The 72,089-nt window shown below is 36.6% G+C and overlaps 1 protein-coding gene across 2 annotated transcripts; it reads right to left on the reverse strand.

Moving 5' to 3' along the window:
* Window positions 1-6,067: 6,067 nt before the first annotated feature.
* ADGRA3 (adhesion G protein-coupled receptor A3) lies at window positions 6,068-60,491 on the reverse strand. Of its 2 annotated transcripts, none has more exons than XM_041458173.1 (19): window positions 60,468-60,491; window positions 45,206-45,277; window positions 37,985-38,056; window positions 35,922-35,993; window positions 34,962-35,033; window positions 33,440-33,600; window positions 32,337-32,550; window positions 31,251-31,415; window positions 24,341-24,542; window positions 21,781-21,930; window positions 19,232-19,393; window positions 18,769-18,972; window positions 17,469-17,682; window positions 17,112-17,320; window positions 12,351-12,475; window positions 11,729-11,852; window positions 10,038-10,183; window positions 7,835-7,930; window positions 6,068-7,647 (listed from the first exon to the last, which is right to left on the reverse strand). In XM_041458173.1, the coding sequence occupies exons 6-19, from the start codon at window positions 33,552-33,554 to the stop codon at window positions 6,405-6,407; spliced, it is 3,369 nt and encodes a 1,122-aa protein (XP_041314107.1). In that variant the 5' UTR covers window positions 33,555-33,600; window positions 34,962-35,033; window positions 35,922-35,993; window positions 37,985-38,056; window positions 45,206-45,277; window positions 60,468-60,491; the 3' UTR covers window positions 6,068-6,404. The 2 variants fall into 2 exon arrangements, with proteins under 2 accessions (XP_041314107.1, XP_041314098.1); XM_041458164.1 differs by lacking the exon at window positions 60,468-60,491 and adding an exon at window positions 59,745-59,963.
* Window positions 60,492-72,089: the final 11,598 nt, after the last annotated feature.

The following is a 72,089-nucleotide window of genomic DNA, read 5'->3' on the forward strand; positions in this document are numbered from 1 at the left end:
GTGTTTTGGGAACACAGATCACCCCTTGGATGTCTTTGGCCATTTAGTGCTGTGGTATTTCTGGCACTTAACCTTATTCTGAGTAATTTTTTCATGACACTCCTGGGTCTGCCTGCATGTTTGCAGAGAAAAGCTTCAAAAAGAGATTGGTAGGGGCTGAATTAGAACAGTCAGATGTCAGCAATTAAACTCCAGCATTATCACCATGTCTAGACACCAGGGACTCCTAGGGCACCTCAGAGCAGCTTCATCTCTTGATCTTTTCCACACTGAAGGTATTTTTACCTATTAAACAGTATTAAGATTCTGATCTGGTTACCCAAGCTTTCCTTTGTACATGAGGATACTTAGGACTTCTTTATAAGACTAAGGAAGAAGACTTAAACTGGCTTTTGTTCCTGTTCTTGAATCCAGGAACACTGACAATAAGGGGGTAAATGTAACAGACAAGAGGAACCACACCAGTTGAGCTGGTATCTTTAATGAATTAAACTTGCCAAGCAGCTAACTTACATTAAAAAAAAAAAAAAAAAAAAAAAAAAAAAAAAAAGGGAGGGAGGAAAAAAAAAAAGAGAAAATCTCTAAGTATAGATCAGTTTTATCAAAAAGGTGGTTGTTGAAGGTGACAGGAAAGCTGAGCCATGAACTGGAGGGAGCAGCTGACAGTACTCTACATGTACTGTATCATTGTGCAGCTGCCTGCATTTTACATGGAAAGATGCACTTCTTGGAAACCAGTAACATACAACTGTTCTAACTCTGAATGAGGCTTTTTTCCAAAGCTGTTTGTGTTGTCCACAAGGTTCAGATAAAACTGCTGCTATGGGATAACCAGGATGACATTACTTTAGAGGATAAGACAATGTAAGTCATCATCAGGGATGTGTCCATTGACTGATGACAGTTCCCACATCCAGGTCATCTTTCAGCTGAGAGGTACTGGCCAACTGTGTGTCACTCCAAAATGGCAGCATTTTAGGGCAATCTTCTGGATTGTTCATTACACATATGTGGAAGGAGCAAACTACTGGTGATCGCACTCATTTTTGTTTATCAAATCTTGAGACTGTACTGGTCTGAGAAGACATTTTTACATCTCCAAATGTATTTAATAAAGGTGTCCTTTTAACTATCCTCTTCTACTTATCAGTAGTGTCCCTGTGAACACTATGTGCCTTGCAGTTACCAAGCCATAACTAAACTCAAGTATAGTTTTACTTGAAATTTGTAATAGTAGTACAGCTCCAGCCCATGAGAGCTGAAAATTAAACTGTGGCATGATCCAGCTAAGTGCTATGAGTCAACAGAATTGACAAGTTCATGTATCACAGCTTCTCTAAGAGCCTGTCAAAGTTGTGTGTCTGGCACCTTTAGAGATGAGCCTTTTAATCATTAGATGCACACTACATCCAAGTATTTATTTTAAATGTCTTGCTTAGCAGCTCCAAAAGTTAGCAAGGATGTCTCCTTCCCTAGGAAGCAAACTGTCGTTTCTGCATGTTTCTATTTCACCAGTTGAATCCAATACAAACACCATCAGCCAATAGATGAAACAGAGTCCCTGCATACTGCAGATTTTTGATGTTCAGATTTGCCTTATAGGAACAACTTACTCATTTGTGAACTAAAGGGAAATTGCTGCAAAAAATTCAGAAAGCTGCTCCACAATGTCACAATGTAGAAGGTTGTTTGGGAGGGCAGAAGACAATCTGTGTTAATTTGTAGCTGGCAACAGATTGGGAAAAAGGCTGCAGGAGGAATATTCGATGCTGAAACAGAATGATCATAGACAGCAAATAGAACTTGTAAGTGGATGAAGTGAAAATGTCAGGTGTGTATTGTAAGAAAGGGTTCATCCTATCAAGAATTACATAGTGATTCATACGTTAGGCCCTTTAGGCTTTCCAAGTGAGCTGAAGTCCTCCTCCTCTAGGTGAAAGCTGAAATTTACACTTAAAAGATAAAACGTTTATATGAAAGGTAAAAAAATATTGTCTTTAGTAATTTTATGAACAGTATGTCTCTGAAACAATCTCTAAAATCTAAAAATTAATCTATACTAACATTTAGCATTCTCTTTCATTTACACAACTATTGGATTTGAGGATTCAGTGATGTCCCACTTGAAGAGGTATACCAACTCTTACTACACGCAGCAATTAAGTATCAATTGCAAAAGATTTCAAGAATCTTCATCTAATAGAAACTAAATATTTCTCCTTGGTTTTATCTCACTAATATCTAGTCTTTCCTCATTACAAAGCTTAAAGAATATAAGAATTATATGCACTATTCTACTGAGTAAATGCTGACTTCAGAGAAAATGCCATGTTCAGCTAAGCACTTAATTTGTATACTCATATCGTATACTTTGGGATTACAGGTGTTTAAAGGTTGTTTGGCTTTTTCACGATAAAGTCACATCAGACATGACTCAGAGCCAGCTGATTACAAGCTTTAAGAATGTCAGCAAGCCCATTTCTGCACTGACCTTTTAGTTTCTGTTTTTCAGCTCTCTAGAGCCATCCTCCACAATTCCGTATTTTGTCTACAGTGCATGGGGGAGCCACAATCTCAGCCAGCAGAGAAGCTGCTGTGAGCTCTGTGAGGGCTCTTCAGAAGTGGCCAGGTGAGTGGAGCAGGCAGATGGCTGCTTTCCTCACCTCTAGCCAGGACTGCCATTTTCTGCCTGCTTACACGGAGGCAAGTTTCAGCTGGGATGTTAATGGGCTTATCACACTTACAATCTTACTAATTTAAGTTTTCAAAACTTGACTCTTCTCTGTAAAATCAATTGTGCACCTGCATTCATTCACCAAGCAATTTCCTCCTCCATCTCCCCATATGTCCTTATTCAACCGATCTGTGGAAGAAAAGGTATATAAGCCTCACTTAAACTAAAACCAAACTCCTATAACACAACAGGTTCCCCTTTTTTGAAAGCAGGGATTCAAATTCAGTGTGTTCATTTAAATTAGATGCTTTTTTCATGTTTTATGAAGGAGAATAATACAGATGTCTATGCTACTAGTCTAAGACCTGGATACTATGACCCAGTAAAACCAATGCAAACTGATCCTTCACTTTGCTCAGGGATGTGAAAAGGCAGCAATACATCAACAGCTTCAGCAAATGCTAACACAGAAGTGGTCAAAATGTAACTAAGTAAAAATGAAAGAACTTAATAAAAAGTCATTGTTTCTTCCAACATCTGAAATATTTCCCAACCTACACAAACATTAAATTATTAGCATTGAAGGTGTTCTGATAATGGGTGAGACCCAATTAACAAGAGATGCCTCTGCCCAAATTAAGGTGCAAATGAGACCGTATTTGAAAGTCAAAAATGCAGTTAACAATCAACATGAGGCAGCAAGATGGAAGATTCTATGTAGACTTTATAGCACCTTCCAGATCTGAAGGGGCTTACAGGGAAGTCAGAGAGGACTTCTTTATCAGGAATTGTAGTGACAAGACAAGGAGTAAGGGGGACAAATTGGAAGAGGGGAAATTCAGGTTACGTATTAGGAAGACATTGTTTAAGGGTGGTGCGATACTGAAACAGGATGCCCAGGAAGTTGTGGATGCTCCATCCCTGGCAGTGTTCAAGGCCAGGTTGGGCAGGGCCTAGAGTAACCTGGTCTAGACGGAGGTGTCCCTGCCCATGGCAGGGGCAGTTGAACCTAGATTACTTTTAAGGTCCCTTTCAACCCTTAACATTCTATGATAAAACCATCAAAACATTTTTAGCCATAAACAGGGTGTGCTTATACCCTTTTCCACTATACCCATGATGCTTTTCAAAGTCTGCTTCTAGTATGACTGCACAAATACATTCACTTTCATCATGGAGGCAACCAGCCCTAACTACCATTTCTAGTCTCTCCATTTTTTTGGTAGATAACACAAACTGCCCCCACTTATATTATCTGCTTTCCTTTATATATCTGATTAATGATTGTAGCTATTCTCTCATTGATTCACTTCCCATTGAGAAGGCCAAAATAAGCTTTTTGTGGTTTTGTGTTGGGTTTTTTCTTTTGCATTGGAGCAATTTAGGTGGTTTTTCATGTGAAGATTAATTACAATTCTGAAAATAAGCTTGCTTTACATTATTAGGAAAGTATGAAAAAGCCTGAAGATTTTCTGTTTCTAATTTTCCTAATAAGATACTATATTGAATATTCCCCCTTTTACAGAGCCTAATAACCTGCTTTCCACATTTAATTTACAGAAATTCTTTCAATTTAAGATTCTTCATGAAAAATGCAGCAGATGAGAGTATCATTGTGTTTGTCAAGACTGTATCAGAGAACAATGTCTTAATTTATCATCTGAGCCAAAGCACTTGTTAGACAAAAAGCAAATGTAGCTATGTATATAGCAGTGAGTGAACTAAGCATGTTTGTTAGTTTATCAGAGTGATGATTAAAGTAATATTTTACATTAATGACCCTGTCTGTACCAAGGCTAGTCAGTTTATTAGCTACTACGAGAAAAGCTTTCTTCTCTCATTAAAACAGGGCCAACTATCAAGCTATGCAGAAGTATTACACATAGAATGAATTTTAAAGGTGGGTTTCAAGAAATACTAAACTGATCTTTGGATCCAAGCAAACCTATGAAAAGGGGGCAAGGGCTAAAAGCAATGGGAAAGCAGTTTCTAAGGGATAACTGATCCTACCCTAAGTACCTATCATACCTTGTTCAGATAATAAATAATCTATGGACTGTTTGAATATCTTTCATGTATAACAATACATGAATTACATTTTCCCAGCACTATAATTTTAAAGATAAAAAGTAGGCTTAAATTATTTGCATGAGTACATGCATTTGTTACTATAAAAATACAGTATCGACACCTGATTAAATATACTGTAAGAGCATCTCAGTTTGAGCTACAGACTGTGAATTGCTCCTAGCACATGCCCTTACTGTCTGTAGTTCAGTTTTCTTGACTTCTTTTCTTGTACAAACCTCTGCAGTAGGACAGTGTTGTTAGAGTTTGGGTTCTATTTTTACTTCTTGTGGGTAGTTCCATTCCAGCATTTGGAATGGAATAGGATCAAGTTGCTCTTTTCGACTTCTAGGTCCAAAACTCCATTTCTGCCACCAAAAGGTACCCTCCTGTATCAAATAACAACCCATAAACAGCAATTACAATGCAGTCAGTTGTCTAAGATGTATAGATACCTTATAAAATATATTTAAAACAGATATTATGTACTTTTATATTTAGTTAAAATTATTTTCTTTGGTAAATAAGCTCTGGTTTTTTTGAGAGTCTATCCTTATGGTAGCTGTAAAGTTGGATACAAGCTAAAAGCCACCTCTCCTTAAACCAGGAAAATCAAATAGCAATGAAAACTGAGTCATACACCTGTCAAAATGTTCCTGAAAGAATTCGTAAATGGTAACTACCCACAAGAAGTAAAAATAGAACCCAAACTCTAACAACACTGTCCTACTGCAAAGGTTTGTACAAGAAGTTTGTACAAACTAATTCAAGATTAGTTCAAACTGTCAGACCACTAGAGGCTGCAGTAAATCTGGCAAGCAGTAATTAAAACATATCTGAATGAGTTTTTGAATTACTTAACACAGTATTTGAGTAGGGACAATGTTAAATCTGTATCATAATTCAGATACACTTAACTAAAACACCCAAAAGTGGCAAGTCTGAAGAAGGCAACCAATTAACCAAGCATATACAATCCAATTCCATTTTCTGCTTAAAGGCTGATTTGTTGTATCAGTACTCAGTTATACAGAAGCATTTTTTGCTATTTAATGCACATAGCTAAGTGGGTATAAGTGCTGGAAACAGGTACAAGCACAAGCACCACTCCGCAACTACAACTTCAAATTGGTCACAGCAGCAGAATGATACAAAATATTATCTTTTTTACACTGAGGTGTCAACAATCCAAGTGTAGAAAACTGTAACTTCAGTATTTTCTTGGTAATGGAAGCTCATAAGTTTCAGATAATGAAACAGTAAAATCAATACGACATTCAGTGCAGTAGTATTTTAAAAACCCCACAAAAAAGTGCAACTTTGGGCTGCTGGGGAAAATACTATTTATTATACATTTAAATACAAATTTGAAATGTGTTGTGGACACATCTGCAGGGTTACAGGTAAAAAAAATGTACAAAGTTGTGTTCTGCATCTCTCAAGACTGACACTTCAAAAAATTTCACAAAATACCAAGCAAAAGTTCATCTTTGTAACAACAGCAAAGGTAATAATGCATGATTTTTTTTTGCTTGGCATATTATCTTTGTTCCCTCCCTGCATTAAGTACCTACAGTTTGTAAACAGTCTTTAAAAGTGTTAATAGCTTTAAGGAATGTGTAATCACAGTTTATATGGATTCATCCCACAAAGAATTATAATGCTACACAGTAGTTTCGTGTTTCCATAACCCAGTTCTAATATTACCAGTACTGTCTGCAGTGAGCAAAGGTCCATCCTGTCCACTGCTTTTAAGTGGCCCATTCTGGATGGCTAAATTTAAGCCATAAGATTTTTGTTGGTTTTCAAGTTCGGCTGCTATTGGTTTCCTTAGAATATCTTTTTTGTTGTTGGTAGCTATTGTTTTCTCTGTATTTCTGCTACTTTTTGGAAGTGTACTGCAAGCATCACTGCTTTCTTGCTGGGACTGGTTATACTGACGTTCCCTGTATGCCAGATAGGCCCTTCGGCTCCTGGAGTGCCCTTCGCTGTTGCTCTGGCGACTTTTGGGTAAGCCATTTTGCACACTTCCTTCCACACTCGTGGGAACGTCGTAGGCATATTCCCTTAGCACTGCAAGCCTGCTGGCACGATGGCCCTTGCTCCTGTTCTTATGGTGCCGGCTTGGGTGTCCATTCGTCCGAAACTGTACCTCTAATGGAGCTACGTGCATTTTGATGTCATTATCTACTGAATGTTCAGTCAGACTGTTATCAAGTTGAGGACCTGTGTTCAATGGCAGAGAAGTAGAGTGACACTGAGCTGCTGCAGCTTGTAGGTTAGTTAGTTTACAACCTTGAGATGAATTTTTTAGGCTTGAGGCACTTTTATTTGTGCATGAGGATTCTGCGCTACTGTTGGTGCATTTTGGGGCCTCTCCGTTGGTTCCACTGGAACTGGAGGGTGGCACATTTACTTGCACTGAATATGTACTCCTTCCTGGGCAGCAAGTTGTTATCCAAGCACGCCTGACATCATCCCTGTTAATGCAATGGTGTACCATAAGAAAGGCACTGAGACATAAACATGTTGCCCCAAAAAAACAGCTGAAGATCAGGTCCATAGGATAATACAGGGAGATGGACAGAGCTCCAAAGATCCACAGCGTAACATACAAAACCAATGTAAGGCCCACTCCCAGAAGCTGTGCTGGAAAACTGTGCTCATTCTCCAAAGCAGATGTGGACACCAGGGACACTGACAAGGAATCCTGATGGGCCAGTTCCCCGTGCTCGTTGGTGGCCAGACGCTGCTGCTCCTCAACGGGTTCCTTCAGCTCGTATTTGCGTTCAGGGTGACGCTTTAGTTGTATGAATATGCTGAGGAAATACATACAGTTTATGAAAATTATAAAACTAGCAGGTCCATAAAATGCTCCTAAGCTAGGTTCCCAAGCCATCCAGCAACTGCAAAAGAAACAAATGAAAGAATAAATTAACATCTCGCACAAGTCAATTATGCTTTTTCAGTTCATCGACATGATCTTGTCTGTGCTATGTTTTCAGGAAGAATCAGAATTAATTGCAACAAGTACTCAGAGAAAAGCAAGCCAAAGAAGTCTTAGGACAAAGCTCTCACTTATAGGGTACTTACTAAGGTGCATTAGGTCTGCTGCCATAATTTCGGATGTTTGCTGCAGCTGTTATTCCACAAACTATGACAGGGATCCCTCCACCAATAAGGTAGAACCTAAAAAATAAAACCAATTTATTAGCAGCTGCTTAAGTGCAAGGGATTTTTTTAAGTCACCATGAGGGAAATTAGAGCTTTCCAGGATTGGGAAGCATGCAAGCTGTTTATGAAACTAAATAGGGTGAATCAGGCTTCGGCTTTGGCAGTATCAATTGTTTTCTATGTCTTCCTCACTGCAGTTTTTCTCCTCTTGTTGTAAGCTCCCTCTCTCTCAAAGCTGCTCACTCCCACCTCCCACTCACAGACACTGAACAAAAGTATACAGTGTTAGAAGGAAGAAGGAAAAGCACTCAGTCAGAAGTTGCAAACTGCTGAAAAAGAATAAGGAAACTTAGAATGAAAATACTAAGTGGTATGTCCTGTGTTCCAGAGATGAACTTGCCTAATATTATATACACTGCCAGTTGAAATTTTTTTGGGGGCAGGGGTTCAGTAGATAGCAGGTTGTTTTTGGGTTTTTTAAATTTTTAATGGATTCTCTAATTTTATAGTATATACTTCCTGCTTCCCTGTGGTGGTATGGATGAAAACTGTACGCTTTCAAGAAGAAAAACTGCCTATGTTGTTGGAATATCTCACTTTTCATTCTGATTTCTACAAATTCACATTGCATTCATTAGTGGCAGATCAATAATTAATGATCAGCAGTCAAATTAACAAGCACTCAGTCCTGCAGCTTATATTAATCCAGTCCAAATTCAGATCAGAACACAAAAGTAAAAACTCCTACTGTGACATGCGGGTGAGCGTTTGTTTTTTATCAACAGGAGACACCTATTATGGTGGTCCTGGACTTTTCTACTGCATTTCTGATAATTCACCAGAAATTACTCTTGTCTCGCTTGAGACACAAAACAACAGTCTAAAACAAATTATGACTTTCTTGGAAATCAAGATACACTGAATTTATTATTTACTTGATGAATCCTACAAGATCAGATTCTGACACTGGTTTATTCTGTATCTTGATGCAGCAATCAGGAGCTGACCAGACAAAAAAAAAATCTCTGTACAAGTACTACGTTATGGGTAGTTTTATTTTGAACCCAAGTTTAAAAGACAACTGAAAAAAATAATCCTTCTGTGGCCTTTCAATAAAAAAACATCACACATCTATCTGACTGAGGAAATTCCTGATCTGCAGGAATTTGGACACTGAGAAAGTCTGAAAAATATAAAATCTGTTTGCTCCGTTCTTCTCTTGGATACTTGCCTCCAGAACTACTGCCACTGTCAGAGATGAGGTGTTCAGATCTGAAATGGCATGTTCATGTCTGTGCAGAGTTGAGCCTGTGAGGCTGGTAATTTTGCTGCAATGTTTTACAAAGCAGGAACTTCGTAATAAATAATAAGGGATTAAAAATACTTGTATGTAGTACTAAAAATGTTACTTGAAAATAATCAGAAGAGCACTTCTGTTTTTCTGCAGTGTCTGTACTTTCAAAATCAAGTTCTTTAAATATTTGCCTGTAACTAATCAAAGTTAATCAACTTCTGCCACCTTGTGGAGAATTTCACAGTAGCAGTTTTTAATTAATATCCAGAAGCTGAGGAGGCAACATGAACAAGGTGCATCAGTATTTTCTAGTAAGAATATTGCACATATGTGAATTTAAGAGAGAATTAGTTTGTCTTATTTCTGGGATTTCAAAAATGAAAATTCTAGGAAGAACATCACACAAAGAACACTATTTTCATTTGATAATAAGTGACACTCCCATTTTTCAAATAATTTGTAAATAATCTTTGGAGAATATATTTAACTGTATTTACTTAAATTGTACTGTTAAATTCTGTTACAGTTCTACACATTCTTTCTTCTGACAATTTAATAGGTTGTGTTGGTACCTAAAGTCCTAACTAAACCTTCAGTGGTGATGCTGAAACACTACTGATTTTTAATTTACCAGCGCTGCAGCTGTAATACACTAAGACCAACAGTCTTCCAGCTCATCCTTCTTAACATAACACTGAGGAACAACAAAATCTAAAGGAACTTTACAGACCAGGAGAGAACACAAGGGGAGTGACTTTTTGCATCTTCAGGTCAGAATATAAATGTCTATAACTTGGGAAATATGAGCCACAGAAACAAACAACTCACCGCAGCATTGGCCTGGGTGGAGGAGGTGGCTCATCAGGATCTTGACACCTTTTTGCTTTTTTGGTTACCTGCTTGTAAATATTACGAGATGTCACTCCCAGCCACAGAACTGTTGCAAGAGTGGAATAATGGAGAATTATCCCAACCTTAAAACAAAAATAGACAACAAAAAAAAAGAATTAACCTCCAAATATTTCCTTTCTACTAAGCTAATAGAGTAATCATTAAACTTGCAACTCACCATAAAACTGAAATTTTCAAAAGGTCAATTCAAGAGAAAAAACGCTCTTATTTTATATGACCACTCTAAGCATCAAGTCATTATAGTTTAAAACAAAAAAATATGTAATGCAAACCCATGCATGGAAACCACAATAGCAGGGGAAAAACAATTTCAGAAGCATATATATCAATCATACACTTTAAGAAACTGTATTTTACAAAATACTTAATTTAAAATGTCCTGTGTTTCAGATATTATTCAGATTGAAACAAGTAAGGGAACAGCAAACTTGTGATACTGTGATAAATGTGGAGCAGATGGCAAAATACAGACAGCCAACACTCATCAGCAATTTTAACATAATGCAAAGATAAAGAAAGTGCATTAGATGGTTAACCTGTCCAAACATTAATGCAGTCTGCCTCACAATGGAATCTCCTTATGCTCTACTGCCTTATTCACAAGCCAACACTGCTATGACAGCATGTGCACAAAGAAGAGGCAACACTTTAGATCCAATTAAACTGACTACAAGTGGGTTTTTTGCCTTTTTCAGTCACCAGTAAAAACACACAACTCTCAAACAGCCTATCTGTATCACAAGGTTTCTTCTCCAGGATTTCTGTCTCCAGGAAGATAAGAAAAAAGGTGTGTGTATGTGTGCACACACACAGGAGAAAGATCAGGAATATATTTTACTGCAACACTTTGAACCATCAATCTAATAACTCCAGTAAATTAAAACAAAAAGCATTATGGAATACTATAGTGAGGGACATGAACATTTTTGTAATCACTGAATGTAAAAAAAAAAATTTAAAAATTTCACTAACATCACTAGCATTTTTTGAAAGCAGCAACTGTTGTTATACTGAAACACTGCAACTGAATTGAGATGGCCAAATTTTAGAAGGGCGAATCATTAAAAAGAAGGAGTCTCAATAAAGCGTGGACGCTTGAAACACTTTTCTCCCCTCCCCTTCATCATGAAATGATAAAATAATTTCATAGTAAGTCAGTCTCAAAACCAGAAATAACCAATAAAACTTACTTTCTGTGGTAGCATCTTGGGAAAAAAAACAAACTGTTGCACATTTTACAAGGGCATGTAGTGATAGGAGGAATGACTTTAAAATGAAAGACTGTTGATTTAAATCAGATGTAAGAAAGTTAGTTTTTTACAATGAGGCTAGCAAAACACAGGCACAGGTTGCCCAGAGAGGTATTAGATGCCCCATCTCTGGAAATATTGCAGGTCAGGCTGTTTGGGGCTCTGAGCAATCTTCTAGTTGAAGATTTCTGTCTTTACTACAGGGGGGTTGGACTAGATGATTTAAAAGCAAAACACCAATTTTTTGTCTAGATTTTATATTTTGATGAATGCCTATACAGCATTAGAGTTCTGTAAGCGGCAAGGGGAGCGTATTCATATACAGGAGCACAAAACCAGTAATCAAGTTTTACTTACCGCTTGGCAAATACTGGCATTCCTGGTCTGAGTTATGCCTCCAATAAACACCACACATGTCAGAAAAATATGAAAGCTCAAGTTAACTAACATATGCCAGCTTTTAACACTGATCCTGATCACACTGTTAAAAGAAACAAATTAGATAATATAAAACACAGCTACGTTACTGTTTTCAGAAACTAGCAAGATATTCTTGTGATCAACAACATATCATTTCTGTTAATGATTGTTTGACTACCACATACTTTATAATCAAATATGATCTTAAATTAAAACATCCACCTATTACCAGCTTTATACATCTATTTGGGGCCTGAGTTAAAAATTTTAGGATTCAAGCTTTCACATCAACAGAAATGCAAAGGGCCGAACAGTTTGTTAAATTCTACCATTATTATTGAATGGCCTCTTCTTTCATCATGAAGCAAAATGAAGAATTAAAGGAGAGACATGGTTATGACAGCTAAATGATCACGCTCAAGAAAGATGAAATAGCTACTTGCATAACTGTTAGTTTTCATCAACAAATTTTATAGGCACAAAACACTTTCCTATATCATGCTCTTAGTCCTAAGCATGATCAAACTAATTTTCTTAGTCTGGAAATTTTGATTCCTACCTGTGATGGTATATGTAACTGACCATGATAATCAACAGGCACATCAGCAAAACCATGGCAGTGGCATAAATTACTGGATGCAGAAGGTCAGCTGGCTGTGTATATAATTCAGCTCCAGTCAAGTCCTGACAACAATAACAAAAGTAACATTAGTTCACTGTATCTATTTTTTGAGGGTGAGGCAATCACAAAGGGAACACAAGAAGTAACAGACACCTTATAGATGAAATGTCTTCCTTCCTTTCCCACTGGTCCCAAAACAACTCTCCAATTACTTATTTGTTATTTCTGGGTTTCTTCTGCAATTATCTGCTATTCTGGCTGACCTTTATAAATGCAGTCACAATTCTTATAGAATAGTTCAACTTCATATATTCTTGAAGATACAGAGAGGTCAGCAGCTTATAGAAACATACCATTTTCTTAATCTTAAAATATTTCTATATACAGATGTGGAGTAACTGTGTGTTTCAGTTGTGATTATCTTTAACAGCCCAAAGAACATCAAAGACAGGATAATGTTAAAGGATCTGCATCTGGAATGGAATAATCCCATGCACATAAAAACAGAGGCTGGGCACTGGACCGATTAGAAAACAACCTGAGTTAGTGATAGACAAAAGCTGACCACAAATCAGCAATGTCACCTGTAGCCCAAGGCCATGCTTTGCTGTGTGAGTAATGACACAACAAGTGGGAGAGCTGATCCTTCCCTTCTGCTAGCACTGAGAGACCGCCCTGCAGAACTGGCAGTTTGAGGCTCCCCAGCACAAGAAAGACACTGACATACAGGATGGAGCAAGTCTAACAGATCACCAGGATGATTAGCAGGCTGAAGCATACAGTGTCTGAGGCTGAAGAAAACGTCTTTTATCTTTAAGAAGAAAAGGAAGAGGGGAGAAATCTAATTATTATATTAAACTACCTACTGGGATGGTAGAAAGAAGACGAAGTCAAACTCTCTCAAACTTCCTGGAGCTGAACCATCCACTAATGAAAGGAAACTGACAGTATCAGAAACACCAAAAATTCTGATTAGATACAGGAGAAAAATTCTAAAGTGGTCACATACTGCCCAGAGAGACTGTGTCCCTGGAGATACTCAAAGCTTGACTGAATATGATCTGGAGCAGTAAGATTTGACTTTAAAGGCAGTCAAACTTTGAGCAGGTTAACTGGAACAAATGGCACTAGATGTTCCTACCAGACTGTTATTCTATGATTACTGTTTGACCAGAATAGATAGTTGATAACTCTAAGAGAATTCAACAGCTCTATAGCATCAACTAAATTTTCTGAATCCACCCAGATTTTCATTTACTCAGAAGAAGAAATAATTCTGTTTGGAAGCAGTTAAAATTTACTAGACTTCCAGGTACGGGGAGAGGACACAGACATGACATGACAACTCAAAAGAAACTGTAGTCCCCAGCACAAAATACAGTAAATTTACTTAACTTATGATTAGTGAAAAAAAATCTATTAAAAGTAATTTTTTGGAAAGGACAGGATACAGAAAAATCTCTCCCTTATAATTCTGAGTGAGTTACTTTTAAACTTCTGGAGTTGGCAAAGTTCAAAAGTGTCCTGAGGAAAAGGAGAAAAAACTTAGCATTAAGAAAGAACAGTAAAAGATTAGGAAGAAATTTCAGTCTGTTTTGAGAAAAAGCAGTGATACTTTTCAGCTTAAGATCAGTAATCTGATTTCATGGACAGGAAAAAAGTTTTTGAATTGAGGCTTACAATTAAGTTAGAGTCAACAGTCTCTTCACCATACCTTCAATTGTTCTTTCATCAGAATATAAATTTGTTATTCCTAACTAACTCAACAACCTCATTTCACATTAATTTAATCAGGTTGTCAGTTTGATTCTTATCTATTTGGTTTTCTTTGGCACCTGGCAAAGGATCATAAGAATTTATGCCTCAGGCAGCCAGTGTCATCCAATTTCAACACTACCCATGGCCTGGTTGTTATGCAGCTGGGGATCCCTGAGAACTCACTGCTGTTACAAGCATGAGCAAATGTTTTGTCATACCTGGCCCATGACTACCAGGCAACAGAAACTATAGGATAATTCTGCTTGCTGCTTCCAGACTGGTATCAGGTAACAAGATCTCATGTATCTATCAGTGTGAATTTCAAGAATGAGAGCTACAAAATCGCAAGATTTACAATAATCTCCTAAAACGTGAGGAAACTCAGTATATGCCTTGCCTTGATAGCTGAGGCCTTGACCCAATAACCAATTGAATAAATCAATGGAATTATTTATCCCTTGCACTGACATTTTTCATTAGACCTAGTAAAAAGAGTAAGGAAAGCTAATAATGTTATTTCTGAGCTAAACTGATCCTAAATTATTATTAAGTAAAAAAGAATGACAGCACAGTAACAGCAGAGATGGAATTAAGAATACTGGGGAGTTTATAGTTAATTAGCAGAACTCTTTGTTTCTTCTCAACCACTATAGATAGGTTTTTTTCCTCTGTTCAGTCTGTAATAATGAGTTTTCAGCTGAGCCTTCTGCTTATCTTTTTTATTATTAAACAGTGGTGAAGATAATCTCCAAATAAATACAAAGTTTTACAACCTCATCTTCCTAAATCACTAGATCAGAAAACCAGGCAATCAGTGATGTGTTTCCTTATCAGAGGACTTCATGTTATGTTCTGAAAGGTATGAAGAGGGTCAGTACACTACAAATTCCTTTCTTCTACACATATATGGACTAAAGTAAAGTAGATTAAAATAGAGTGAAATAGCTCTGGTTAAGTCATTCACCATCCAGCCAGGATGATGAACCACCATGTTCAGGTCCCTCCTGCCTCTGCTGTTTTACATATTTTATGTTCATGACAACTGCTGGATTAAAGAGCAAACTTATAAAACTGAACCCAAAAGAACTTCCTCTGAGCCTGAGACCAGAACCCAGACTTGCATAACATGATGGGAATCTAGAAATGACATAGGCTATTATGGTTTTTTTGGTTAATATATGAAAGGCATTATGAAAAGCATTTTTAGCAGCATGTAGACATCCAGAGTTTCTGCAGTGTATTATCCGTGTGCAAATCTGTCAGCTGAGTGTTATTCTGGGCCCCTCCACCTACCCCCTCCTCTCCAGTCTCTACAGCCTAACATTTTGGTAAGTGGCTTAATATTTAAAGAATACCTGTTTTCAGTGAGTATACAACAAGAGCTAGCTACTCACAGAAAAGGAAGAAATCTGCCCTTTCTCTAACTTGATTTCTGATTGTCAACAGTTCCCTCTATAACTCACAAGATGATATTCATACAATCTTATCATGTGTTAATTCAGAACTAGTCTTTATAGAAGCAGATTGAGCGTGCTTTTCATTTTTCTTCCTCCAGGTGACAGAAATGTGACCAATTTAAAGCACAATCTCTCTTTACATGCATATTATACATACAAATGAATTTTATTTCTGTTTTAACAAATGCTGCTAAATTTTAGGAAAGGATTATATATTTTTAAAATATCAAAGGAACATTACTTGTAAAAGTTGACTTGATTGCACAAGTTTAAAGTCATTTAAAGCAGTACCTTCAAAGGTAAATTGAAAAGTTGCTTTCTTTGAGCTCTTTTAAAAAGCTTGGCATGTAAATCAATTTTATATAAGTTTAGTCTGGTAATTTCCATTTAATTCTCTTCAGAGAAAGATGTTTTAATATCTGAGTTGCTAAAGAAAAATATCAACTTCTAATCCACTAATCACCATAAAAGAGTGCTCTTTCTTCCATGTATGATTATATAAAAATATATATTTAATTCCACATGGAACATATTAACTGCCACAAACCCCATACGAAATTTACATTTAACAGTATTTCCTAAATCTTGTAATATTTTGCTCAGCTTACTACCAGTCCATTTTATTTATGTATCACATTTTATAATTGAGCATCTGTAGAGATTACTGATGAGCAGGGTAGCAGTCACTATCTATAAAAAGGGAAGTTTCCCTGGCCAGACTCTAAAATTAAGAATTCTGAGAACAGACAAAGAAGAAATTCAGCTTCCCAAGTGAGGAGCACTAAAAGGAAGTGTCTCTTCTATCACCATGTTTCAGAACTGGTTAACCATTTTATTGATACCAATATGCTTAGACTAGATTTTGGATACTGTTTTTTTTGTTTAGCAGTATTTCAAAAATATTTGTCATAGTTACTAAATGTTTTGATATTTTTTCCATTTCCATTGATGTCTTCTGATAACATACCTACATACTAGTGAATTAACAGTTAATCTGGAGTGAAATAACTGTCTTGGGTTATGGATCACAGAAAAAATACCTGGGAAACACTTCTGGTCAACTGACAAAGTCAACAAATCTAATCTAACACAGAGTAGATAGTTTAAAATAAAGAGCAGTAACAGTTGAAGATAACCTGTCATTTGCAGACTAAAGTTCATGAATTTGATTAAGTAACTCATTAAAAGTCTTCCTATAATATAGGACTTTGCATATGAAAATTCTTTTTTTCCTAGTATATCCAGTTGTTCATTAATTATTTATTACCCTATTAATTACACTTGGATAGATTTCCAGTTAAACCTCCAGTTAAACCTCAACGTTTACATCAATGAAAGCAAAAACTAAAGATGTATTTATTTTGTCTAGTTTTATGTGAAATGGGAATGCTCGTTTTCCTTAACACAAGGAAAAAACCAAACAGAATTGTATCTTGAAACATTTTTAAGTCCCAGAAAGAAACTAAATTCCTAAGTGTCATACCATTAAAACAGCATAGTTGCTGAGGGAGTAGCACTGCATGGTTGTAATATTTTCATCAGACAGAAGGATGCGACAGCCATCAGATTTCCATCCCCCTTGTCCGTTCAGGAGATCGAAGTCCCACTGAGCTGCAACAGCATCTGCTCCATGCGCAATGCGCCGCAGTGTCACGTTGATAGGAACGTGGTGACTGGCTACAGTTAATCCATCTGTTACAAAGAAAATGTATTTGCACATAAATTTCTCAGCATGTAACTAACACATTAGATGCTAAAACTCTCTACTGGATACATACTAATCAAAATAAGGGAGTCAAAACTGTTTACTAAAAATCATAAAAAAATAATAAAAACAAACCTATCTTGGTAAGAATAACTGGAGTTACAACTGTACGACGTTTCCCATCGTCAGCCAGATTTGTTGAATTTCCTGTTGCTGGGAAAAGCTTTCCATTGCGAAATGCAATAAGCTGAAGCTTGTAGACAGATTCATCTGCTGGTCTGATTTCTCTTTTTTGTTTTTGGCTGAAAAGGGAAGCTGGCAACTGGATAGAGGCCTCTACAATTGTGTTCTAGAAACAAACAGATTTTTAAAATTCAAAAGAGAAAATTATGTTCTTTACAGAGATTAAATGAGCAACTCCTCTATATATACAGAGTCAGAGATGAATGCATTTAGCAGACTATGTATCGTGACCAACCTGTTTGACAGTGTTTCCAAGTAATCCAGGATAAAATAGCCTAATCAAGTTATTAAAGTCTTAAAACATTTTTTTAAAGAAAAAAAAAGATTCTGCAGTTACCTTGTTACAGAGAGTAAAGTTAAAGCTGGTACCAGTGAAGTATTATGACAGTTTTTCCAGACTAGGCTATCAGCAACTAGAGGCAGCAACCAACACAAGTAGAGAGAATTGCTGCAACTGTGCACTAGTACCATTCAAAACAAATGCTGTCTACAAACAGGTGGTTTTACTTGTATATAAATGATACTTGAGTGAGAAGCATGCATATAATTTCATAGAATTACACAAGCATAAATTGTAATATACATCCTACAGTGACATTCAAGCAAAAATTAAGTGCTAAAAAACTGGTAAGTTGGGTAATATAACTGAAAAAAACATTTTTATGGAATATGAGGAAGTGTTTCCATTTTTTACACACCCATATATAGATGTAATATATAGGGGTGTGTGTGTGTGGATGCACATGCACACACAAAACTAACCTCTCAGGTCCATCTCCTATTTCATGCTTAATGACAGTATTACTCTGAGCAGAATATTTCACACTTTTAAGGAGACTGCTAATGTCTGATTTAATACGTAATTAAGGTGAAAATACAGAAAAAAAGAGATGTATTATTACAAACTAGGAAGTGTCTCAATTTCCATACTTATGAAAAAATCTGAAAGCATCTTTCAACTTACAAAGTTACAATAAAGAAAACCACACCTACTTATTAAAATCTGTGTCCATTAAAACAACTATTTTATAATCAAGCTTTATTATCCTTTTTCCCTTTAATTCTTCTCACAGTCATTATGAATTACACAAAAATGCTAATTTAACATTAGAAATTAGTAACAATAAACTTGCTTGCCAAATTATTAATATATATTATTAAAAAGTCAATAGGGAAACAAAGAGCATCCCACCTTTAAAGCCAGGCTTGACAGTGTATTTGAAACATTGCACTTAAAGCTTAATTGTTTATCTAGATTTCCATCTGGGTCTCTTCTCCCATAATCACTGAGTCCTGTACGGTCTGATGTAGCCACTTTCTGAAATACGGTGCAAGTCATCCCAGTGAAACCAGCAGCCTTTATTACATAGGCCTCAAGAGCAATATTTGGAGAATACTGTGACAACAAAAATCAAACATGAAATGATTTTACACACCACAGATAGGATAATAAATAATCTGAAAGGGATTCTCTGTCTTCACAGAAAAACACATCCAGAAAACCATCTTGGTTTATCTGGCAGGTATAAATCATTTCAGAGTATTGCTCTACTCCCTTCAGAAATAGCAGGCGTTTCAGATATTAGGAAAAATAAAAAGCTATTCAAATTGAAGAGCAAGTAAAACCTCTTCTAAACAAATAAATTAATGCTTACAGTAGAATAAACTTGAGCTCCATTTGCAAGCCGATACATGGCAATTTTCTGTAGACACTGTACAATTCTGGTGCAAGCCTTGGCTTCCCTTTGTGCCATCCACAGAACACGTTCATCAGCCAACATAATATTACTTGCTATGTCCACCATGACGTCGCCAAGCTAACATGGAAGAGAAGCAAGACTCTTTTATAGGTATGAAAACATTCAGCAGATAGGGTCATTATCAGATAATACAAAGTGAGTCGGCAGCACGAAAAGCACAAAGAAAATCGTTGCTCCTATTTCAATCACCTCATCGCGTTGAGATACTGAAACACTTTGACTCAGACACTTACTCCCACTGAAGAAAAATGTAGTGCCAATAGAATGTGTCTGTTTATACAGTACTTAGGAAAAAACCCATTATAAATATGTTATTAAAAGGAAAGGGTGCAATACTCCACCTTCTACTGTACTAATTGCTTTAGAGGACCATTTACAGTCAACTTGGAAACCAAAACTATAAATCAACTATAATACAGTTTGCACGTACGATAGAAGATAATAGGAAAAGAGTAAAACAGGCAAAAATTAGCATACAACCCTTCTGTTTTTCTTCCTTTTAGCAAGTCAAACTTTTTTTTACTGCTTTCTTGTTTGCCTTCAAATTTGCATGACCGGTTTTAGGTCACAGGTTTACATGAGAGGGACAGCAAATATCCATAGGTACCAGTGCAGCTTTCAAACCATCAATTACATTGTTTTAAGTTCACAGTCCTCACCCTGCCTTCTGTATGAAAAACAAATACAAACCATAAAGGGAACTTATTTAGGCCATTCTACCAAAAATAATGAGCAACATTGATAACACTGACCTATGCCAGATTTTCACATTTAAGGAGCAGTGACAAATACTGGACCAAAAGCAAAGATGAGCATTACTTTTAGATAAATTGACCAAAATGCAATTGACAGTGCCTAAATTTAGGGACTGGAATTTTCAGTTTGAAGAGACAAAGGGTAGGGTGAGGAAGGTATCTCCTTTACTATGCAGGCTTCCCAATTTTTTTTCCAGAATATTACTAATAAGGAGAGAACACAGTCACTTGCTCTTCTTTTTTGAAATCTTTAAATATAAAGGCAAGAACTGGAATGAAAAAGTATTTGTTGTTTTGAGAACTGACTCTGTGAGGAACAGAATTTGCAATCAGTAAAAATTCTTGTATAATACAGAGCCTTAAGTAGCATTTGCAGGCTGTAGACCTTCCATTAAATCTTCAACAACAAACTTAAATTAATTGAAAGCGTTTATCATGACTTATTACTATTTGAGAAATGGTAACAAATTTTACACATCAACAAACAATGATTTTAGAATAAACCAGCAGAATTTGCAGAATTAAAGTTGCTTCATGCTTTTAAAATATATTATACATTATTCTTTCTCCTACTTGTTGAGGTAAGAACAAGTTTTTGCAGCTGTACTCTAAATTAAGAACTTTCTGAACAATTGTCCTGTTACTTCTGATATGAAAGAGCTACTAAATTGTTATTTATTGTACTAATCTTTCAGAATAGCCCCTTTAGCACAAACTAGGGAACGAATAAGAAGATGGTGTAAGTGAAATTAATATGAATAACAGAGTCAAGAACAAGTTCATAGAGTAAGAACCTGAGAAGAAATCAAGCTTTATTAATAGCTACTAAAATTTTTACATGAAATTGTACTGATGTTCTTTAAATATACCAGCAAATCACAGGCTGGCTTCAAAACAAATCCACTGAGAAAAAAAACCCATTGTCTAAGACGCAAATCCTCTAAGGAGTTCTGCAAAGGATGTAGAACCAGCATTTATGGTTTGCTGGGGGGCAGACAGGGAAAATTTGGCTTTTTTTTTATGCATGAGTTTAAACTCAAGGCATTGTGGTCTCCAACTTCCCAACATGCACTGTACAGTGAGATCAATATAACCTCTGTTCAGCAGTGAAACAGAGAGTTTCTACCCACTGGTGGGACTATTCAACTACTTGCATTTTTCTCCCCAACAATGAGCGTTCTCTAAGATTTTGTTTTAATGTCTTATGTTATATCCTGCAAGACAGAGGAGTACTGAAAACCTTAGAGATATGGCTCAATATTGAATAAAGACAGTCTGTCACGGTGGAAGGGGAGAAGATAAGTCTTGTTTTATTCATTATTGAGAGGATCTCTGAGGCTTTCATTATTTCTGTTTTTAGGTAAGAACATACCAATGAAAACCTGTGTGACCCACTCCATATTAAATAAAAACAGACTTACTGTACCTATCTCCCTGCTCCAGTGCTGACCAGAGGTGTTACTCACATTACAGGTCCAGTGAATGCTGGATCATCTCAGCGCGAATGCAAAGTCTGTGACCATGGGTCAGCAACTTCAGGGACCTACTAAACAAACAAAAACATGGAATAGAATCTGACAATCCACTAACTCAGTGTCTGCATCTAGTGTTGGGAAGATTTCACTGCTCAGAATACTTAAGGACAAACATTTTGGTTATCTTAAAAGTGATGGCAAATTATCCAGTTACCTCTTTATATTTTTCAGCAAATCTTCCAAATTTCTCTATCATTTCAGCCACAAAAATAACATCCATTTTATCAGAAAAATTTGCTGCTTCAACTGTGTAAGCCAAGAGCTGTCTTGCTGTTGCCACTGCATTAGTGAGGTTGAGCGGCATCTAAAGAGAGAACAAACATGAGCATTTGAAAAAGGACAAGACAGAGACAACACTTCACCAATTAATAAACTGATCCAAAGAGGAGAGCAATTCCCAGAGGTACCACAGTGTTTTGAGTAGCTAAGGACGACCACCTTATCTGTAAGCAAAAACATTTCCTGCAAGCCAGAGAACTACTGTTTGTACTGGCAGCCAGCAACTGGGTTTTGTGCTGTTGTCCTAGACGGGAGAGAGGTATTACACCAAAAAAATAGGAGAAAAATCCCCCAAAACATTATTGGCAACTGCTTATTTTCAATTTCACCAAAGCCAAGGCATGACAACACAAAGCTCTTTAAATATAGCATTTTATAGCAAGAGAAGCCAAAACCAATTCAAACACACCACTGCCACATCATTCACTCTCAATTCTGTAATTATAGGAATCATTTGGAATGGCATACACACACAAAAAAACAAGACAGATCTCACTATGACAAAGGTCATGATTTCACTCCTGAAACAAACCCCATGCTGGAAAATTCTTCACTAAATAATACACAACATCCACATGCCTGAGCCAGCAGGAACCAAAAATGGGAAATTTTACATAGTACACAGGAAAGCTGTACTAATGTTATCAGCTCATGTTCAGATGCTGTTTATCCATGATAATCCAAACTACAGAGGCTCTCTCTGGTTTTTGGTTGTGGAGATATCTAGTCTGCCCTACTGAATTTGAAAAGTGCCACCTAAGCACAACTATATATTTGTCCTTGCCAGTCTTAGCACTTGTACATAAATTTCAATGTCAGTAATGGAAGTTAAGTTTTTGTCAATATGCTAAAAGTTATGCATTTAAAGTGCAAATAGAGTTCAAAGTCATAACACATACTGAACAAAGTCAACTTTAAATTTAGACATTCTTTATGATTTCTTTGAACTTTTTCTTTAATCATGAATTTCTTGTCACCTAAAACTGTACTTGTTCAATACACAAACAAGAACAACAGAAAATGAATGCTCTTGTAGAATCTTATAAAGGTTTCATTTTACTTTACATGTGAACCTTTACTTGATTTAAAATGTTTGGCGAAGTTCTGATGTTCAAAACAGCTCAACTACCTTTATTCAAAGGCTATAAGCATGCTTGTAATATGATTACATTTAACATTAGTCTCAGAGACAAGAAACTTCTGGGCAGAATTTTGCTAAAAATTCCAGGCCTACTACACATAAAAAGAAGGCAACTTTTGTAAGTAAAAACAACTCCCAAACCCAAAACATTCCCCCTCTCTCTTTAAAAATAAAATTCAGCATAGAATACCTGTGTACATTTATTTTTGAGTAGATAATAGGAGGTTATCTACTTCACATATGAAAATTATTCTTCTGTTTTTCTGAAGATACCAATCTGATCGTTACACTTTAAACCTCCTAACACAAAGCTGGCAACATTTTTCCACAACCTGAAAAATGTTGGCTAACCAAAAGCAGTTGTAACAACCTTAAGTTATCTTGAGCATATGGGCTATGGTAAATAGGCAGGAATGGCATTGAGTTGTCACAGACCTTGCAGAAAAATGTGAATTTTTCTGGTGAGAAAAAAGCAAACCAGCAGCAGTGAAGCTCTATTTAAACTAACACGCAACCTTTCTGTGTCCCAGAAAAGGACAAAGTGATCCCCAGCATCATCTCTCTTCTGTTAACCAGTCAATAAGAAAGAACACTTGAGCCCTCAAACATGTTTCATATGACCAAGCCATGGCATGCACCTCTACTGCTAGGATTATAAAGGAGTGAAGCAGAATAGTTATGTCAACCTCTAAGTTTTTCTTGGGCCAGAACAGGCATTCCCTCTTTTTCCTTCTCACCCCGGCCATCTTGGCTAGCACTCAGGGGTCCTCAGGAAACCAGAGAAGGAGAACAAAAAGCTGTGTCAGCATTATTAAGTACCTGAACATAGAGGGAGCAAGTCAGCCCATCTTACACAACACACAGTACAAATCTTTTGCCTAAAACTGGAGTTAGCCCAATCAACTGGACATCAAGATCTCACTGTGTGTATTACGACTATAATGAAGAGCTGTTCTCATTACAGATTAAGCCTGCCTTGTTTCTTTATAGCATGTGGGCAGAACAAGGCATCCAGCTGACAAAAATAATCATGACAAGCCATTCTCTTATGCTTTAGATAAATACAAAGAATAAAATCTTCCTTGCACTTTCAATCCAGGGGCACTCAAAACAGATACTAAACCAAGCTTTTAACCTAAACCTACAAGTCTCAGTATTGTACTCAGAGGCATGTGTCCATTATAACCTATCTAAACCACCAGTATTTCCAGCTTAGAGAAGATAGTGTCTTCTGAGTTTTTATTTTCATTAATTAGATTTTCATAATTTGGTTTTACAGAAATGCACAGATTACCTGATTGAACATATAAAGAACTCGAGTCACATCATTTGCATACTGGCACCTGGAGTAGTCCTCGTCTGCCCAGTACCCTCCCCTGTCGCATCTGCGCCAGGCTCTTCTCTCATCTTGTGAGTTGCCAGGATATATCCCACTGCCAGCAGAATAACGTGTACACAGCAGGTATGCTGTGATGCCTGCCAATGTTCTGGGCCACCTGGGGAGTCAAAAGGAAAAAAACCCCTCACATTTAGACAAATTTACATGACAAGTAAATAAAAGGATTAAGCACTACAACATGAAATAAAGAGACACTCAAAACTAAGCATCTCTACACTATTTAAAGGGCCACCTTGGCTCATCTTCAGCATTTTCAAGCTGTTCATATTTCTGTCTATTAACAAAATGAGTTCTAATGCTAGCATGCTTTTTTGAACTCTTTCATGAGGTTTCAGGTGGAGAGAAGAAGGTGCTTATAAAACAGCTAAAAATACTTTACAATTTTTTGATAAAAAACCTTGCCTACTTTGTGAAAAATTCCCTGTTAACACTATAAAAACAAGTTGACACTTGCTTTCTACTTGTCCTCTACACATGCATCAATACAACTTTCAAACAATTGCATTCATATTCGTACCAAACTGCAGATATGAACAGAAGATTACATTTTCAGTATTCAAGAAAACTAGTAGCAGTAGTACAACCACTCTGACCAGTTTTGCAAACAAAATACCAAATAGAATTTAATGGGAAAAAATTTCTTAATGTCAAGAAAAGAGAAAAGAATTTCTTTTACTCAAGGTACATGAAACTATGACCTTCTTAAGAGAACTCCTAACATTCTCTCCACTTTCTCCTCTAATTTTACTGCATATTTTATCTGTACAAACAAACACAGATAACAACAAAAACCCCAGAAAACAAATTGAAATACATATGTAATACACTGATCATTCATTAGAGAAGAACTGATCCAAGGACAAAAATAAGAATAGAAGAAAACCATGCCTGAATTAAGGTGCAATGCTGAGCAGACAGAAGGGACAAGGAATGGCAGCCAGTCTGCCTGCCCCTGCTTGTGGCTCTCTACCCTGCTATATGCATAAGAGCTATTTTATTCAGAGCACTAATTCTTAAATTTTAGAAGTAAAAAAGAATACATACCTAAATTGCAGAATGCTTAGTGTCTCAAGTTTAACAATCCAACATGTAAGGTTTAACTAAAACTGAGAGCAAGTGAGCCTCACTGATTTATCCCAGGCTTTGTGTAGTCTCATTATGTCAAGCTCCTTTAAGAGTCTTCAGAGCTAACACAGTTTTTCTAAATTGTACATATTTCAAACGGCCTTGTACAAAGCAGTTGAGTCCAAAAATTGGAACTGGTCAAACAAAAAATTTTGGTGGATTACACTGTGATTTTAAAGTTTGCTTTTATATCTGGACTGCATTACAGTAAACGGCCACCATTTATTCACTACTATCATCTAAATTAAGAAATGCTAAGGACATATTGATATTTGGAAAAAAAAATATCTCTGTTTGCAGGAGGATTAAGTAAACACGTTGAAGGATGCTCCATTTCCAGGAAATGAAAAATTTAAGTAATATTGCCAACACAAAGAAACTGAAGAAGTCAGCACCATTTTCCCTCCTTATTCATTAGTTAAGTAACTCCTCTTATTGAAGATACTAGAACTTATCACAATTCTTCTTTCTAGAAGATAATTAGCTCCAGAGATGGACTAAGGCAAAAAAGCTACACTTCTCAATTATATTAAGTGATAGAAGATATTAACCTTTGAGGGTGCACTAGAAGTCTTCTCTATCTTAAATTCTCATTTATTCTTCATTAATTCCAACAGAACAATTGTGACATTTTCAGTAATGGAAGAGAGACACTTAGTTCCAGCCATTTTGACTATTACTTAAGTTTGGGCAAGAAGTAGCAAATGTATAGTTGCTGGTGGCATCCCAGTATTACACAGGTCACTGCAACAACTATAAAAGAATTCTAAGTTGGTCAGAGGACTAATGGAAAAGACTAGATGATAAATACAACAAACTAAACTAAGAAACAAGGACTTAAATTTAACTACCTTTTGTAACAGCTTTGACATTACAGATCAGCTCTCCATATTGTAGTGACATAATTTCATTAAGAAATGGAGATTGTTATTATGGCCATTACTAGAGTATTTGAACACTATAAGAGACAGAAGTATCCAGCAGATATCCAGCAGGTATCCAGCAGAGCTTCATCCAGCCCAGCAAATATTCATTCACACATACTCAGAGCCTCGGCAGCCACTTCAAGTAATTAAGAGAAGTGTCACCATCAACCAATACCAGAAAGGAAAACTTACACCAGATTTGGTGACAATGTAGTTAAAAGAAAGAAGAAAAAAATTTAAAAATAATTAGCACAGATTTTAAATGCCTGGAATCGTATTGAGGTATTTCAGAGAATGTAAATTAATTAAAAGAACAGATGTAGATTCTGCAATGGTAACATAAGGATTTGAACATATTTTTAACTGTAAAGAAGAAGACAAAAGAAAGGACAAAAATCTCTCAGAAAAAATTACAACAGTATTGTTGTGAATTGCCATAATTCCAGTAGTAACCTTAGTGCAATGTTACATGCACCTCAGCAAGCTAACAAAATACCAGACTGGATCATGTCTGGCCAACTCTGACCATGGAGAGAGCAAGCCATGCATCTGCTGGGAAAGGAGGGAGGGAGGGAGGGATACAATACATGTACACTTATCCAAGTCTCTAAAATGTCAGTAGCGACAAATTGAAATAAACTCTGATTCAATACAGACTGGAAAAACAAGTACAAAGATGAAATAGTTCTGTGCTTCCAATTTTTATGTATTTATAATAAACCTTCAGAGAATCAAGCCAAAAAGAAAACAGGCAGATGAGGACAACTAATAAATCAGCTGGCACAGCTGTTATGAGACATGCAGGCCCGCAAATACCTTGCATAATACACTCAAACCTCCACTTCTAGAATGCAAAGTCAGGTTTCCAGAAACTGCCACTGGAGTATCAAAACATAATTTCCAAAACCATTTATCAATGCTGAAATTTTTATATTAAGTTTTGACATCAAAGATGCCACTTTGAAAGGGGTATTTGTCTCTGTCTTTACAGTTTTCTAGAAGTTGTATACTTCCAAAGCATTTTCAGTAGAAGTGTGGTCAGCTCAGTTTTCACTGAATGTACCATGTTACAGACTGAGTGTCACATGGCCTTGGAATAATTTAAATTCTGTGGTCCTGACAGACGTTTTATGACACAACCTCCAACACAAATATTTTAACTGAAATATGGCACATGCCATTCCTTTTCTCACTATTCACATCTAGCACTAAAGAAGTAGAAAAAGACAAAACAGAGTTTCTCTCTGGTTTCTCAGACTAGGACTCAAATCTAAAACAGGTTTTTCAGGAGAACTTTAATTACTATGCTTTTAAACAAGTATTATTTCTAAGCTATATATGTATCTTCTATAGCCATCAAACAGAAAAAAAGAGAGAACACTACTTCAAAGGTTATTAGATTATCACAAGGTTATTTGCCTTTTTTCCCCGCTTCTTATCTCCACTTTCCCTACTTTTATTACCCCTCTCTTTCATTATTGTCCTTTCATTCTCCCTGAGTTCACTTTGCATTCATGTCCCTACACAGCATTTTATCATCTTTTGCTATGATCTTCTCAAAAGAATACAAGCAATGCCAGGTAGCCTTATAGTCTATGCTACCTTTAGAACACATTTAGATACCTACCGAAACATTTTACTGTTAAGACTAATGTATTATTTGCATAATGATATATAATGATGCATAGCTTTCTACTAAAACCAGACATAAAGGGGCAATTTAAAACTCAACAGCTCTGAGCCATAATCTCACATCACAAAAACAATACAAATGCACAGTGCCATGGAGAGAAGCACCTTCAAGCAACAGCATCCCTTGCCTCTTTCCTCTCCCACACACAAAACCCCTTGCACAGGCACAAGTTTCTTTGCAGCCCAGTGGTGAATGAGAGAGGGGAACTGATTTTAACTACATTTCCCTAATTCCATAGTTTTACTAAATGAATGTTAAGCTGTACCATCCTCCGTCATGAACTGTTTCTTCCCAATACCTGTATGACATGAGCTAAAGAAGCATTCCCCAGTTTCCATGAAGCTAGAGAGGACATCCTTCCAGCAGAGCTCAAAAGGTGATTAATGGCATAAAATTCTTACCATGCGAACAAAGCCTATGTAAGTTTATATTCTTAATTTCTTGTGAGTCTAAGCTTGAATATCTTTCACAGTTTACCCAACTGCTAGCAGAAAGTGCAAATTTGGGTTGTATTAACACTCTTATTTCATTACTCTGTATAATTAGGTGCTCAAAATTTATTACATATACATGAGTGCAGACAGCTGCGGCGGGAAAGATGGTTCATTTACATTCAAGCACTTTAATTTCATTTCAGGGGGAAAGAAAAAGGCAGACCATGAGATTATAAAAGAATCCTTTCTTTCATACATGTTAATTCTATTTTGAAAGCACTCATTTCTTTAAATGAACAGTAACTTTCAGTTACTGTTTTTATATATATACATATGAGTTTTTATATCATAATTTTATTAGCTTACAGATAGTCCAGTCTTTTTTTATGACATCTTAGTAAATCCCTAAGTTCAGCATGATAATTACTGTTTTAAACTATATTATGCCCAATGAGTGACACTCTTCAAAAACATCATTCTTATATTTAAGTTAGAATTCTATCAACTACCAGCATAAAATTATGCTAAGTACAACAGTTAAAGGATTTACTGAAGTGGAAGTATTTTAACATGCAAACTGTATTTTCAATTTAATCGTTGATTGTAAAATACTCAGGGAGATTATCTGAGTAAGGCTAAGAATATTTAAATTAAAGAAAAGAGACTCCAGGATGAAGTTTTTGCCTAACCTTTACAAATTATGCTGAATTAATACCAAGCCAAAGACACTGAAGACAAACACCCTCTTTTGTTACCCTTTGCTATCCCATCTCTGCAGGGATAAAAAAATCTAGATGCCAGTTTTGAAACGCCATCCAAGCTAAAATGACTAACCAGTTCCAACTAAAAAAACCTATAAAATCAAATACACCTAGGATCATTTACAGCCATCTGCTCAGAACCATTTTCTCACTAGTCAAAGCTTTATTTCCATATGTCTCAAAGGTGAAAAATTACTCTTTATTATTACTCTACCCTAGCTACAAAAGGAAGTCAGTCATATTAAACCCAGACACAGTGAACTTTTTGATAAGCTGAACATTTCCTGAAATCTTATTTCTTTCTACTGAATTCCAGAGGGGGTAAATCCTATTACACTGAACAGTCACTGAACAGCACAGGTTAATTTAATGGAAAACACTTTGAAATAAACCTTTACCATCTGTTTTCACCTCTAATGGCAAATCAAAGAAGAACAATTCACACTAGTATCATAAAAAATGCGTAAGTGATTCAAATAGATGTGTTCTTTGATGAATACAACCAGCATCTGACTTTCTTAACCTTTTATCTAAATCAGGAAGTTCTCCTTTTCTAATGTAATGCTTATCCCTGCAGTTGAAACCACCATATTGTAAAAAGAGAACATGCACGAAGTTACTTATATAAATAATTCCTTACAATGTGGAAGTGAAGTTCTTCAGTAATTCTAAATTGCCACTGTGCAGCAAGTGATCTTAACACTAATTCCCTTACTAAAAGTTCCTCATACTCAACCCTTTTCAAACTGTCCAAGTGATGAACATAAAGGAGATCAGCTTGGAAATAATGCTCTCAGCCAGGACTTTTAAGTGAATTTTTGCTACAACTGGAGGTCTTCTGCAGTTGAAAGCTTGTTATTCCCTCTCCCCAAAAACTATCTCCCTGCAACATGGTTGAACTTACTTTCCACTTCTTAATATAAAAGATACATGGTCTTAGATCAGCTATATACAAAGAGCAAGACTTTAAAAACTCTAAGGCACACGGGGAAAGGAAAAGTTTCTAACTGTAAACAAAAGACCAAGCAGAAGATCAACACAGCCAAGCAGCATAAGAAAAGTGAAATGAGTGAATAAAAGCAGTTTATACAACATTAAGAAATCCTATGCACCATAGTGAACACAATGCTATTGCAGACACTAATTCTCAGTAGGAACTACTGCAGGGAGGTAAAACACAGAGTAGTCATAAAGGGAATTACCTTACATATAGAGAATCTATACAGAAGCTATCTGTTACAGCTGGCACCTCCAGGAGTAACGGGTTGTTAGAGTGACCAGCAGCAGAAAGATCAGAAAAGGGAAAACAGGTGAAGAGGTAAGAACAAAAGATAAAATACTCTGCAACACTCAACACAATGAAATATCACAGCTAGCTCTACAGTCCCAACAATCAGCAAAAGAAAGCAGCACTATTCTTATTGTTTACTCTAATAATCACAGGGGGGAAAAAGATCCAAAATCTGTTGCATATTTCTTAAATAACTGCATATTTTGTCATATAGGAGCAGAAGGCTTTTAAAAAGAGAATGATAACCTGGCAGAAATCCCCCTGTCAGTATGTGGTCTAACTTTATCTTAGAGGTAATCTACAGAACTTTGACTATTTAAATAATTTCATTTATATATTTCAAGTATCATAGGTTAGCTTCAGTATCTTTCAAGGATGTGTTACCAGGCTCAGAGTTTAACACTTCATAGGATAATTTCTCACACTTCTGTCAACACACAGTAATTTAGAACAGATAAAAATCTATTACACACCATTTACAAGCAAACATCCACATAGGCACCTCTAATGCATAAAGTTAGAAGCAAAATTAAGGGGACTTTTTTTTACTCTGAAAAAAACCTGAGGTGACTAACCTGAAATCCCCTTTATTGTTCACAACCCTCTCTGGAGGGCAGTACTGTGCAGAACTTTCTAACACCACAATGTCTACTGTCCTTGTGTTATTCCCACGTCTGGTTTGTACATGACAACCCCAGTTTCCCGTGGAGCCAGCCTGAATGTTTGAGATTGTCAGTGCACTGGAAAGATAAAATAAAAGAATAAATCAAAACAGTCTTGCAACAACATTTATATAAGCTTTTACAAAAAAATGAATTAAGTACAGAAAGACAATGGAAGAAAAATCAAATTACATACAGCCATGAGTGATCTTATAAAACCAGAGCTATTTACATCTCAAAGTACTGTAATTAACAGAAAAGTATTTACTATTCTTTGGGCTTTTAATTTTGCCAAGGTAGGAAACAAAGAACAGCCATAGGAAAAAGTCCCCAGACTTCAGAAAGAAGAGAGAAGTCCAAATTCCTCAAGTGTTATCACTGCTATTCAAGACAAAATTTTTAGTTGTTTAGAAATGCCAAACTAAAATAAATTCCCAAATGCATAATTTGTTATAAACATTGATGCTCTAATTTACTAATACAATTACAGGATATATAACCACTCGGCAGATGCTGAATAAGTCAACAATCTGCTGCAGGCAGAATAAATTATACTTATAGATCTCTGCTGGAGAACAATATTAACAACTGTGGTGTGCTCAAAAGGAAGAGTAAAGAATCCATGAGCAATTCAGTTAAATGCCTTGTTTTCAACATTTTTGTAATTTTACAATTCCGTGAAAACAAATGTATCCTACCACAAACATATTTTAAATTAACACATTGGGTGAAACTTGCAGAAAATTAAAATCCAATTGCAACTTCCTTTAGTTAATCCTATTTTAAGCATGTAGGTTTGACCTACCAAATCTCTAGACCTCCTTTCTCCAACTTTATTGTTAATAGGAGATGTGTGAAGATTACTTCCCTACTAGGAATGTTTCTGTGTACATGTTCACTCAGTGAGGATAAGAGAGGGCCTTACTGGTTATGGTAATAGTCACTAGATCAGAGCAGAAAGTAAGAAGCAGGAAATAAATTTTCTCACTATGGATTCACCTTGCAATCAATGAGCAGTTATGAATCATATTTTTTTCAACAAAAATACCCTGGGACTCATCAGTTTCCACTATCTTCCCATCCTGATACCACAAGACTTGCATGTCTTGATCAATATATGAAGCCATACATTGGAAGGGTAGACTGTCTCCTTCAAAGACCACCTGACGATGAGATGGAGTCATATAGAAAGATGGTAATTCAAGCGGCGGTTCTAGAATTCAAGACATAAAACCACAATTAACAGCAAGAATCTGTTATAGATGTAATTTTCAAAAGAGGAGAAAGATATATAAATAATTGATACTCATTTAGTATATCAATATAAAGTTGCATCTGGCAAGAGGCATATAAAAACTACATTTATTGCATTGAATATTGAAAAATACAGATTATCATATTCTTTTTCAAAATGTGCATTCCTTTAATCTAATATATTTCAAGACCCTTTTGCTAGCCCATATCTAAAAGAGTGGAAAATACAAATTTTAAGGAAAAATATAATTATACATTTTAGTTCTTCCCGTTTTTCACTCGGACTTCAAAATCACAGTAACGTAGGAGCTTTTATTTTTACAGTTAGAATAATTCCAATATAAAAAAAGAAGTTATGCAAGTTGTTCATGGTTTTGTCACAAAAAGAATGCTAATCAAGATTAGAATCACCATGCAGGAAAGCAACCCATAAAATTTAAGATTTTTTTTAACTTGAGAAATTTGGGGTTAGAATAATTGACATATCTGAAATCACATATCTAGACCTAGGAAAGAAATTATCAGTTTCTGATTCCTCTTGAGACATTTAGGTAAAGATCTCTGAAAAATACAGATTAGCAGGAAAAAGGAGTTTATCGAGAGAGTTACTTATCCTTTGTTTCTACAAACTAACATCCACCACCATCAGCTTACTTATTATTTATTGTCATAAGCAAGCAAAAATTAACCACAACTCAAGATCAACCTTTCAAAAGGCTTCACTATTACCACTGTCATTTAACCGTTGAATTTTAGGGAAATGAAATAAAGCAAAAAAGTCTGCTCACTAATATTAACAGAACATGGAATGCATTAGAAAACGAGTATCAGTTGCCTGGAGTGCTTACCACAGGTGAGAAGCTCCTGTTTAACACCAGTCACTGTCTGTGACTGAAGCGACTTGGGATAGGCACATTTAGTCTCACGTACAGTTATGTTTCTTTCCTTTAACCACTGATGCATCCACAGTATGTTGCAATCACAAAGAAGATAATCAGTCTGAAATTCTCTGCAACAAAACACAGGTATTTACAGTGACAAACTGCAGAATTCTAAGGTCTGAAATCTTGACTTTAACAGTTGTGCCACGCCTCTCATTGTCACAGACACAAAGGCAACAAGCAAAGTCTAGACTACAGTGGAGTTGCCTACCTCTGCCTACTGGAAGTTAATCCTCTGCAAACTGTACTCTGAAAACAAAAGGACATAGTCCCTCAGAAAAGGAATCCTTTCCATAAATATGAGGAATATCTAATACCAGTACCTGAAAATAATTCTAGTAATTTCTTTCATGGAAAGCGTACATTCTACTCCAAGTGAGCAATAAGACGGAATTGCTTAAATGTGCACCATCATAACCTAAGAAGACACTTCATTGCTTCACGTAACTATCAAATGCTTTAGCAGTAAATTAACAGAAATAAAAATAGCTCCACAACTATTTCTCTCTTCAGAAGAGCTATTCACAAAATTTTATTCTGCTTTACATGAAAATCGTAAGGCTTTTAATTGACTCAGTCTTCTCTATATAAGTCAGTACTTTCTAGTAAAAAGGCATACTAAATCCATCACAGATGTTTTCTGAAGTCAGATAAATTAAGGGATTAATTAATTTTATCTGTTCAGAAATTAATATTTTATCTGTTTAGAAACAGGTAAAAAGGTAGCAAAACATAACATATGGCTATGTCTACAGTGGTTTTTACCTCTAGCAAAAACACTTTTTCTTTTTGCACATATCTAGAGGATAACAGAAACATGCACTAAATCAAGATTCCTATGAAACCCCATTTGGTGTTTGTTCACATCAATTCCTCCTGATAACCACTATTTTAATAACAACCATTATATCCAGGTTCTCTAGTCACATCTGTGGTGTTGTTGGACAGCAACCTTTATGCAGACAACTAAAATATCAGGAATAACACATTATGAACAATTAAAGGGATGGAGAAGGGAAAGAAACATTCTCCTTTATAAATATAAACAAGAAATTAACTCAGTGTCAAACTAAAAACTAAAGCTTTTGATTAAGTCCCAGTGGAGTGAGCCAACTGTCATGAGTACCAGGGAAAAGCATAAGCAAATCATCAGCACTTTCTTTCTTACACAAGATTACAACTCATGAAACCAAGAGAGAGCAAAGGAACATGAAGCTGAGATTTACCCACTGTTATGTATAACAAAACTATACTGCTAATCAAGGACTAATATCTTGCTTAAAAGTATTTGCAATAGAGGTGTAAAATGCTATTTATTTATTATAAATTAATAAATGATACACATAGAATAAAACTTTTGGAAGCCCAGATGAGAAAATGGCTTTGTTTTTTTCAGAATAATGTAGGACTAGATGCTGCAAGTACTTACAGAGACTTTAGTGAACCAAGATGATCAAATGTTCCCTGTGTAAGTGTAGAAAACAGATTTCCAGAAAGATTCCTGAGAAATAAAAGCATCATGATTTGAACTCATCTTCAGACAAGTGACATGTGAAATAAAAAAAAAAACTTATCTTCAATACAACTCTATGCTTAAAAGTTACAAGGTACAATCATGACACTGTAATAGACCATAAGAATAATAATCAGGTCTCAACAGCCTAGCAAAAATCTCCAAATAAACTGTTCTCTAATATTCCTGGTTTAGGTAAAGAATTTTAAGATTGGAAAAAAAAAGCAAATGCAGAGACTTTACTTTTATTTAAAGCAACAACTGGCAGATATTGAGCACAGATTTCAAGAAGTGTAAAATTAATTTTGTTGCTCACAGTGAACTGATGTCTTCCTATTAGCATGCTCTAAGAAGCATGTTCAATCTATCAGTATGCTTTTAAAAATATTAACCATACCACTTTCTATATATCAGTGAAAGCACTGTGCGTAAGAAACTAACAACCAGGGAAAAGAAATATTTCATAATCTTACATGTTATCCTTTTAAAGTAAATGAAGGACTACAAAACATGCAAGACTGCCAGCAAAACAGACTGACAGCAATGCCACTGTATAAGGTGTGGATACTGAAAGAGTCTACAAGGCTGAAATATTTTTTTAAAGAAAATATTTTGTACAGTCTCCTTGTCTCCATCCCAGCTACACATTTCAAGAAACTGGAAAACAGTTGCAAGGCCAACAGATCACTGAATAGCGTGGTTTGGGTTGGCCCCAGCACTGTTTTTAAGCTTGCTACTGAGTCACAAACCACAGCCATAGGCACTGGCTGTCTTTCAAAGAGCACACTTAAATAAACTAATCCCCTTGAAACAAAGAAGGTTAACTTACACAAGGCTAAAACTTAAGTGTATTTATATAAGACAAATTATACTTACAATCTAATAAGGTTTACAAGTCCTCTAAATATATCTGCATTCAGGCAGCCTATTCGGTTATTAGTTAAGTCTCTATAAATAGAAAAAAGGAAAAATTGGAACAAGCTGGTTTCTTTCCAAACAACATACAGTCTGCTAACAGAAGCATTTGAACAAAAATTCATGAGTAACAGATTGCACCACATGCATATTTGGTCTTTCTCAGGAAAACCCACAAGGTACTGCTATATGGGTGTCTACACATGCACACAGACAACTTAATCCATCTCTTAACTAATTATAGTTTGTCCATATACAATTCAACAAGTCTAGACTTACCACTAAGTCCCCTTAAAAAGGCTTGGCTTACATCCCTACCTAGCAAATCTTCCTATTTGTGCAGTATTTATATACGTGTCTGTATAAATATACACATACACAGAGAGTACATCACTTAATTTTTAACATGTCAGAGACCTATACCAGTGCATTTATTATATATATAAGTAAGACCATTTCTATAAATATACTTCAATAAATACTTAAAAGTTATATATTTTTCAGTATGGGTCTTGAATCAAATTACCAAAAATTATTAAAGTAATAAAAATTAAGTTTGCAAGAAATAATGATCCAGAATTGGTCCTTCAGTTTTACTTTTAAGGTTTTCAGAAGTGCAGTTGCCAATATACTTTCCTCTTAAGTGAGCCAGATCAACAAATTAACACATATACTCTAAAAATTTAAGAAAGAAACAGGACAGGGGAGGTAGTACCACAAATCACTAAGACTAAAAAGCTGTAACAATATTACAAATTCTGAAGTGTTTTAAAAAAAGAAAAAAGAAAAAAACCCAATAATGCTGAGTTTTTGTTTTTCAAGTTTGATCCGGTACAGAACTTTTGCAGCCAAAGCATAAATCTCCCAAAAATATGTTAATGGGAATGTTGGCAAAACCTTAAAGCAGCATTAATAGTGCTGTAACCTCAGTGTAGTATTAATAGCAAGGGACTCTATGTTCCACTGTGACCTTTGAAAAATAAAAATCCCAAGTTTAACATTCAACAAAACAAGACTTGATGGAATCAAGGCTCTGAACAAACATCCACCCAGTGAGGTTTCAAGCCACTCAAGTACAAAAAAAAAGGAATAATACAAGCAACTGTCAGAACAAGAGAGGCTGCCAAGCCACAAGCAGCGGATGTTCTTCAGTCATAAGGCTGAAAGCAGACTTTGTTTTATACATGCGTCTGATATAAGAAACATGTATGTTTACAAAAATTCAGAATTTTAGAAGCATATAATCTACTTAGGGAGGAGGGAAACAGAAATATACATAGCTTATTTAGCAAGTTTGTAAAAGCAGAAAAAACAAGTTGTAACAGAACACATAGGAGTGTAACTTGTTAGGTAGAAACAACTCGTAACAGAACACTAAGAACACAGTTGCTAGGTGAAGGCCATAAAGGTAAGCTATATATTGTGAAAACTCAGCAAAGCAAGACTCAAGTATTGTAGAAAACCGATAAAGCAGAACCTTTCACTTAAGGAGCCAGCAAAAATCAGGCTCCTGGTTTTGGCCAGGACAAACTGACCAGAGAGTTAGCCAAACCTCCTCTGCGCCTGCCCAGAAATGAGGTCAAAAAGCAGCACCTGAGGAAGGCCTCTTACTTCACCCAAGAAGGCCCCTGCCCACGACCACCAGAAGGCACCACAGAAAACTAATTATAGTATGAAGCGCAAAGAGGTGGGGAATGGGCAGGGAATGGGTGGGCAGGGAGATATGAGCTTGTGGGATCAATTTGTAGCTAAACTGGAACCTGTCTCACCAGGTACACAGGTATGGTGAAAATATCCCCCATGCATCCCAGCTAGAAATAAAACATACCTGCTTTACAATTTTAATTGCAAAGTCCTTATACTGCAACACATGTATATATTAGACAGCATATATATATATTTTTTTTTTCAACTTTTAATATATAATAACTTTGCTATCTAAACTTCCAGAAGTTAAGACTTAGTCTCTCTGAGAAGTTTTTTATTTGTTTTGTTTAAACTGACTAGCTAGATATACTACTTACAGTCTTTTCAAAGATGAAAGCCCCAGAAAAGCTCCTGGATCTATGGTACTAATAAGATTGTTCTTAAGATCCCTGTGGAGAAAAATTAAGACAAAGCATTTACCATAAAATACACTTTAAAAGAGAGATATTTGTAAAGATACATGTAACTTGTCTCAATTTGCTTGAGAATCTCAAAAAAAAAACCCCACCCAAACCAAACCGCCCCCTCCTCCCCACAAAGAACCCAAAACCAAACAAACCACCCCACCAAAAAACTCAGAACAAAACACCAAATAAAAAAACCCAACACCACATTTTTACTTTCTCAAACATAGCATCCTTCAAAATTGGAAAAATCTATATTTTAGCTACAAGGAGGAACAGAAACAGCACATGTATTCCATTAAACATTCTATCAGTTCATATCAGGTGAAATAATATAGCTTCAAAGGTACTTTGCCACAGCGTGAACAGTTTACAGCTATGCAGGGTGAGACACCTGTTTATTACACAGCATGGTACTGTCTAGCACATGCTGTCTTCTATAGCCAATTTTCAATACTTCAGTAGTGCCCAACATCTACCAAAAAAAGCAAAACATGATCTTAAAAATACACTGAAGACCCAACACTGAAATTTTCCACTTGTGTTGCTGGCACAATAGCAAAGCCCTCTTTGAAAATCCCAAATACAGCTGCTGAAAAAAGATTTAGAAGTTTGCTCTGAAATTAAGTTTCCAGAGACTGTAATGAGAAACATAAAGTAATGATTAAATTAAACTGCTTTATTAATTGTACAAGTGATATAGGAGTTTTAACTCCTAACTTGAGATATTCTGCAGATACAGCTTAATTTCAAAGGTCACAGAAAGCAGCTGATAGCACCTATACAGTTTTGAACAAACTTTATCACCGCATGAATGCTAAAATTAATTCCACCGTCCTAGTCACACTAGATTTTTACTACTATCTGAAACTTCACAGGCACTTATTACTATATGTAAAGTTTCTCTCTCCTTGGTCATATCCAAACATTCTAAATTTGAAAAGTAGTATTTTCATTCAAAAGCAGTGATTAAATTTGCAATGTAGATGACGAAAAGATCTACACCTACCACAACATTAATAATTCTGCTTGAACGAGAACAGTACAACAGGATTACATCTACCATCATACAGATATACATGAGTAAAAACAGAATTCATCCCCAGATTTCACAACAGCATTTCCTGCAGACAGATTAACAAATCATGGTACAACAGACAGTGTCATGGCACACAGATCACGCTTGAATGCTCTACCTAAACATTTGAAATACCTGAAATACGTTAAATTCACCTTGCAGTAAATTAATTTTCATATACACACTTCTCTTAACTTTATTTTCTTCCCTTGCTATGGCGGCAGGAACTGCCAAGTACTTCTACTGCAGTAGTACCAGGAGCCTGAAGAACTGGCTCTTTCAGACATATAAACACCCTGGTATACCAGACCATGGCAAATCTGAGACTAATAAAAGGTATTCATCACTCATTTACCATCAATCTTTGAAGTAGGGAAGAAAAATTACACTTACTGTTCATATTTCAAATTTTTATTTAAAATCATGTAACTCCCACTTAAAACCTCACTGTTGAAACCACTGAGGGAGAAAAACCTTCACAACATGCCTTGGAAATCCTTCACAACATGCCTTGGAAATCCACTAGTCTAGACTATCAGGGATCTTTGCTTTCACTCCATAAATTCCAAGAGTACTCCCTGATACACCACTTTCATAAATCCATTGCAATGGATTCATATCAATGAACGTCCAATGTGTTAAGACTTTTCTCAGCCTGCAGCTACAACAGATGGGGAGTCGCTATTTGGTTGGGTTTTTTACCCTTCACAGTGGCAGTCCTTGGGTAGGCACTAGCTGTACATAAATCTACCAAAAAGTATTTGCAGAGGAAATCTGTGAAACAAAAGAGATACCAAAAGATCTCAAAATTGACAGTGCAGACATGTCTAGCAGCTCTTCAGAAACAGTGAAAGATATTAATGCAACACAGGCTTGCAGCCTATGCAAGCAGGATTGCAGCATGTAGGACAGTCTTTAAATGAAGAAATTACAGCGGTGGTTAAACCAACAGACTTGTATTTCTCACATAAAAGGGAGGTGGGGGAGACAACCTTACTAGAAAGTTGTGTTTGGCTTTAATGTTTTTGCTGGTTTTAACACCAATGAATACACTTATATTAACCATATTTTAGCTTTAGCAAGAGGAAATTAATCATTTCAGATGTTGATTTTTCTTTGGCAGAGCTCAACCAACAAGATACATCTATAGATACATATTTGTCCAAATGGAAGAAAATGTCTCCAAAAGAAATGCAAAAAATTATTTGAGTTAGTGTAATATAAAAGATGCTACCTTAACTTTATCTTCCACCATCAAGAATCCTTCTAAAAACCAAAACAAGGAAAACAAATAAAAAACCCCCAAACAAAAAAACCATGCCCCCCACCCCCCAAAACACAACCAACCAACCAACCACAAAAAGCCAAACAAAAAACTCTACCCCCACAACAACTCAAATCACTAGCCAGGCAGGAGAGCAATCTTACACTGAGAATCTCTGAAAAGATTCTTAATTTTCTCCTAAATCTAAACACACTGTAAATAAGGGTACCCCATATTCATCAGTGAAGGCCACTAACAGATGTTAGGATAGTAGAAAAACGTAGGTTTCAAGAGATGTATCGAGGTCAGCCATGTACACCAAATTCTGGCTCAAATTACAACTAAATCAGATGAACTGCCCCTCTGTTACATCCAATAAAGGCCCGAAAACCTCACAAGATGCAGATTTCACCATCACACAACTCTGTTTAATCACTCTCATGACAGAAGTTCCTGTTGTGCCAAATTGGAACAGCCCTTTATTAAAGCCAATAAGTCAACAAATAGCAACTTAACAACGAAATTTTTTTTTATGCCTTATGTTCTTGTTGAGATGTAAAAAGTATGTTAGTAAAAGATTACTTCTATTTAAAGATGGTTTGCTATGCAAAAAAACCCTTTTAATTTTATTATAGTTTGTAATGAAACATTTCAGTAGCCAGTTATCTATGATTTAAAAGTGCATGTATACATACTTGAAAATTTACTGCTTTCTGTCTCAGCACAATGAAGACTCTTAATTATTAATAAAGCATCCTGCAGTCACAAACTATGCCTATACAAACATACTGACATGTGTACATTATTAAGTTTTCTTACCTACCACTGGATAAATTATCTTTACTTCCTTAACACTACTTGAAAGTAAATGTTAGACAGCAAACATATTAGCTACCATAAACTCTTCCTATTTGAAATGCTTTTTCAAGAGGGAAATGAAGAAAGAGCACAAAGTAAGAAATTACAGAAATAGTAATTTCTGTAATAGTAACAGTTATACATTACACACATTACAAAGAGAGCCTATCCTTTCTTTGGCTCTCTGTGGTGTACATTTTTGGTGGGCAAATCAAACAAATGCTTATGACCGAGTTTTTACATTTCCCAGTACCACCCAATGGGTCAGGCTGAAAGGGACTACAGTGGGTCATTTGATGCAACCTCCTTGCCACATGCATCATCCCAGAGCACATGGAATAGGATTGCATCCTGATAGTTCTTGAGTATCTCCAGCGTGAGAGACTCCGGGGAAAGCAGTTCTATCTCCTGTCACCTGCACAGTAAAGAAGTTCTTCTTCATGTGCAGGTGGAACTTCTGTGATCAGTTTCTGACTGTTGCATCTTGTCCTGTTGCTTGGCACCACTGAGCAGAGCCTGGCTCCATCCTCCTGCCACCCTCCCTTCAGGCACTGACAGACATTGATGAGCTCCCCTCCCAGTTGTTTCTTCTCAAGGCTGAACAGGCCCAGCTCCCCCAGCCTGTCATCATAGCAGAGATGCTCCAGTCCCTTAATTTTTGACCCTCTCCTATGGACCTGCTCCAGGAGCTCCATGTCTCTCTTGTACTGAGGAGCCCAGAACTGGACAAAGAACTCCACATGATCTTCATTAGGGCTGAGTAGAGGGGCAGGATCACCTCTCTCAACCTGCTGTCAGTGCCCTCCCTAATGCACCCCAGGGTACCATTAGTCCTCCTGGCCACAAGGGCACTGCTGATTCGTGGACATCTTGTTGTCCACCAGGAGCCCAGGTCTTTCTCTGCAGAGCTGCTTTGCAGCAGGTCAGTGCCAGCCTGTGCTGGTGCCTGGGGCTACTCTTCCCCTGCTGCAAGATCCTTTGCACTTGCTTGCCTTTGTTGAATTTCAAATTAATATGAAAACATAATGGAGATGAAAATACTTAGCATCTTTTTATACAGACACTTTTATTACCACCTAAGACATTTGTTAAAATTTTTGACCTGATTACTCTGATTTGCATACTTTTTTCCTGTAAGAATAGATGTAGACATAGCATAGTCATTTTCTACTCTTATTAACATACATTTCACTTTCCAGTAAAATTAAACTTCTATTTTGGTAAATTTATCACTCTCTTTACAAAATAAGGCATTAGCAAATTCACATTATCATAAATTAATACATCTGTAAATATTATTATTTATTAAAACTATGTTTTATTATGTCTACCTGGGGCCACCATTTTTAATGCACTTTCTCATTGTTTTATTTGTTGCTTGTATGCCCCAAAACTATATCCCTTTCAATAGTAACATAAAAGAATTATCTGATGCAGATGAGGCCAAGTGATAACAAGTCTGAGTAAAATGATAACCTAAAGTACAACAAGTTGCCAGTTACAAACACCATGTCCCCCAAATTTACCAGAAAAATTAATACAATGACAGAAACTATTAAAAAATATCTACATTTTCATTAAAATTTTCAAGAACTGAACAGGACAAAAAAGGTTAGTATGTTAACAGATGAATTAGAAAGTTGTCAGTATTGATTAAAATTAAATCAATTATTATGCAGATACATGTTCCTGACATATTCCTCTGATTTACTGTTCTAAAGGCTTTATTTAAATATATCACAGAATCACTAGGTTGGAAGAGACCTTCAAGATCACCAAGTCCAGCCCAGCCCTAACACTTCAACTAAACCATGGCACCGAGTGCCACGTCCAGTCTTTTTTTAACCACATCCCAGGATGGTGACTCCACCACCTCCCCAGGCAGGCCATTCCAGTACTAACACATACATAATCTCTACCTGAAAACCACTACAGTGAAATGGCAAATGTTTTTCCTATCAAGTGTAACATCACAAGGAATGAACAAACATGCATACAGACTCTCTCCCCTAGTAAGCAGTAAAGTGACAATCATACTGTCTGAATTAACTATTTAAATACTGAGAATTTATTTCTGTTATCTTCATTTCATCTCTTAAATTAAATGTGATGAAAGGAACTTATATACAAAGCACTAAACACTCATAAGGAAACAAAGGGAAGTATGAGTAGTAAGGCAAAATAAAAATAAGCAAAAAATGTCAAAAAATGCAACTTTCAAGGCGTGAAAGTTTTCACAATGAACATCAGGAAAATAATTTTTAACTACTTAACATAATGTCAATGTTTAAAATAGTTACTGTGACTTTCAACTGTTTTTCCTTTTACAATTGATTATCTATTTAAGTCTGAAAAACTATTTTCATTACAATAGTAGTTTCTGTCCAAGGTCATAAAACATTTAAAGAGGAAAAATTTACTGTGGTTAAATAACCATGGCTTTTAAACAAGTCTTGCATGTACAAAAGGAAAAAAAAAATATTATCATTAATATTTAGTGTAGCACACTTGTTATCCCTCCATTTATAATGAAGACACCAGGCCATTATTAATCTTTTGTTGATGCATTAACTTCTACAATAGTGCACAATAAAGAATGTTCTCATTCTGATGAGACTACCACACCCTCTAAAACACTGCTATCACAGCTCACTTTAAATGCTCAAAACTTGATGCCAGCCTTGCTGCTTTCTTTTCTCATGACAGAAGACATTAAAATAACCTAAAAAACCCTTACGAATGACAGGGGTTAAATGGAAGAAAGCTGCATTCTTATGATTTTAAAGAAAATTAGGATTTGGATTCATGAAGAAAACTTAAATCATTATCTCAAATTAACTAGAGTTTCAAGTATTTCCTGTCTGAAAATTATAATGAGTTTCAACAAATAACAACCATCAGCAGATGCCTTTATTACCTAATCAAATGCCATCACTGCTGATAACCTTGCTTCTTTGGCACAGCAACTTACTTCTACAATAAAGCTCATCTGCCAGTGAAAAGATGCTTTCTTCTGGTACGTGGGAGAGGGAATGGTAGAAGTGTTTGAATTTATTTAGGCCAGGTGACTGGGACTGGAGTTTTAGAGGAAGAATGAAATACTTTTAATTCCCTGAAGCCAAAAGTCATTTGGAACTCTTCCTAGATGCTGTGAGATGATTATGAAACTGGCTACTTTCCCAGTCAAATGGCCTAGAAAAATCCTTATCTCTGAAGTTTATGCTTGCTCCCAGGTAGATCAACCTGCCAATCCAGACCTTCTACCAGCTGGAAAAAGGCTGACTGTAAGAGAAGCTACAATGCTGCTTCTTATCTCATAGGCAATGTATCATCTGTAAAGAAAGTGAAAACAGGAAGCAAAAGATATCCAAGGAGTTACTCCCATCAGACTCACTCCCATCCCCCTGTACCTCTGGCATATACCAAAGCTGTGAAGTAAGCAGTAAAACTCTCAAAGTAACTGTCAACAACAAATCTTTAATAAATCCAGTCTCTCTTAGGGGCTCTAATACATATGCTTCTCCTACAAATATAGTTTGCAACTGTTCAATAAATGGTTTGACACTTAAGAAATTAAAGAAGTAATTTTCTTTACAACATAGTGTTTGCATAATGAAAAAACCAACAAAGCAAATCCAGCTATCATAGCATTCTAGTAAAATTCCCACTGAAACTGGCCTTTCACCTGCAGGTGAGACTATCCCTTTTTTGCTATTATGTGCCATTCATACTATTGTATAATTAATTCACTCATATTAAGAGAACACAGCTCTGTTAACTCCGAACAGCTATGTTAACTCTTCAATCACAAAAAAATACATCAAAATAAAGAACAGATCCCTTATTTAAGACATTCTGTTCTGAAAATTATTACTGAAACAAACAGTATATCACTTGAATTTAAAGTGAAAATAGCTTTCCAAGAAGTACTTACAATCTTTCAAGAAGGTGTAATCCAGAGAAGGAACCATTCTTCAACTCTGTTATTTTATTGTTACTCAAAATCCTGTAAACAAAACCAATCAAGAACAAATATTATAAGTCTAGTAAATTATTTTTTTTTGCTACAGCTTACACTTTTTTTGTAACTCTTTTGTTTAACAGCCTGTGTATCACACTGCAATGCCTAGCTCATTGTCTTGAGGTGTATATAACAGTACTGCTTAAATATTATGAAGGAGAAAAAGAAGTTTTTGTATGTCATCTGTTTTAAGTACCATGCAAGCTTACACATATAACATCTGAAAGGAAGTACACCCAACTAGGATCATGCTAATAAGACCCAGAAGTGGTGTAGTAGAAATTAAGCATTAAAGAACAAACTAGTACATTAAACATTCTTGTCTTTTGTGCCCATTTTGATTTTCCAAACCAAGCAGCATGTTGCCTGCTCCCCACTTCCTCTGCTCCCCTTTTAAGTCACACACACATGCATGCACTTCTCCCAGACTGTACTACCTTTCCCAGCCATCATTCACACACTCATCCTATTCTTCAATGCAATCTTCTTAAAACATCTGCAAATAAGCCCAGCAAGCACTCATCTAAGAGCCTTTCTTCTCCTAAAGCACAACACAACCACAAATTCCTTCCTCCTTTGAAATAACTGGATCAGGCCTATCTTGCCAAGCGCCCTATCCTCCAATCACAGCCATCTGCACAGATCACAGCAGATGCTAATTATCCTCAAGGTAGGAAATTCTTTGTATGGCTGATATTTCCTTATTTAGAAGGACCTGCTTTCTAAACAACCACATAGCTCTCTGTTGGACAAAAAACCAAACCAAAACAAAATAGCCTATTTTCCTTTTGAATCATGTCAAATTTTGGCATCTGCAATACTCCTTACAAAAGGGTTCACAGTACAACTCTCCAACCCATAAAAAATACTTCATTTCACTTGTTTTGAAAAACACCTCCTACCAGCTTTATTTAATATTCCCCACTTCTAAAAAGTGAAACACACAGCAATCCATCCACTTACCCTCTTTTTACTATGTGCAATTATGTACAAAACTAGATGTCTTTTTTCTATTAGTAAAATACATGTTGTACTTAATTATTCTTTACAGAAAAGCCATTTGTGCCACCTTAATAATTTCTAAGTTCTTTCCAGCTTTATTACACTAAAAAAATTGTGAGGTAAGACTACCAGACCTGAAATAGTATGCAACACACAGACAAGTCACAAATCTACATACCGGAATAATGATGTTCTGTTTCCTACAATTCCCCTAGCAATTCCTAACATATAATCTGCCTTTATCACTTGTGCTAAGAATCTAAGATTTCTAGTCAGCTCAATGTCCATCATCTTATATAAGACAGCAGTGGTTTTGTCCCCAATAAACGTTTCAATTTTTTACAGTATGCTGCTGCTGCCTTTTTATAGCCCACTTACTTTCACAAACTTCTTCCAAAATTCTTCACTTTATCCTCATCCTTATTACATCAATCAACTCACTAAACTATGTCAACCCCTTACTCACACTGTTTTACAGGTCATTAGGAAATAAGTTGTGCATTACAGTTCTCTATGACTCCACTCCACTGAGAAGAATTTATTTCCACACCCTCTTCTTATCCTTTAGCAAGTCAGCTGCTCATCTGATGATCCTCCATTTAAGACTGACGTACTTTTTTCATCAAATGCCTTTGGCAAGGGATAGACACACCTTTTAGAAAAGCATGTTTCATTATAACAGCTGGATCAACCTTGTAAATATTTTGCTGACTCTGAAGAACACCAAAGGACTGTGGGGAAGAGCTTCTCATTTCAGAAATATAAATTTTCCACGGTACGTTTATCTTTATCCAGGTATCCAATATATTTATTATAAGTTCTACTGATTTTTGAACACAAACATCAGACTTGGAACCATGCGAGTGGTGATGAACTCTTAAAAATGAGCATTTGCTATCCTCCAGTCCTCAAAAATCATGTTCATTCTAAGCAAGACTTCAGAAATTTCATTCCCAAGTTCTTCTAAAAGCTCTTCAGTCACACAACCTTGTCCTGGAAATTATTCACCATCAGATTGTTCCACAACTTCTGCTACAGTCACTTCAATTTCAGACAGATCCTCTATCAAATTCATCCTTCATATCCAACACGTCCCCACACTTCTTCACTTACACCAATTACATCTTCAGGCTGGATAACTACTTCTGCACTTAAAGGTGCCACACTATGAGATTTCTTTCCAGTCCACTACATCTTTCACATGTCCTTTGAAACAGCTATAAACCAAACACACACACATCCCCCTCTTTCCTCCAGTGCATAAAATTTACTAAGTAATGACAAGGATTAATACTTCAAAACACACAATGAATAAGATAAAACTAAAATGCAGATAAAACTAAAATACAGATAATAAGATAAAAACTAAAATTTTCGTAGCAATCTACGAAAACAGCATCATTTTGATACAATTCTCTATTACACTACATAATTTTCTCCTCCAGGTTTCTCAAAGATTACCTCAAGTCTCTGTAGTTTGGACAAACACAGAGCAAGCATTTTTTATCAAAAATTCTGGCTCTGACTCAATCTCTCTCTCTTATCTCACATACACAATGTCAAGACAGCTGAACAAACTGTTTGAAAATCCTTTCATTTCCAGCCTGATGGTAAGAAGGTTTGAAAATTCTTGAAGTTAACCTTAAATCATTCAACAAAGGTAACATGTTCTGATGCTAAAATGAAGAGATTCCATTCCTTCTTCTCATCTTCCAACCATACCATATATTTCTGCAGCTCATCTCAACACATCCTTGGTGCCCATTGCCCCACAAGATGCAAATGTTAAATTACACATTTATCTAGGACAACTCCCAGGAGATTCATTTATATGTCAAATACACAAGTGTGATCAACCTAGTATCCTACACAGTCAGATAATACCAGATAAAGACTGATCACAGGAAGGGTGGAAATGAAGAAGGGGAAAAAATACTTAAAATTATACTGAAAAATTGCTATTGTATTGCTATAAGGCCTGTAACATCTACTAGAGTGTCAGTGAGGAGCATTTGCTCTTGTGAAAACATAGTTCTGTAGTCCAATACATTGAGCTACCTCACAGGAAGAAACTAAGGAAAATTTTCCCTTGCCTGCAGCTGTTCATCATAAACTAGATGAACAAAAGAAACAGTGCTGGTTTTAAAAACACATGTAAAAACCAAGGAAGCCCAGGTACTCTTAAAAAATGTACGTGTATTTCAACGACTCTTTCCATCAAGAATGGCACAACATTTAACACAAAACCACTAGGTACATTTGCAAAAGTGCAAGTTTGGTGGTAATAATAACAATCATCATCTACAAATTGGAATGCCCACAAAACTAACAAAATTTTACCTGAAGCATTAAAATTACACATCATAAAGTCTTTGAAATGACCCCTTCTACTCAAAGAGAAAAAGGTTTCAACCTAAATAAAGTATTATTTGTAAAAATGGAAGGTACTGGATACATTCACAAGTAAACCAAATCAAGTACAGCTCTACTTCAACATCCTTCCTGATCTCAGAAATGTATGCATGAAGAAAAATAGTAATAATATATAAAGAAGCAAATGAAGGAGCTTATTAAAATCATTAATAGTTAATGCAAACTGAACATAAGGCATAGCAGCAGCAGCAAGAAAAAAATGCATACCAACTCCAAACTTCAGGAGAAATGAAGGGAAAAAAACCCATGATGTTCACAAGCAAACACTGATCTAAGTCAACACAAGCAAGCAAATTACAATCCTTGGTAGCACAGAAATTAACTTGTATTTTAGTTACAATTTACTTCATCTAAAGATTTACTGATATGCCTGTGTTTTTTCCAGAAAAATAAGTTGTTCACAATGGAGCTGGAACCACTTCAAAAGTAGCTATAACTGACTCAACTAAATCTAAACTAAATAAAAATAACAGCTCTGTAAGAAAAAAAAAAGTTTTCTGACATTGCCTATAAAATAACAGGCCTAACGTAGATGCTTTTGAATATCTGGGTACAAGGTAAATTTCTCTCTTGAGTGTGATTTACAAATTACAGTCAGACTGACTAAGTACTTTCTCTGCAGAGGCTGTTAGTTGTTCAACCATAAAGTTTAGTACAATAAATGATAGATTTTACAACACTCCATATAACTTAAAACACTTCATCATCCAAAAATGTTGTGTAATCTTAAAAAAAATGCAGTTTAAAACTTGCTATTAATATATAGTCTATACATTATTTGAAGTATTAAGAGATGTGGCACAAGAAGACAAAACGTAATAAAGCATCCACCTCGAAGTAGATGTTTTATAGTCACTTTCACAGTTTCTGTGCACTAATGTACAATGAAATGATGGACTATTATGTATCACTTAGGCAGAGGATATTATTTGTGATCAATAATAATTCTAAGTTACTAGTTTAAGACTGTAATTTTTCCAAAGAGGCAAGTAATTCTGAAATATGCTAACTTTTCCATGATTAAGAAGTCTAAAGAGAAAACAGTAGAGAGCTACCATTGAGATGAGAGCTGCACTCATCCTCATCTTATTCAACTCTTTAACAAATGACTTTGAAACATAAATGAAGATTCATTTACTGAAGATTCACAAAGGGGTTTCCACAGCCCAACATCACTGTTGCTCCATATTTCCTATGAGCTCCATATGACATTTTTGTTTTCTTTTCTTTTAAATAATCAACAACACCTGATTGGAACAAACACATTCTGCTTGTCCAACACTTATACATCAGAAAATAAAATGTGAAACTAATGCAGGCAATGATAGTTCCTGTGTTAAAAAAAACATGGTCATGGGAATTAACACAAAAAAACCCTGGAAGAACAAGCAGCTGAAAAGTAGGTTCTAGAAAGAATTATGGACATCTCAAGTCACCTTAAAAGACAGCACTGCCCTCATCCTCTGAGCCAAAGATCTGAGAGACCAAGAGGTAATCTGAAACAATGTACCTCAAGAAAAGAAATGTACCAAACCCCTCAAACCCCCTCAACTCTCCCTAGCTTTTCACCTATTCCAAGAACATTGCTGAAATGTTTCTTTGTTGAATATAGCTTGGATCAAAAGCCCATTTTCCATTTTCCTCCATAAACTGGCAGACAACTTTGGCAAAACTGCAAAGAAACTCAACTATGACTATTAACCTACTGGCGAGACCTTTAGCAGTAGATGCTCAGCATGAAAAACATAAATGCAGTCAAATCCAAAGTCTGTTATTCATACTATGAGGAATTTTAGCAATAGGTACCAAAGATGATGTACTAACTTTCCTTTCTCATACAGAGGGGGAACAAAATCACAGCCGGATCCATTTTTATCATTAGAATGCACTAAGTAGAAAAAGTTTTGTTCTGTGAAACCATTTTGGCTTGTCAGCTATAAAACAACTATCAGTAGACAGCAGTCAACTAGACAGTAATTTAAAATGCATCTCCTAACATCGCACATGAATCCTAATCCAGAGGATATTATTAAAACACACACACATCCATTAACACTATTACCGAATAGTCAAAATGGCCACCAAGAAGCCGGTATGAAGCCTGGGCAACAGTGTAACTGTTAGCTGAACACTGAAATAGCTTCCAAAACACATTTTTTAAAAGACACAAATGGAAAGCCAGGAAATAGATAATAAATCAGATCAATTCATGGTGACTGCATACTCTAAGAACTGGGAAAGTGGCCACCAGCAAGAGTCAGATTAAAATAGCCATCTGCAAACGACCAAGAAAAATGCTTTCTGCTGGAAGTCATGAAAATGGAAAAAGAAAGACCTTTCTCAGAGTTTATCTTGGACAAACTGTGATTTAACAAGGATATAAACCCAGTATTTTTCAAGTTAGTATTTCGCCTTCTAGTGAATTACTGGTGTCAAAGCAAAAGAAACCTTGAAACCTAGATGGAATAGAACACAAACAGTACTTGCTTAAAAGTAACTCTGAAATGAAAGCACTCCACAAGCTTTATACAGAGAAAGATCTATTAATAATTCCAAAACTCTAACAAAAGGAGACAGTATTTTCCAATTCAATAAAAAACATTATAATTAAGGAAGCTTAGCAATGAAACATTTGCAATATAGAAGTTTGCAACAGATAAAAGATTTCCTGCAATATTTCATTATTATGCATATTAAATGATATTAAAACTGTAAACTAAACCTCTCAGAAGTAATGAAATCACAGAATTAAAACTGTGTCTACTTATACTGCTCCATTTTTAACTGGTAATGTGCTGAATTTATATAATGTAATGAGGAAACTTTATTTTTCCTACATAATCCCCGGATCATTCAAGCAGCGATGCTCACTATGCAGTGCTATTAAAGAATTTTTTTCTTGATATTCAGTATGCAACAACACTTTATTTATTGCTTTCCATTAGAAACAAACTGTTCTTAAGGACAGAAATTATTTTTAGTGAAATACAGTGCCAATCACTGGAGCAACACAGCAAGTTTTCTATGCAAAAGTACCAAATAAAAATCACCTTAGAAAAGGACAGAACAGAGGGGCAAAACAGAATGCGAGAACGAGCAGCAGCATTGCTGAAAATCATACTAATTTCAAAATGAACTCTTGTGAAATTACAAATATACCAACCAAATTTTGCTTTTTTTCTTATACTTATGCCAGGTTGAAAAGCCTACCAAGAAGAAAATTCAGAGGACACAGCTACACCCTATTTCTTCCAACATTAACTTGTGTTGCCATTTCTAAAGCAAATACAAAGCACTGGAAGTCTAACCCTTGTGACCACTTCATTCTAGATAGCTTTCTCCAAGTTCTCTCCCCACTGGTCAGATCTGTAGCATCTGCATTGTTTTAAGATACCATGATCAACTGTTTCTGTAATAACTGTCTTGCTTTACTAACTTCTGCTCCCTCCTGATTTTCCCACTTAGCCAACAGCTGTATACTTTTTAGTATTACCACTGATTTACAGTTCAGTGCAAGTTTACCTGACCCCCAAAAAATCCATACATACATGCAAGAAAATAACTTGCTTCACACAAGACACCACACATGGATGCCCTGCCAGCCACTTCTAACTTTAGCTGCTATAGCCAATAAATTAATAAATTCTGTGTCATATCACAGTAGTACTAATTAGATCATAGACTGTCACACCCAGTCTCACATGTATTGACATTTCCTACCAGGTGTACCTGCTCTCTATGAAAGTGCTTTGTCTAGACACGTTAACAAGCACTTCCTGTCAGCCGCTGGCACACAAAGATACATTTACAAAAATTTATATCCTAATCCTACAGAAGTAAACAGTTTTTGGATAGCTTAGCTCCCTGAACTGACTAGGCATGGAGCCAGACAAATGCAGTCAGGGAGGGGAGGGAAAAAACCCACAAACATCCGCACAGCAACAGACTGGGAGGCGAAGGTCTGAACACACCAGCTCCAGTTTAGGCTACGGTTTTACCGACAGCTGGATGCTGATGCAACATTCCCCACACAGAGTGGGAGATCTTCTCTCCTCAGCCCTTGCATCTCATCATCCCTGTGTCAGAAGCAGAAGAGAAGGTTGAAGAGGATCTGCAGCACACAGCCATAAATCAGTCACTGCAAACCACAGAAACAGCAATGAGCCAATCAGCACACAAATTAATTTGAGAATTGCTTAAAATTCCTGTTTACACCAGGGTCTGTTATCCCAAAACAACAGTCCGAGTATTGGAATAAGTTGTCTGGAACGACTGGCAGGACGCTTTTAGAAACCCAAGAGTAAATTGCAAAAACTCTGTCTGATACTCAGTTTCAAGGTAAACATACTCTGTAACAACATGAGAAGCTAATATGCAGCTCTTGTATCTGACAGAAACAGCTCAGGTGGAAACAGAACATCATGTGGACAGCATCAGAACTTTCCTGGACTGTGTTTTATACCACTACCACTCCTTATAGGACCCATATTTTCTTACTGGCATAGAGATGTCAAACATGTCTAGTGATTTTGGGAATAGCTGCTGAATTTCCAACAATGTTGCTGATCTCACATCAAGCCAGTTTGCTCAGCCTCAGTACCTTATTTGCTCTGCCTTCAATATCTCTTAAGTTTTCTGGTTTCCCACCTCCGTAACTGACACATCCATTCAGAGAAACCCACACTTCCATCCCAACTCCCAGCAAGAGCCTCCACTTCTTAATACAATCTTTCTGCATTTACTCACTCTAGACTCTAACCTCCCTGCCCCCACCTCAAAGCACCTTTCCCTAGATTGAAGTGACATAGCAGAGGGCACAGACTGTACTTTTAAACAAAACACCTAAAGACAGCACAGCCCTCAGCCTCACAGAGTCTGGATGAATCCTAGAACACACTGTCCATTGCAGAATGAACTGTGGAATTAAGCTGCCTATCTCTTAAATGTCTTTAATCAGTCTGCATCCATTATGTTGGGGTGTCTTCCCTCCCTCCAAAAAGCTTTTGGTCTGTCTTACCAAAAAGGTCAAGTTCCTACTCCAGAAGTGAAAACTCTGCAGCCCAGCCAAAACTGGCTGACCAGCCTGGATCACACACAACCAAAGCAGGTAGTCTGCTCCCTGGGGACCCAAAAGCTCTGCACTGCAGTGCCCTGGCATCTGCCTGGAGATCTGTGGGACAGAGCTGTCCCCAACACTGGACATGGCCTGCGGCAGTGCACAAGGATCAGCCACAACACAGCGATCCAAGTAAACAGTCATTAGTACTGGATATGATCTCTAGCACTCTACAGCAACAATGCATTGCAGTTTTCACTGCTAAACACCCAAACAGTGAATACAAGGGGGAAATTAAATTCTCAGCTGTTTACTAGGTAAAGACTAGAGACATTTAATATATTATACAAATTTTTTAAAATAAATTTAGAATTCATTATTTATCTAACTACAGAAAGCAAAACTCACAAAAACATACTTTATGTGACTGACATTCTTAAACATTTATTATCACTGATGAAAAGACATGCTCAACTGTTTTTAATCTTCATGGATTAAAGAAGTAGAAAAAATGCATTTAAACTGAACAGATTAAAAATTATAGACTGTAATGGTGAAGATAAACTATATAAGGTAGTAATGACAAATCCATGAACCTGCAACATATCTGGCCCATGCAAAGTACATATGGGAACCATTAAATTCTGAAAAATCTAAACTTGCAGCTCCATAGTTGTTTTAAATTACAAAAATAACCTCTGAAACATGAGCAAACTGCAAGCATAGAGACATAAAAACTTATTCATTCTTCATCACTGGAGCACAAATTCTAGTTCAATTATTTTACTCTTGGCATTAAATAAAAACAAAAAACTCAGTATTTTGCAGTTCTGAAGCAAACCCAGAAATACTACTGATCAAAAAAAGACAACAAAATAAGACAGTATTAATTTGTGAAGATTCAAATCTGTCCTCTTGAGGCTAGAAACAGCATAACACATTCAACATTTAATAGTCACTTTGGGGCTAACTGAAGGGCTAATGAACACATGAACAGCATTGCTTAAATGGACATCTACTTAAGAACAAAGGTATTGGGCAATTTTACATTAATATGGTAGCTCTGAGAATTAAAAAAAAGTTCCACTACAAAAACTTCAATTTGCTCTCCAGACTTATGCAGAACTTAGCTCTGTCCTTCTCCTTTATTTTCAACTCAACAGGAACCAATGCACAGCTCTGATGCAAAACCTGAGCCCCAGGCTTGTAACAACAGTCACAGTTGTATCTGTGGTACAGAAGCCATATTTCTAATTATCTCATGTATTTAATCAAAAGTAAAATAATCTCATTGAGAAAGGCACATAAAAGAATTTTATAATTTTTATACAGAAGAGTATTTTTTATTAAAAAGAAATATGAATCATTAATCAATATAATAATTGAATACAAGATTGCATGAAAATTATTGCCAGTTATAAAACCACCATGTATGTTAAAGTCATTACTGCAGCACTTCATGAAATAGGAAAACACTATTCAATCTTGACAGTGTATCCCAGTGGACACATATAAATAAACCATGCAACATAATGTCTTCCAAAGCTGAATAATTTTTCAGATAGAACTAAGTTTGCAATTTAGAAGAAAACACTGGTCATATTGTGACATCAGAATTTTCTTGCAATACTCAAATATATACAGAAGTGTACATAATAAGAGAATACTACACATACTCAATGTCCTACAACAAGCTCACAGCAACAAGTCCATGTTGGAAAAGTACATACAGAAAAGGACAAAACTGGTCATCTTCTCAACAAGGTAAAAGACACACAAAATCTGATAGCAGTGTAGAACACGAGCCTATCAGTAAATTACACACCAAGGATTTTTAGGAGTCAGATGTCACTGACAAAGAGGCATGCCCATGTACTTGTGAATCAGTACATTGTGGCTCCAGTTCTCAAGTACTATCTCTATACTTCCTTGTGTTCATAAGTAAGATGCATTTTGCACAGCCTGTGTATCCACTGGTCAAAGAAAATTTTAAGTTTTAATGGGGTTTATTAGTACCTTGTACCTTCAAAAATGTTATCACTGCCCAAATTATTAGTATTGGGCACTTTAGCAGTCCAAAATTGAGTATTCCAAAAAAAAAACCCCAAACTCCAATCAATAGCTATCAAGAGTACCATCAAGTTAGTAAATAGAAATGTACTTCAAAGAGACAAACTTCCACAGAAGACATTTACATTACATGACTCAGACACAATATAATCACACATTGCAATACAAATGGCTTCTTGCAATATCAGTGACCTTTTGCTTTGAAACTTTTGAAATTTAAATTTGTGTCATAAATAGAAAAATTGCACAGATATTTGGAAGTCCAAGTAAGTATGCATATGAGCTTCTTAATGGATGTAGTTTAATGTGATTTTATTTAAGAGCTGGATGACAACTCTAACATTTTAAGATATTTCCTAACAGCAATCCTGTTAAGAGTATCTTTGAAAAGCTCTGAACATTAACCCAGGCAAATGCTCTGGCTTGTAAATTGTAACACTTTAAGTGCAAACACTGATGCTCCTATGAGGATATGTGCTTAAGCAAAGCTGTTTGCAGAGCAGTAAGCCTCCTGATCCAGAAATGCAACTCTTTACTGAGTACATACGCTTTTCCTTTGTTTATTTAGATTCCTCTTCTAATAACATATGTAACAGGTAAATAATAATCACAACAAATAATAAATTTCACGGGCTCATCTTCAGTGGACTTACACATTCTCTCCCAAAAAACAAAGTAATGGCTAATAGCCAATAAGTTCAAACAAGTATCCACCACCATCATTTGAATTTGCACCAAGAAACACAACAGCAACAGACATTTTACCTCAGGCTTCTATTACAAGAGTACAGTGCATTCCTCACTTGAATGTGCAACATGGCAATGGCTTCAATATCTACTGAAATAAAGAGCATGGCAGACAAACCAGCTACATTCACCCTGTTTTGGTATATTCAATCCAAAAGCATCTCATCTGTCTGCTTAACCTACAAACATCAAAGCAATCGATGGTGTACATACACCCTTCATGTACATACACCCTTCATTTGCATCCAAATCAGTTGTTATTATATAATGCTAAGAAAAAAGTCTCTTCCTTAGCTATAAATGAACTTGAATTCACCTTGGAATCTGACCTAAGTGCCCCATAAAGTAACAGCTAGTTTACCTAGATTGTAAAGGAAAACCAATTTACAGTACTGCCAGAAATCTTACACATTATTTACTCTCCCATAAACACGGTTCCATACTTTAATAGTCCTCTTCCCGTGTCTGCCTTTCTTCCTCAATCATGAAACAACCATGTCTGCTTTTCTTCCTTAGTCATGAAACAAACTTACTTCATCTCTCACAGTTGAAATCAAATTTGGATTTTTTTTTCTGAATTGTCACTGAAGAGTCTCATCATACTGACTTAAATTACTGGGACAATGACATGTTTTGTGGCAAACACAAATTAACTGACCTTGTCCAACCTGTATCATCATTAACCACTAACTACAATGGTGTGCAAGAATGCAGGAACCTGGCCAGCATCCTCAGATGCTACTCGCTTATCCTAATTTCCACTATTTCTCACTTATTTTCTCACTTTCTAGAGACTACTGTCCTCAAAAGTATTCCACAGGAAAAAAGAAATGGTAAATGCTAAAGGCACAGTAGCTAATCTGCTGAAAATCTAAGAACCTGACTTGTGATAAGGAAGAAATCAGTATTTCCAAATTGCATATAATCACTTCATTTGCATCATTCCCAACTCATTCAAAAACCAAGAAGTTACATAAAGCTATATAGGTCATTGTATTTAAAACTGGTTTGTGCAAAATAGAGTCAACACAAAAGAAAATTAACTGAATTAAAATGCAGCTGATATACACAAAAGTGATCTATTTTCAGCTACATATCTGCAGTGATCCAATAATCCAAAAAGATCTAATAGAAGTAGTACTTATCTTAATAGATGAATCCCACCAGAATCAAGATAACTCAGGGCAGTTTGACTCTAATCAGAAAACTGTTCACCAAGTGCTGCAATTTTAAGTATCAGCTTGAAGAAAAAACCATCATTTTTGGCAAAAGATTAGGTAACAATCCAGGCACTACTAATCAACATGTCAGTGAAGTGGCATTTGGTGACAAACCCCACACATCACCAACACTTTCAATCTAGGTTAACATGGATTGGTAATATAAAAACAAAAACACGACAAAACAAAACCTCTGAGAGAATGGAAAGCCATGCCTCAAGAGTCAACAAACATGCAAGATTCTGAACCTGAACACAACAGCTAGGTTTGGGAAAATGAGGTAATTGGTTTTATAATCCTTGCTTTATATTTAAGCAAAATTTCGAAGTGTATGTTCATTAAATTGTATCAACACAGTTATGATATTTCCTACAAACAACAATGAAAAAATGACATTGTTTCTTGCTATGTCTACTAAAAAGTTCAAATCAGAAACATATTTTAGAAGTTGTTATGAACTTCAAAGGCTGGTTAATTGAAAGCTACTAATTAGTGTATGAAGATATGCTCTAGATATTGAAGGAGTATGAAAATCAAGATGAAAGATGAACCATTCTTCCAAATTCTTCTGTCACTACAATGATGAACAAAGATCCACTCACAGCAAGGCTGCTGCGTTTGGTATCTGCTTGTCTTTCACAGCAATCATAGCTGTGATTCAAGTTTTTTGAACCAAAAGAACCCCACAGTGAAATTCAGCATATCAACCATACTAACATCTACTTATATCAAAATTTTTATGGATAATACCATAATCACAACATTTAATGAACTGCAAAGCATTTGAGGCTAACAAAGACTAAAAGAGATTTGCTGATCAAACTATTGTCACTTCTACTTTTTGCCTTGTTTCCTACTTCAGAAACTTCAAGTAGGAACCTCTATAATCATTTCTCACAAGTAATTTAGAAATATTGCTTGAACCTTTGCAGACTTTCAAGTAAGAACAACTATTTGACCCTTATTTAGCTGCCATTTTTTGCCTTCCCTTTTCTCAGAGGTCCAGGTCCATGCATCTGCTGGGTTCACACCTCACTGAGACTTCTGGAAGAACACCATTCCTTGGTGTTTCAGTGCTGTCAGTGTTCACAAAAGCAGCAGATTGCTATTGTCATGACAGCACACTCCGTACTTTTTAAATGTCAGGTTACTGGTAGATCTTTCAAACCTGCGATTTCCAGTTAAGTAGATAAATACGTTAAACTAGACCCCATATTTCCGTTCCTTTTCACTGACTTTCTTGCACACTACTTGGTTGCACTTGAGTCTTCCCACGGCAGCACAGGCACAACAAGCCTCTCTAAAGAAAGGGCAAGGGTTTCACTTTTGGGACCACCCAAGGATGAGATCCAGTGCTGAGCGATCTTACCCAAGCCAGAGGGACTGGACCAGCTGATCTGGAGATCTCCCTTCCAGTTCAAACCATTCTATGAACTTCTTTGCTAGAGTCATGTCCCAGGAAGGAAAACAACTGGCAAAGCCTCTCTTTACACGTGCACACTTACGTCTCAAGTAAGTGGCAACATATTTTTTACTTTGGATTAAGTTGCATATCCTGTTTGAAACTTGTTATTCAAATAGATAAGCAGGAATTGCCTCCGCACAAAAACAGCCCGCCTGCCGAGGGATGAAGGAGGGAGAGCTGGGGATGCTGTTCCGCGGGGTGAGCGCCACGGGACGGTGCCTCCCCACCGGTGAATTACGGGACACTTCGCCCCCTTCAAAAATGACCACCCCGGGAAACTACCGGAAAACATGGAACGTACATCCGCTCCCGGGGCTTTCTCCAGCAGTAGAGGCGGACCTACGCTCCCAGTCCCCCCCAGCTCACCCCATTTTACCTCAGACCGGGGCTCCCTCTCCCCCTGCGCCCCGTCCACGTCGCACCGAGGCTGCCCACCCCCCACGCGGGGACGGTACTCACAGGGTGACCGTCCGGTTGGGCAGCGCCTCGGGAGGCAGGACCTGAGCGAGCTCCAGGTTGCTACAAACTACCTTCACCTCCGCCGGGCCGCCGGCCGCCGCTTTGCCGGCGCTCTTGGGACGCCCGTCGTACTTGCAGCCCGGAGGCAGCGCGGCTCCGCCGCCGCCCAGCACCGCCAGCAGCAGCAGCGCGGGCACGAGCCGCGCCGGGCGGCCGAGAGCGCGGCGGCCCGATGCGCCGCGGTGGCAGCCGTGGCCCCGCGCATGCGCGGCGGTGGGCGGGGGCCGCTGCCAGGGGCGCCTGGCCGGGGGCGTCTGTGTGGCGGTGGTGCCCTCATGGGCAGAGCTTGTGCGGTCTCGCTTGCTGCAGCCCGGTGGGGCCCTGTGACTCCCCGTGAGGCCTATCCTCCTCCCTAAAGCTTTGGTTTTCTTCTCCTCTGCTTCCATGACTTGGCTCTTGCCCTTCTGCTCCAGTTCCTTAGTCTTAAAAGGAGGATTGTTGCTGTTCTTGCATTATGGAGGAAAGGTAATCCCCTGCCTAGCTGCTGATGGCTTCAAAATTCATAACGCCAAGTAAATAGTACTTAAAAACATTTTTCCTCAAATTTGCCCCGTAGATGAGGTAACCAGTTGTTCCCACGTGACAGCCAAAAGTTATTTGAGTATCATTTATCTCAACTATAAAAAAAACCCCAAACACACAGACACACAAAATCCCACCTACCTGCAATGTGTGTTTTCATGGCACACTTGAAACTCCTTTCCGGAGTGTAATTAGGTCATGCTCTCACATTTCGCTGGAGTCAGGACAGCCAGGCGCGAACGCTTTTGTGCCAATGACAGCTGAAACTCTCAGTATGTTCTTTGCCTGTGGTAGGTGTGAGGATAATAAAATAACTGTTATCTAACAATCAAATTACAAGTGGCAGGACCTACTTTAAAAATTGTAAGACAGGTTTTGCAGAACCCAAAGGAAGTTCTGATAACTAACCAAGAACTCACAGTGCCCCATCCTTTGAGAAGAGAACTGGCAAAGGACACCCTGCAAACTACCTGCTATTACACAGAAACGTCATTTTAGATATTGTCAGTAACAGCTGCCAAAATGAGTCTTACGAAATCTCTAACCTAAGATGTCCTTGAATAATGCTGAACACTCAGACTGTAACTCAGTTTTAAATGTAACCTAACAAAAGATTTTGGCAAACCGTTGGAATTGTAGATTGGAGCAAAAGGAACAAGATTACAGTAAAAACGTCACAATCACCCTTTACTCCTAGATTCTGTGTCCTCTTTCAAGTGAAGATGAAACATGTTCTAAGCACTGGAATTGTTGACCAAAATGCAAAGAAGACACTGGTCCCTGAGCTTTAATATGATGTTTGTGTGCCACTGAGTCACTCAACAGGACCAACCTGATCTGGGTGAGATGTGAGGCCACTGTTACACTCAAACTAAATTAGGTCAGACACAAAATGCAAAGTTGACAATGCTTTTTTGCTCTTATGCTACAGTTATACTAACTGTAAGAGAAGAGAGGTCTAAGTAGCATGAAATTCACCAGTGTACAGGTAATTATTTCATTTTGGGCTCTGTTTTAAACAAATTCAAGTTGTACTGTTAATTTGCATTGGATAAGTGCTTTTCATCATAGAAGTTTATAATTTCTGATCTGGCACCAGGAGTTGTAAAGATGGATTAACTAAATCAAACCATGGCCCAAGATATGTTTTCCCTCAGAAGTAGTGCTGGGTTAGACAGTTATTCCTTTGACTACCTTCTTCCCAGAATTTTTACCTACATCAATAACATGACCCAATTCTCTGCATAGCCACATGAAAAGTTTGTGCTGGGTGGTGGATCAGCATGGAGATAAGGCATAAAACTGCCTTTTCTGGCACTGGGAGCAGTAAATGCCAGTTTAGACTATTAATCCAACCAGAGTTTTGGTTTGGCATCGCCACATTTGCAGCATAGCTAATAAAGAGATTGCACTTCAGTGCTACTGAAAGAAACATTCTCGTGTTTTTCTCAAGCTACTTGCTTCTCAACCTTGTGTTTGTGGCAATGTATGTTTTGATCAGTTGTATCAGTGAGATGATCCTTGTGGTCACATAATCTAAAGATGATGATGATGATGATGGAAATGGTGAACTGTTGCTTCTGGGGTCTGTGATCACAGCCCATCGTAATTTTCCATTCTCCTAAATTCCTGGAGAGACAAATTTCTTGTTACTGCTTTTCATCTTATTGTCATGTCCAATTCCTTACTAATGTACAGATTTGTGTGTTACTTGTCCTTGATGTTTCTGAACTATTTGTTCTGTTCTTTCATCTCTGCTGAAACCACTCCTACCAAGATATCTTGCTGTGGATGCCAGTTGCAAAACTATGATTTTAAATTATGCCTCTGTTTAAACTGCTACTGTGGAAACCTACAAGTCTTGCTCTCTGTTAATTTTTCTTCTTAGTTTGTGTGCTTCTTCAGTGAATCTAATTCCACTGTTCCTCACCTGTTTTCAAAAAGCTTGAAGGCCTCAAGCACAAGTCTCTTCTTGAAGGCTTATGCTAGTCCCTTCATCTTTCCTCTTTCATGCAAATTACTGCAACTTCTATTCTGTGCCAAATATTTGAAAATGTTTTTTCTTACATTTACTCAGGAAAGCCCTTAATCCAAAACATGTGTCCCACAGGAGTCACTTAACAAATTTCATGTGAGGGTTTGGGGTTTTTTGAACTGCAGTATACCTAGGTCAAGTTCATTAGGGAACTACTTTTATTGTAGTTGTTTTGGTCTAAGGATATAAGAACAAAGCTACATAGTATAGCTGCTTCAAAAACCAGAAAATCCTGTTGCTTCTACCTTTCCAACTACCTTTACCTTTAGGATATATGTCCTCACTTTTGCTCCACGTGCTGTAGTTACCTGATTGTTCAACAAACCAATTTAAACAACAAAGGTTTTGTGTGTTTAGTTTTCTGCCAGGTTGTTGAGTTGAATCAAGGCAGGAAAGGGTGAAAAGAATGTCAGAGTTGAAGAGCGGGGAGGAAAGAGAGTGAAACCTCCCACCTGGGCAGCAAAGTATGTTGTCCTATGTAACTTCAAGAAAGACAAGGTTTGTAGGGGGATGAAATACCTTTTCTTATAATAGCTGGTATAGATACAAAAAAGAGAGCAAGTTGTTCCCAAAGCTTACTGTCTATAGCTGGGGTAGCAGCTACTTTAAAATATCACTTCTTTCTGCAATTCTTGCTTCTTTTTCTTGAAGAGTCTCCAAACTTTCTTTCCCTCAATCCCCTCATTCTCCACCAGTGTTGGTGATGTTGTTGGTGCTGGTGATGCTTTCTGTGCAGTGAGCCATGTAATTTGAACTTCTTTGAATGTGTTTTGCTTTTGAATTGCCAAGAAGCACATTTTGTCCAGTTTTGTGGTTTCCCTTCCCTCCATGAAATTTGCCGCTAGTGCGTTCACTTTAAATTACTTTTCAAAATTGAATGTACTAATGGCAAATTTTATGAAGGGAAGGAAAGCCACAGATATGGACAAATTTTCCTCCCTTCTTTCTAGTCTATTACTTAGTAACTTTTTCTGTCCAGTATGTAGAAGAAGAAGAGAAGAAGGGAGTGGGAAAGAGGACAAGGCAACTAAATTCTTATTGGTGTTTATGTGTAAACAAAGGTAGCCTTGGCAGCACTTCAAGTTCTTCATTTGTCCTCAAGTCAAAGAGATAAATAGGAACTTTTACATTATGTCTTTCATTCTGATTCTTTGCTTCTTTTTTTTTTTTTTTTTTTAATCATCTGTTATTTTACATCCCTGCACATTTTCCTGGGCTATCATCACCTTCACTGAAACAGTTACTGTCTAATTCTTCTCTCAAGGGACTCCCGGGCTGCCTCTAGCTTCATATCTTACAGGGTTTTTTTCTCACTGCCACTGAGTTTTTTTACCAACCACATTTCATGGATTGGGATATCATCACTTACGTTTTGTTTGCTACAGCAATTGTCAAGGAAGAGGAAGCATTTGGTTGCCCTCAGCTATGTCTGCTGTACTGTGGTTATTTGATATTCCAAGTACAGGGAGGTGATGATAACTGCTGACACATGCTGGCTTGCTGTTGGTAATCACTAAATCTAAGCAGGCAGAGTCACCTTCGTACAACCACTTCTTTCACAGCTGCAAGTTGTAGTACTGCACCCATGCCTCAGTTCACTGAGTTACCCCAAGCTCTGCTGTGTGAAATACACAGGTATTCCCAGATGCTTGGCTAATGTTTTTCATGGTGGACAATCTCCATTTGTTCTCAGACACAGAGATATTCTCTGCAGCCACTCTCCCCACATTGCAGCAGTCAAGGGTCAGAGACCTTTAGCTTTACTACTGTAATGGGGAAAATGGAGATTTTAGCCTCTGTTGGGAGTCTGAGGAGAAACATTATTTTCCTTTACCTGGTTGCTCTTTAAGCAGGCATATTCCACCAACACTTTGGCAAAATATCAAACATTCATTGACTTAGTTTGTATACTTCTTATGGAAAATTTTTTTGAAATGCTTAAAAGAGGAATGCTCTCCGAGCTGCTTATTTAGAGATCTCTGGGTTTGGATGTCAATTATCCCAAATTAAGTTAGAATTATACACTGAAATTTTGTGTATTAGAACTTGAAATACCACCACATTCACTTCTGTGGAGAGGACAGTCAGTCCTTGAATATTTTCATACTTGATTTTCATTTTCTTTGCCATGACTGAAGGAAAAACCCATTCTGCCTGGATTCAGCAGACTCATACAGGGATCTCACTCCTCTTCTGCTGTTTTAGCCTATAATTGTAGATGGAGCATTGACTTTGAAATACAGTTCCCTCCCTAAATTTTAGAAAGCAATGTGAACAGCTCAAAAATATGTAAAATATGTTGTACAAGGTTTCTTTTTTTAACATACGAATTCCATTAGCACTTTTTTTTTGTATTTAGCCTTCAGATAATTGTTTAATATAATTTTGAAACATTTTGACTTTCTATATATCTTATATAATTTCTTACAAAAATAAAGCTATAAAAATATGTATTTGCATGGAAGAGGAAGAGATCAATACAGTTTTCATACAACTGAGCATTAAAAATTTTCTAAAATGTGTAACTGTCATTCCAGCCCCTTTTGAAAATATTTTCATGTGTTAGGGACATTACTCAGCATTAATGTACTTACCAGTTTCTAAGCAATAATCTGCTAATAAAAATGGAAATAAAATAGTTTTCCTTCTACTCCTTGTCATACTTCGTTATATACTTCAATAGAGGTTGTGATGTAGGTAGGTTTCAGACACTCAGAATTGTGAGGAAAAGTTATAAAGGAAAACAAAACCTGGACTACTTCATTACTGACATAGCAGTGCTTATGGCTTAAAAGAAGATGATGGTGTTCTCAGGTAGTGGTGGTGGTTATGTCTAGGTAGATAGATGGGTATTTGCACTGTTGTGTGAACAATGCATATGAAAGAAAAGCTGTCTTATGCTTAAGCAATTCAAATGGTTCAGAAGTTAAGCTTCTTTAAGAGGAATAGTTTGTAGTATTTCCTTCATTCCCAATTCTTTTCACCTTAGATTTTACAGAACATTAGCATAGAAAAGTCCCAAATTTATTGGCTGTATAATGTTGCCTGAAGCAAGAGATTCTCTTTTTGTTCCCTGCATGATATCTTGAACTCAGGGAGAAAACTTAGATGGAAAAAAAAGGAAGGAAAACGCTATTGTGGTAACAAAAATAAAGAAGACTAAACTGGCCAGAGGCAAGTGACAACTGAGTCCCACACTGATACAGGACTGTAGCTCAGAAAACATGCTGCAGGACTGGGCCAGGCCTGGGCAATAGTCAGAAAAGCAGAAGTGGAGGATGATGACAAGCTCCCCTGGACTCACAGGTGTACCCACAGTGACGGAGCAGGAGTCACGGGCAGACTGATGACAATAAATAAGATGTTGCCTGTGAAACAGGGGCTGGCATCCTTGCTGTCGAGTACCCAAGATGCACGTACGCTGTGTGTGGCACACAGACACATGGCACAGCCCTACCATGCAGGGATGCAAAAGAAGCAGTCAGTGGTTGGGAGAAGCCTCACTGTGGCACTCCTTCGGAACTCAAACCCATACCTTTCAGCAGGTGGAGCCACAGCAGTAGGTTACAGCTCCCTGTCTGGTTGCAGAGCTGTATCATCAAAGTGATCTCTGTGGCACCCTCAATTTCTAAATAAAACTACAGTCTAAACAATCTGCAGTGAGACTTGTACTGATCTTTTCTCCCAGTACATTTTATCCATAGGATTATTTATAGTTCTGGTAGACAATCACAAGGCATAAAAAGTAAAACAATAGGAAGCATAATAATAAATAGCAATTAATACATCATTAAAGTTTTTCTTCCCAAGACAGGAGGAAATGGAGAAAACAATGCATTTTGAGGTCAACATCAGCAAAATTTCTGGATCCTGCTCTTTGAGTACTTAATCATCCTGACATCTAGACACTTCCATCAGAGTTTTGGCAGTGAAACTATCCAGGGATAACTTTTTGTTCAAGCAGGTCCCTCAGACTGCTTGCCTTTTCCTTTTCATTTATTTTTTTTTAATAACGATGTGATTTTATCATGATAACACAGCATAGTAAACATATTTCAAATTGTGTCTTGTAGGCAATTGAGATTCAAGTATTAATTTAAACTTCATTAAACAGTTATTATATATTAAACAAATAGCAGCTACATGCTAAAACATATTTGCAGAGTATTATGGCAATGCAATAGGTCCATATCAATTTCACTGTTATGAATCTATTACATAACTTTTAATCCTTGGTGAGTGTTTAATAATCAGTATTCATAAAACATACACTAACTGTCCTATTAAATCTAAATTAATCGTGGCTCAGGGAACATTAATTTAAAAGGTTGCCTATTTTCCCAGCAGATCTGATCTTTGTTTCATATTTTTCCATTAAAATTAGTGTTAAAGACTGAGTTTGTTTCGTTTAGAATCTATTTACTAGGTTCTCTGAGTACCTGTGAATTACATTCTGCTAAACTTGTCTGCTAATAGCAATAATAAAGATTCTCACCCATTTCCAGTGTAATTAGCATTATCTGGAGATAATAATGATAATAAAATATCACATATTTGTGTAGGAAAAGCGGTCCCTATTGGCTGAAGGAGCTGACATTCAACAGTTCATTAAAACCAGCAAGTCAAAATTTTTCGGTGGGATTTGCATATTTCTAGTTTGAAAAATGACCAACTCTGAGGAATGAATGTCAGATTAAAAAATTTGAAATAGTTTTCTTGTTTAAATGAATCATGATCTCCACAGTGATGACGTAAAAGTGACTCTATCCTTTGTTTTCCTCTGCAAAAAATGTAAGAAACTGCAATAACACTGCCTGTAGACCTTGATGAAGACTGCATTGCTGTGAGCAATAATTGGCATCAGAGTGTTTTGGTAAGAGAACTGAGATATTTCTTCATTGGAGAAAGGGTCAAGAATCCTTGAAATTAATGTCAGAAGAAAATGTCTAACATATAGTCTAACATATAAGAAACCATCACAAGTCCATATTGAACTCAGTGGATTGTAACTGATTCAAGCTCTCTATAAAGATATTTCTGAGAACATCCAGAGCTAGAGAATTCATTGCTTCTTTTAGTAATCTATTTCCAGTGATTGTTCACCTTCAGTTTTAAAAATCAGTTGTACTTTTGTTAAAAACTAGTAAATTAATATAATATAATATACTATTTATTATTACATCTATTAATATAATAATTTATTATTTAGTTATTATACTATTATAAGTAAACAATAAATAAATAAAGGCATTATTCAGTACTGTTTATCTAACTCACAGGAATTGTATCAATTCCTGTGATACAGGAATGGATACAATTTTTAAAGGCAAACCATCTCTGTCATACAAAGGTCTTCCTTTCTGTGGCTCCCCTCTTTACACCCTCCAGTTCCAAACACCCATCCCCCTCAAAAAGTGTTGCCAAAACTGAATACAGTATTCCAATACGAGCCTCATCAATGCCATATAACTTCTTTGTTCCTGTTTACCGTATTTCCCATTACTGTGTTTTGTTTTTCTGCCACTGCACATTGAGAATCAGGAGCCCACTGAACTGTCTGTTAGTTTATAGATCTACCTTTGTCTAGATACCGTGCCCAGATGTACCTGTATTGAAAACACAAGGATGTTTTAGCAATTTCTGAGCTATCCTTACACAGCATCAAGGCCTTTTCTTCTCACTCCACCCCATTATTGAGGAGGCTGGGGGTGCAAAAGGAACCGACAGGGGACATAGCCAGCACAGCTGACCTCAGCTGACACAAGGGATATTCCATGTCCTGTGGTATCATGCTCAGCACATACAGCTGGGGGGAGAAGGTGGAAGCAAGGCATGTTTGGAGTAGCCAGTGTTGATGGTGCCCTGCTCTTCTGGAGAAGTCTAACTAAACATCTGCCTGCCCATGGGAAGTGGTTAATTAATTCCTTGGGAAGTGCTGTATTAACTCCTTGCTTTTTTTGGGTGGGCAGCTTTTCTATTAAACTGACTTTATCTCAACCCATGAGTTTTGTATTTTACCTTTCCAGTTTTGTCCCCTGTCTTCCACCAGGGCAGTGAGCAAGCAGCTGTGTGGGCCTTAGGTGGTGAGCGGGTTTAAACTGTGGCACTCACAAATAAAGACAGAGATGACATAACTTTTGGCTCTTGCCATCTATTTCTTGCTATACAGCCTTAGCACTGATGTTGTAGTCCTAGCTCTAGTTTGGCTGAAGCAGTGAACTTTATTCTCAGCTGATTTGTACCTGAAGACACTAAACAAACAATGGACAACATTTTTCTTCACTGTCCCTCACACCCTGAAAAAATACACACTCACAGAAAACAAGAAGTACAGGAATTAAGAAAGGATATGGTCTCATGAAGTGGAAGGAACATCACTACTGTTTAAGCAGAATTTTCTCCTTTGCCCATTAAGTCATTGGTTAATTGAGCTACATTTTATTAGTTGTGCTATTGCTTACTGCTCATTTTAATATCCATCTATGTTTCTTTGCCTCTGGAAACCAATGGGAGGCTAAAATTGTACTACAATTTAAAAGAAGAGAATAAGTGAGGGTTGAAGAAAAATGAAGAAGAATTATAGGCCACTTTTTAACTTCAATATCTGACAAATAACTAGAACAATTAGTAAAGCAAGAGCAATCAGTATGTAAACAGGTTGAAGAAAACGCAGTGATAAATCGGTAACATATTTGTAAAAAACATAAATCAAGTGAAACCAAACTAATTGGTTTGTTTGATGAAGTAATGAATGCACAAAGAAAAAGTGATAGACAGAATTTCTTAATATTAGTAAAACACTGATTCTGGTTGCACATGGCATTCTCAAAAAGAAGTTTAATTGGATTAAATAGTACCAGCACAAAATAAACACACAGGTAAATAAATCAAACACTGAAAAACTTTTCCAGTTGAGCTGATAGCTGGGAGTAGATCAAAAACACTTTGTACAATCAAACATCTTACACAGCTCAATTTAGACAGGAAGGGATTTTTTTTCTTAAGTCAAAAAAACCAAAAAAAACCAACTCCATAAAACACCATCTCGTGTAAGAAACACCTAAATAAAGAAACTGAGCAGACCAGCAAAAATGACAGCCATTTGGGTTCTATGCCAGCACCAGAATAGCTTACATCAGCATCAGTTTTCTGCTACACAGCTGAGCTGCTTTATTTAGATGCATTAAATATTCCAAAGCATATCTAAATACAGCTTTGGTTGCTGTAGGATTATCTCAAATTTATTTACTGACGTTGCTTCTGTTGACTGGTATTTCTGTCCATTCATCTAAAATCGCAGGATTCGTGAAATGTTTATGCCTTTTTGTTTTGACTGAGTGAAAAAAGATGTCTACTGGCTCTACATGTCTTTGGGATATTTTGCTCTGTTTTCTTTATAAAAGCTAATAAAGATTCATATGATTTATTTGTTTTTTCCACAGCAAATATTCATGCTGCATGTTGGCAGATATGGCCATGTGGTGGTTTTGCAATAATTATTTTTGATGAAGAGGAAAAAAGTCACCTATGTTTTTTGACAACTAAGAGAATGTTTTGGTTTTTAAGAGTACAGAAACATGTTTCTGTACCAAAAGCTCATGTGCCAAGAGGCAGTAGATGATAGAGATATAAGATTCCAAGATATCAATGAGAGGCTCTTTATAAGACTTACAGACAGCAATTGTAGCAGGATCATCAGCTCTCTCATTATTCTCAAGATTCTCACTTTTTGTTGCAGTTAGAGGAAAGGAACATTTTTTTAGAAGTTCTAAAGGATGATTATCAAGCCAGTTTTGCAGATTCTTATGAGACAACCTTTCCAAGTTAAGAAGGGCAGCACACACCTGAACAGCAGTTGAGCTAATCAAATCTGACAATAAAACACAACAAATGTATTTTACTGTTGGAACAAAATTATAGTGGTGCAAGGAGACATCAGTTGTAAAAAAATAAGACTGAAATGCAGAGCACAGAGAATAGGCAGATGTAATGAACAGTGTTTTATACAAGAAAAAGCAAATACTAGTAATTGTTAAAGAGTTGATTTTGTCTGCACATAGACTTTAAATTAAAGTATAATGAATATATATATTGACCACAAATAAAATCCTAGTCAGTAAAACTTTTGCCGCAGTCATTTTTACACCCTTAATGTAATCCAGATTGCGTTGAAGTTGAAAAAAATGCAAAATGCAAAATTTCTTCTGACTTCCCCAGGAATGGCTTTGCACTCATAAGCAGTGAGCCTTCTCATTTCAGTCAAGTACGACATGACTTGAATAGTTAATTTTAAAAAGGGCAAGGATACAATATCATTAGATAGATTGGGGTTAAAAAGTTATGAGCTTGTATTTTAAATAGTAAAAAATTACTTCAATGGGTTTTTTTCAGGGAAAGGATCACATGTGAAGATGCAAATACGAAGGTAACTTTGTTTTCCCTCATAATGAATGCTACCCCTAAGTGTGTGTACTAGTACAATCACAATATTGTCTTAGGATAAATTTAAGTGTTTAAAATACATTATTAAAATGGGATTTAGGGTTTTTTCCTCTTATAACTCAGTTTCTACTTAGACATGTTCACTTCATAGAAAATGGCAGCAACCTTTAACAGCGCACAAATACATATTAGATTGCAAGTCCTGCTTGCTGAGAAGAAAATAAAGGATACATGCAATATACAGAGGGGAAATGTTACTTGTGATGGGTGGAATGCACAGTAAACAAGAGTGACTGTGGAATTGCTGCTGTTGGAGGCCTATATGGCTGGAGTTGATGCAGTGTGAAAACAGAAGACGAGATCTTTTAAGTTACTCTCAGCAGGCTGTAAGGGCATTTTAAGAAGCCCACACACCACTTCAGTGGAAGCAATGTGCCAGGAATGCTTTCAAAAGTTGCTGGGAATAGTAGACTCTATCTAATGTCCCAGTTTTTACATTTCAGGTAATTGTCAGATTTTTTTAGACGGTGGTATTTTGAAGCAGCACAATGACCAGGGGAAATAGTACAGTTATTTATTCATAAATAGGAAGATTTTAGATAAATATAAAATATAAATAGCAATAGTTTTAAAAGGCAGAATTGTATTACTGGATGGCATTTAACCAAAGGAAACAGAACAGTATGTATTATCTCAGTTTCATTGAGTCTAGTCTAATTGCCATTTGCAACCTGGAAGACAGCCTTTCTAACATGGCCATGGGGGGACATATGGCTTCTTGTGGGACCTGTGTCCAAGATATGCCAAAACCCTGCAACACTAAAAAACCCTGTAACACTAGCCCTTGCAGATACTGCCTGTAGAAGAGGCAATCTATAACACAGCTCTGTATAGCAATGTGGCCATAGCAGCACCAAGATCAGCACAAGCTTGCCACCCAAATAGTTACGTGAGTCTTTAGTCAATTGCGCAATTACTATCAAAATAACAGTACTATCAACACATCAGCTAGTTAGCTGAAACTCAGCCTCTGTAAGTACACAGAACTAATCACAACCTTCATTACAGAATAAATTTTCTACTGGAAGGAAAAGCATCACTTTGACACATTGAGATTCTGTGTTTCCCCAAAGTGCCTTTTGTTCAGTTACTCTCTTTACCTAATTTTAGATAGAGTGAACTGACTTAACTTCATGCAATTTTCAGCTTTTGTGCAAAGTGCTTAAGCCTTCTCCAGCCCTTGGCATAGGCTGAGAGAAAGTTCATTTGCTCACTGGGAATTTGTG

Source organism: Pyrgilauda ruficollis, unplaced genomic scaffold (assembly GCF_017590135.1).
Source record: "Pyrgilauda ruficollis isolate IOZ18807 unplaced genomic scaffold, ASM1759013v1 scaffold1, whole genome shotgun sequence".
Taxonomy (NCBI): domain Eukaryota; kingdom Metazoa; phylum Chordata; class Aves; order Passeriformes; family Passeridae; genus Pyrgilauda; species Pyrgilauda ruficollis.

Bases quoted from the DNA above. Each gene is read 5' to 3' on its own strand.
- ADGRA3 (XM_041458173.1), bottom strand. From the start codon at position 33,554: ATGCATCAGTGGTTAAAGGAAAGAAACATAACTGTACGTGAGACTAAA. The intron at 11,853-12,350 runs GTAGGAATCAAA...TTCTTTTAACAG, and splicing joins AGTTACATATACCATCACAG to TGTGATCAGGATCAGTGTTA. The intron at 7,931-10,037 runs GTGAGTTGTTTG...TTTATTTTTTAG, and splicing joins CCACCCAGGCCAATGCTGCG to GTTCTACCTTATTGGTGGAG.